The sequence below is a fragment of the Zeus faber genome (genome assembly GCF_960531495.2).
Source record: "Zeus faber genome assembly, chromosome: 10".
NCBI lineage: Eukaryota > Metazoa > Chordata > Actinopteri > Zeiformes > Zeidae > Zeus > Zeus faber.
The window spans coordinates 2,117,762-2,189,702 of record NC_137199.1 but is presented as its reverse complement, the minus strand read 5'-3'; the positions used below and the strand labels follow the sequence as shown (position 1 = coordinate 2,189,702).

Genomic DNA, 71,941 nt, shown 5'->3' with positions numbered 1-71,941 from the left:
AACGGCTCCAGGGTTTCGTTTTTTTTTTTCTTGCTGATGAGATTAGAATGTGCAACACACTTGATATATGGATGACAGGTTGTTGCAGTAACTGCTTACCTACAGGTTGGAGGTCTATGGAGATCAACATTTTCAGACAACTAGTGATTTGCGAGAACTGCTAGATCCGAGGCAACACGCGACAATTATGAATGCAGCTGAACAAGGTTAAAAAGTGAATTCGCAATTCAGCCCCGACAGCGGTGAGACACAGACTAACAGTAATGTTATTTTTGAGAGACAATTCTTAGATTGCATTTACGATGATCTTTATTTATTTAGCAACATTTTAGTTTGGGCGTCTGGGCTCTACAGCTCATCATGCCCGGTGCGGTGTACAGAAGACATAGACATGCTTTATGAGCTAGAAATATTAAAGTGATGAGCTTGAATCCTCCCACTTGATAGAAGAGTAGAGCCCAACAGGTGGATGCAGGGGAGGTGGAGGGAGTGCAGCAACACAGCAAGCAAAGCGGGTTGGGAAGAGAGATTTGCTGCTTAAATAGGCCGGACCATGTAAGGGTGTTGAAGCGTGTGGCGCCATCCAGTTGTCTGACAGAACTAGCTCTGCAAGTTATGCCTCATTTAGCAGCTGGAGACGGAGAGAGGAGGCTAAAGACAAGCTAGATAAACTCACTTTTTTCATTTTGGCCTTGGATTATTTTATTTTCAGTTAAAAGAAAACTGCAAAGCCATCCCTGCCCTGGTGTGATCCGAGTGAGCTCTATTGACGGCAGGAAAGTACCACAGCATATAATAAAGCCCAGGATTGGAAGGTGTTTCTGTGAACAGTAGATTTCTTCGATAAGGCCGGGGATGGAAAAACAGCCACATACAGGTTGCATTAAGTAAACATGTGGGATAATGGGAGGCCACCAAGAAAAAATGTTTGGGCACTAATGCACTTGGAGTGGAACTGGGTTAGAAATAGAATTAGAAATAGTGTACATGTGTGCACCTCTCACCTTCTAGGGTGTGTTGAAGCTCCAGCACCTGGTTGATGAGTCTTGTCTTCTCTTCCAGCTCCATCTGGATCTCCAGGTCACCTGCCAATCCGGAAACAATAATACCATCCCTCTTATTTCTACACGAGTTGGCAATTCTTAACTTTTCCAGAATCTGATGTTAGCCTATGTGTCAAGTTAGAATTTGTGAGCGTTTTCCCTCACCATCATCTGAGCTCATCATGAGGTGCTCGTCTCCCACTTTGGAATGCAGGGTTGCAACTTGATGACACTGGAGTCGTGAAAGGACAAGGAGGCTCGCCACAGTAAAATGTCAGATGAACAATCTTTGGCACATCTAGAAGATCAAGATACCTTATTTGTCATGTACATCACACAGGTATGGTGCAGTGAGGTAGGTAAAGTCATTAAAAATAATATGGTCTAAATCAGAAAGAAATATATTTTAAAAAGTACAAGAGTAAATAAGCAATCAGTGTGCAGTGTCAAATACTTTTTTGTGCAGTAGTGTACGGCTATAATGTGCAATAGCGTGCAGTGTGTGTAAATATGCAGGTGGTACATTGCATGAATATATACAGGTTATATATTGAATAGACAGACACTTAGGGCAAGCCGCTTTAACATTTACTACATAGGATGAAATAGTCACTTTTTAAAAGTTGCTAGTACTTGTATTTTAGTTAATAGTTAATTACAACAGTTATTAGTAACTATTTTAGTTGTACTAGTCAAAATGTATTAGGTACTAGTACTTATTCATAAGATACTACTAACTATTCAAATTATTACTAGTGAGTATTGCGATGTTACTCGCAATAATTTGGACAATTATGCCATTGAATCCTACGGGGTGTTTGAGATGTCAAATATTTGACTCCAACTAGTATCTATTCAGACTGTTACTAGTATATATATTTCAATGGTACTAGTCTAAAAATGTAATACTAGTACTTATTTATTAGTGACGAGTGTTTTTTCTTGTTGTTACTGGTAACAATTTTAGTTTTGACAGTAACAACGTATTTTTTTACTCGTCAAGAGAAATTACTGGTCAAAACAGCTTGCTGACAGTTTAATTTAAAATGTTACTCGTAAAAATAAAAGATGTACGAGAACCAACAGGAAAAGGCACTGGTCACGAATGAATAAGTACTGGTACCCAATTAATAGTGACTGGAAAAACTGAAATAGATACGATGATGATCATAATAATAACAACAACAACTTTGTGAATACCATAAAGCTCAGAGTAATGATTCTCTAACGCTGCGGTTTTTAATTCATAAGCAGGTCACGGTGATGTTATGGTGTACATCTCTCTGTGATGATCCCCGCTGAAATAACTGCCTGGACCTGATCATAATTGTCACCCGCCCTGGAATGTGTTTGGCTTTTCACCACAAAATTAAAAAGAAAACAACCTGTCAGAAGCTGGGTTAGGGTTCCAGCCCAATTGAACCAAAGCAAACGTTAGCCGGGCCCGCTGCTATCTAGGTAGTTACCCGACTAACCACTTTGAAGCCTGCTGTTGTTTTTTACCCACAAAAACACTGCTGCCGCGCCGCGTCTCCAAATTCAATTAACTTACTTTATATTTAGAAGGGAAAATGAAATACACTACGCTGTCGAGAAGCAAAGAAGACGTTAGCGACGCACATCAATGCCGAGCAGAACCGCGAAGAGCTTCCAGAGGAGGGCGCCAGGCGGCAGACGCTCGTTTTTGGATCGTTATTCTTCGGTCATTTGTGGCGACCGGGGGGGAAACGAGTGCTTCACCGACACCTACCGGTCTGGAGTTTGGAAGTGACATTTTATTTTTATTTTTATTTTTTTTTAAGTTGGGTTTTTGCTCCGTTTTGCAAATAGCAAAAACCGGGTCAGTACAGTTTCAATCGAAAAGTGCACATTCTTCAACCCCACACTACACGACTTTTCAAATCGTCAAAAGATGTTGAAAATGTGATAGACCCCACACATCACGACATTTTATTTGTAAAGTGTGTGGAGAGCAACGATGTGCTCGAACAGCACACCACACTAACCCATTCCATACACCAAGAAACTCGCTGAATTGAGTTACAATACAAACACGTACAACATCAGAGCACAAAAAGAACGAAGAAAAAGATCCATATTTACAACAAATCTAGAATAAAATACAAATAAACAAAAATAACAAGCAGCAGTCTTTCCAGAAAACAAAATGAAAATGTTACTGTACATTTCCGATGCAATCTTTATTTATTTCTGAGGCTTTGTTTGATAACTTTGTTTAATATACTGTTTATTTTGTATATTACATCTGTAGTTCATTTAAATTTCTTGTTATAAGTTATTTTGTTATGTTAAAGTAAATGCTTCTTATTAAATCTACAACAATGAATAACATCTTTGGCCAAAATAATTATATTCTTTTTTTCCCTGTTCTTTTTCCTTAAAATGTGACAGCGGGACCAGGCTACATTATAAAATGGCCATGATGATGTGTTGGTTCTATTTAATTCTATTTATTCTAGAAGAATTTCTATGAGGTCGCCAAGATGGCGCCTTGTACGGTCGCTTCGGTGTTTCGGTATGCGTTATGTCTCATTTTGTTTGTTTTTCACCAATATTTTACTTATTGTTTTACATTTATGGTTCATGTATGCACCGAACACCAAGACAAATTCCTTGTTCGTGTAAACTTACTTGGCAATAAAGACTATTTTGATTCTGCTCAGAAAATATTAATATTCGTTTCTGCAGGAAATTATGCAAAAGGAAGAAGAAAAAAATACAGTTTTGTGCTTTGCTGACTGTGGGAGTTTTCTTTTTACCTTCTTATTGTATTTTCCATTTCAATCTAACCACTCGGGGAGCACAAGCCAGTGTATCATCAGTGCCGGTCCCAAGCACGGATGAATAGAGAGGGTTGCGTCAGGAAGTGCATCCGGCGTAAAAACCATGCCAAATCAAACATGCGGACAACAAATCTGATTTCCATACAGGATCGGTCGAGGCCCGGGTTAACAATGACCGCCACCGGTGCCGTTAGCCAACAGGGTGCCAGTGGAAATTGTGCTACTGTTGGCTGAAGAAGAGGAAGAAGAGGGGAAGGCGTGTCGGAAACAGCAGGAGAGGAAGAAGGGTAGGAGAGTAGAGTTGAGAGTAGGAACTTTGAACGTTGGCACTATGAAGGGTAAAGAGAGAGAGCCGGCTGACATGATGGAGAGAAGGAAGGTAGATGTACTATGTGTACAAGAGACCAGGTGGAAGGGGAGTAAGGCCAGGAGTATCGGAGCCGGGTACAAACTGTTCTACCATTGAGTGGATGGCAGGAGAAATGGGGTAGGGATAGTCTTCAAGGAAGAATATGTCAAGAGTCTTTTGGAGGTGATGAGAGTGTCGGACAGAGTGATGAGCATGAGGCTGGAAATTGATGGGGTGATAATGAATGTGGTCAGTGTATATGCTCCCCAAGTTGGGTGTGAGAGGGAAGAGAAAGAAGAATTCTTTAGTGAGTTGGATGTAGTGGTGGAGAGCGTCCCCAAGGGAGAGAGAGTGGTCGTTAGAGCAGATCTCAATTGGCATGTTGGTGAAGGGATCAGAGACATAGGTGACGAGAAGGTGATGGGTAGGTATGGTGTCAAGGAGAGGAATGTGGAAGGACAGATCATGGTGAATTTCGCCAAAAGGATGGAATTTGCTGTTATGAATACGTATTTCAATAAGAGGGAGAAACACAGGGTGACATACAAGAGTGGAGGAAGGTGCACACAGGTGGACTACATCTTATGCAGGTGGTGCAATCTGAAAGAGATTAGCAACTGGAAAGTGGTGGTAGGGGACTGTGTTGCAAGGCAGCATCCTACAGATGGTGGTCTGTAGGAAGACTTTGGATGCAAAGAAGAGGAAGAGAGTGAAAGAAGAGCCAAAGATAAAATGGTGGAAGTTGAAAAAGGAGGAGTGTTGCATGCGTTTAAGGAAAGAGGTAAGGCAGGCAATAGGTTGGAATGAATGGTTCCCAGATGACTGGGAAACAACTGCAGAAATGGGAGGGAGACGGCCAAGAAGGTACTTGGTGTATCATGCGAGAAGAGGAAGGAAGACAAGGACTCTTGGTGGTGGAATGAGGCAGTACAGGAGCATAGAGCATAGAGCAGAAGAGGTTGTTGAAGAAGAAATGGGATGGTCAGAGAGATGAAGAAAGTAGACAGGAGTACCAGCTGATGCGGTGCAAGGCGAAGAGAGAAGTGGCAAAGACAAAGGAAAAGGCATACGACGAGTTGTATGAGAGGTTGTACCGATTGGCAAGACAAAGGGACAAGGGGATGTACAGCAGATTAGGGTGATGAAGGATAATGATGGGAATGTGCTGACTAGTGAGGAGAGTGTGTTGAGAAGGTGGAAAGAGTACCTTGAGGAGTTGATGAATGAAGAAAATGAGAGGGAGAGAAGAGCAAATTAGCAAGGATGAGGTGAGAACAGCATTAATGAAGATGAAGAGTGGAAAGGCAGTTGGCTCAGATGACATACCTGAAGAAGCATGGAAATGTTTAGGTGAGATGGCAGTGATATTCCTAACGAGACTGTTTAACACCATCCTGGAAAGGGAGAGGATGCCGGAGGAGTGGAGAAGAAGTTTACTGGTACCCATCTTCAAGAATAAGGGCGAGGTACAGAGCTGTCGTAACTACAGGGGAATAAAGTTGATCAGCCACAGCATGAAGCTATGGGAAAGGGTAGTGGAGGCTAGGTTAAGAGGAGAGGTGGGGATTCTAACAAAATAACGTCACAATATATACATATATAAATCTATGTAATCACATAAATGTATATGCACACACATAATGATGAACACAACTTCATAGAACCCCAGTCACATATTTTCCATTATTCACATAAATTCCACAGACATCCAAGCCTTGGAGTCCAGACACAGATATCAGTATTTAGGCCTCACCGCATCCCACAGACATTCCAAAGCCTTGGAGTCCCAGACGCAGCTGTCATTGTTCAGGCCTCACCTTGACGCAGCTACAGAGAGCGAGAACAACATTCGTCACATAGTTTACCAATGACCAGTAACGTCCAACTGACTATATATTGTTTCTGACATGCCACAATAAACCGTTCGACTCAAAGAGTTGCTCCTTAGCACATCTCTAATCTGACCCTTGTACAAGTAAAACCAACGTCTGTCTGCTCTTTATTTAAGACCACGGATTGACAAACTGAAGATCAAAGCAACCCTTTAATTTCTGTAAGAGGGATCAGCGAGCCGCAGTATAGTTTTATTTCAGGAAAGAGTACTACAGATGCAATGTTTGCTTTAAGAATGCTGATGGAAAAATATAGGGAAGGCCAGAGGGAGTTGCACTGCGTCTTTGTGGATTTAGAGAAAGCATATGATAGGATGCCCAGAGAGGAAGTGTGGTATTGCATGAGGAAGTTGGGGGTGGCAGAGAAGTATGTAAGAGTGGTACATGATATATATAAAGGCAGTCAGACAGTAGTAAAGGTGTGCAGTAGGCGTGACAAAGGCATTCAAAGTGGAGGTGGGATTGCATCAAGGATCAGCTCTGAGCCCTTTCTTGTTTGCAATGGTGATGGACAGGTTAACAGCTGAAATCAGGCAGGAGTCTCTGTGGATTATGATGTTCGCGGATGACATTGTGATCCGTAGCGAGAGTAAGGAGCAGGTTGAGGAGAGCCTGGATAAGTGGAGGCATGCATTAGAGAGAAGAGGAATGAAAGTCAGCAGATGTAGGTGGATGAGTTCAAGTACTTGGGGTCGACCATCCAAAGCAGCAGAGAGTGCGGGAGAGAGGTGAAGAAGAGAGTACAGGCAGGGTGGAGTGGGTGGAGAAGAGTGTCCGGAGTGATCTGTGACAAAAGGGTTCCAGCAAGAGTGAAGGGGAAGGTCTACAGCAGCAGTCCCCAACCTTTTTTATGCCACGGACCGGTACTACGTCAGACAATATTTTCGTGGACCAGCTACAAGGTGTGACAGAAATATACGCCAAACGGCATTACAAACAACAGGATATGTATTATCTGTATAACTATAATAATTTATTGTGAGCAAAAAAACATTAAACATTCAAGTTTAGTCTTGTTATTCATTTCAAGTCTTGGAAAACACACATCAGAATCTAGCTCCCACTCATCCAAAAGAGGAACAACACACCTCTTTCAGGCATCAAAAGTGAAATATTTTGAGTAAAATGTGATTGATGGTTAAACTACCAGGTCAAAAATTCTCAAGAACAAATAGATGTCACCGGGATCAACTAAAGCAAATCGTACAATATAAAGTGCATACAATTTACAACTCTCCCTAACACTGGATCAGTAGGAACTCTCGGCTTGTTACTCTGCAACAAGACGGTCCCATCACGGGGTAATGGGAGACAATGACACCCGAAGTGTGTTCCGAATGTCCAGTTTGCTCCGTAGTTTAGTTTTGGTTGCCGTTACTGCAGAAAACCCTGCTTCACAAAGATATGATGTTGCAAATGGAAGCAGGGTTTTCAGGGCCTTTGGGGTGATCTCAGGATACTCTGCTTTGATTTTGATCCAGAATGTCGACAGAGTTATTGTCTCAAACATACTTTTAAAGCCGCAATCATTTGCGATCTCCAGCAGTTGATCTTCTTCCAGCAGGAGCATGCTCGATTCACCTGCTGCGTTCACAAATGGATTGCAAATTCATTCCTTCCCAGTTCGCGGGTCTTTTGTTTTTGGGAAGTAACGCTCGAACTATTTCGCCTCTTTTGATGCAGGACTCGCTGGCTATCGACCGTAATTCCAGTATCGACAGAGCCGCATATTCTTCCCTCCCCCCACCCCCTAGGGCGTACAGCCAATCGGCCCCTTAACGGGGTCTCCGGCCCCGAAGCCAGAGAATGACTGGCACTGCTGGGATTCGAGACGCGGCAGTGATGGTCAGCGGTCAGCAAACGTCTTTACCTCTGAGCCATCCAGAGGCCCGAAAGTTATTTATTCTTTCTTTGCGACCCGGCACCACATGACCCGCGACCCTGTAGCGGGTCCTGACCCCAATGTTCGAGACCGCTGGTCTACAGGACGGTAGTGAGACCCGCTATGTTGTAAAGTTAAGAGGCGGTGGCACTGACAAAAAGGCAGGTGGCTGAACTGGAGGTGGCAGAGTTGAGGATGTTGAGATTTTCATTGGGAGTGACAAGGATGGACAGGATTAAGAATGAGTACATTAGAGGGACAGCTCAAGTTGGACAGTTTGGTGGAAGAGTGAGAGAGACCAGATTGAGATGGTTTGGACACGTGTGTAGGAGAGATGAGAGTTACATTGGGAGAAGGATGCTGAGGATGGAGCTGCCAGGCAAGAGGAAAAGAGGGAGGCCAAAGAAAAAGTTTATGGATGTGGTGAGGGAGGACATGCAGGTGGTTGGTGTAAGGGAGGAAGACGCGCAGAACAGAAGGTATTGGAGGCCAATGATCTGCTGTGGCGACCCCTAACGGGAGCAGCCCAGAGAGAGAGAAGAAGATTGCATTTTCCATTTAATTTATTATTTATTTATTTATTTGGCGAATTATTTATCCGATGGTCCGGCTCGAAATTCGTCACAAGGGATAGGATACAGGTAGGGTACAGGCTGCGGTTAGTTCCCGCCTGTCGCACTCCCTGATTTTGGGCACAGATTGGCCAGGGTTTGACGCGTTGATGAGAGAGGCTGGGGGAGTGCATTCACAGCCGGTAGGGAAATGTGAGTGTTGATGTGATTAGGGACAGGTTATATCGAGTGACCATAACCCAATGGCCGGTCACCTCGGTCATGAAGAAACATGACAGCGGATAATGGCCCGCTTCTATTGGCCGGGCATTTGGGCAGATGTGCGTAAATGGTGCGCTGCGTGTCCTGAGTGCCAGGTAGTCAACCCTCTGGCCACGCCAAGAGTGCCGTTAAGGCCCTTCTCCATAGCCGAGGCCCCGTTCGAAAGACTCGGTATGGACCTCATCAGGCTGTTAGACCGTGGGGTACCAGTGCCCTGCGCAGTATTACGGCCAAAGGTGTGGCGCAGGCGCTGTTTCAGGTCATCTGCTCGACCATGGCACTACCTTTATGTCACGTACACTTCGGGAACTTTACGAGTTCCTAGGCGTCCGCTCAATTCGGACGAGCGTTTACCATACCCAGACTGATGGCCTGGTGGAGCGGTTTAATAAAATGCTGAAAAACATAATTTGGAAGTTCGTTCACAACGATAGCCGTAATTGGGACAAGTGGTTGGACCCCCTGTTGTTTGTGGTGCGGGAGGTTCCCCAGGCTCTTTCTCCCTATGAACTCTTCTTTGGCAGGAGACCCTGGGGGATGCTAGACCTAATTAAAGAAAACTGGGAGGAAGGTCCTAGCACAAGTAAGAATGAAATACAGTATGTTATGGACCTAAGAGCAAAGTAACACACGCTGATTCAGCCGTTATCACGGAAGATATTTTCTCCAGGCTCAGGAACATCAGCGCTTCTTATACAACAACAACAATTTGCACCAGGAGATAAGGTGTTAGTGTTCCCTACGTCCAGCTCTACGTCCAGCTCGTCCCTATGTCCAGGCCCTTGCCACTGCTCGTGGAGTGGCAAGGGCCTTTTGTGGTCACACCACGGGTTAGCGAGGTCGATTATGAGGTCGAACGGTCTGACAGGCAGGGGGCAACACAGATTTATCACCTAAACCTCTTAAAAGAATGGAGGAAGGGGGTGTCTGTGGCTTTGGTTGCAGCGGTCTCTGAGTGGGATGAGTTTGGGCCGGAGGTTCAAAAAGTGGCCGATCATACAGCGGCCCTGTTAAGTGACCATCTCTCTCTGTCCCAGAGGGCGGACGTAGCTGCACTTCTGCATCGCTTCTCTGATGTTTTCTCCTCTCTGCCAGGCCTCACCTCCCTCATACACCACCATGTGGAGAGGACCCCAGGGTGTCGCCTGCCCGAACACAAACGCAAGATCGTGCTGGCGGAATTAGAGGCCATGCTGGACATGGGCGTAATAGAGGAGTCCACGAGTGACTGGTCTAGTCCCATCATGCTGGTGAGTAAGCCTGAAGGGTCAGTCCGGTTTTGCGTGGACTACCGAAGGGTGAATGCGGTGACCAAGTTCGATGCCTACCCAATGCTGTGAGTCGATGAACTCCTCGACCGGGTAGGTACAGCTCGTTTTTTCACGACACTGGATTTAACCAAGGGCTACTGGCAGATTCCCTTGTCTCAGGAGTCAAAGGAAAAATCTGCGTTCTTCACGTCATTTGGCTTATACCACTTTCACACACTCCCGTTCGGGTTGTTTGGTGCCACCTTTCAGAGACTAATGGACCGCTTCTGCATCCGCATGTTGCATATGCCGCGGCCTACCTAGATGACATTATTATTCACAGCAACACCTGGGAGCGGAATATGCAGAATGTGGGTGCTGTACTGGAGTCCCTGAGGCGGGCTGGGCTCACCGCCAACCGTGGGACAGCGGGAGGTACAGTATCTGGGGTACCACTTGGGGGAAGGCCTGGTCCGACCCCAGCTTGATAAAACCGTGGCGGTCGCAACCACGTCAAAACCAAAGACCAAGAAGCAGGTGAGGCAGTTCTTGGGACTGGCCGGCTACTATAGGAGGTTTGCCCCCAACTTTAACCCAGCTAACCAGCCCCTTGACTGACTTAACTCGAAAAGGTGCTCCAGATCTGGTCCAGTGGTGAGAGAAGTGCCAACAGGCGTTTGCGAGGGTTAAGTCAGCTTTCTGTGGGAAGCCAGTGCTGTATAACCCTAACTGCTCTCTCCCTTTCTGTCTGGAGACCAATGCGTCGAACAGAAGGCTGGGCACCGTCCTGTCCTGAGGGGACTGAGCGTCAGGTGCTGTACCTCAGCCAAAAGCCCTCAGACCGGGAGTCGAGGTACAACACGGTGGAGAAGGAGTGTCTCGCCATCAAATGGGCAGTCGGTTCCCTAATACCTCGTGGGACAAGCTTGCACCCTCTGTTCGGACACCCTGCTGCAGTGGCTCCATGAAGGACGCAGGCGCAGATGGTCGTGGCTGACTTTCTCTCCAGCTCTGGGGGGGGGGGGGGTGAGAGGGGAATTGGCTGTCGGCTGGACCGCTCCCCAGCCTAAGGCGGGCAGTGGGGGTATGTGGCGGACAAAGGGGCATGGTCAAGTACCGGCTGCGGACGACAGCACGGTTCCCTTTTCCCGTGGCCACCAAGCTGCCTTGAATTGGTCCAAATCAATGCAGGGTTTTCTTAATGTTTTGTCTCTCTTACAGTGAGAGCAAGGGCGCACGGCTCGTGAGCAGCCCAGGAGTGGAACAACAATCCTCCTGCCCCCGAGAGGACTATTGGCAACATTAATAATAGATCCTCAGAAATATATAATTGTGGCCTGCGTGCCAGACAGTGAACAATAAATCGCAAGCCATGTTGGCGCACCACGGCCAAAAAGACTCCCCATCTCCCTCCCTGAACCCTTATCTGTGGGAAGAAATTCCCACAAACTCATTGGGTCAATATTTCATTGGTTGTTCTCAGACATGAAATTTTAGGTATTTCAGGCTATTTATAAAACATTTGTGGGTGAAGCCCCCGATGCCCACCCCTAACGACACCACTGATATCTCCTACTTTAAAACTTTTATTCAAGTAGTGAGTGACTTTCCCTTTTCTCTGAGTAATTTTTTAGTAAGATGTCTCTACTTTTACTCAAGTGTGGCATTCAAGTACTCGTCCGAGACCCCGTCCATCTCCTTGTCCTCCGCTAAATGGGCCACGTCCTCATCGGAGCAGGGACCCCCAGGGTCGACATCCTCCGCCTCTGAAACATCACTGGAGGACGCAGACAATAGAGGTGGTGGGGTCTGCGGTCGGGAGGGTTGACTCGGTCTGGAGGGCTGGTCAGGATGGCGTTGATGGAACTTCCTGATGAGGGTGTGGTCCAGAATATGCCTCGCAGGGACCCAGGACCTCTCCTCCGGGCCGTAACCCTCCCAATCCACCAGGTACTGCAGGCCTCTCCCACGCCGGCGGGAACGTAGGAGACGGCGGACAGAGAAGGCAGGACCCCCGTCAATGAAGCGCGGAGGAGGCGGGGGAGGCGCCATGGGGACCAGAGCACTCTCCCAGACTGGCTTGACCTTGGACACATGGAAGGTGGGATGGACGCGCATGGACCTGGGGAGCTTGAGCTGCACTGCCACCGGGTTGACGACCTTCTCGATCTTGAATGGGCCGATGAACCGAGGAGCCAGCTTCTTAGAGTCCACCTTCAGGGGGAGGTCCCGGGTGGAGAGCCAGACCTTCTGGCCCGGCTGGTACTCCGGGGCCTGGGAGCGGCGACAGTTGGCGGCAGAGGCGTTGCGGCCAGCGGCTCGGAGGAGGGCGGCCTGGGCCCTGGTCCAGGTCCTGCGACAGCGGCGAATGAAGGCCTGGACGGACGGGCAGGAAGCCTCCCTCTCAAAGGTCGGGAACAGAGGCGGTTGGAAGCCGTAGGCGCACTGGAAGGGGGAGAGGCCTGTGGCCGAACTGGTCAGGGTGTTGTGGGCATATTCCACCCACAAAAGCTGCTCAGACCAGGACGACGGGTGTTGAGACGTCATGCAGCGCAGGGCCGTCTCCTTCTCCTGGTTCTTCCGCTCCGTTTGGCCATTGGACTGGGGGTGGTACCCTGAGGACAGGCTGACGGTGGCCCCCAGGAGCGAACAGAACTCCCTCCAGAAGACCGAGGCGAACCTGGGACCCCGGTCGGATACCACATCTACCGGGATGTCATGGAGGCGGAAGACGTGATACAACAGTAGCTTGGCGGTGCCCTTGGCCGACGGGAACTTCGGTAGAGGCACGAAGTGAGCCATCTTGCTGAACCAGTCCACCACGGTCAGGATAGTAGTGTTGCCGCTAGACGGTGGCAGACCGGTGACAATGTCCAAGGAGATGTGAGACCAGGAGCGATGAGGAACCGGCAGTGGGTGTAGGAGACCGGCAGGAGCAAGAAGAGAGGGTTTGTGCTGGTTACAGGTGGGGCAGGCATTGACGAACCCTCGGACGTCCTCACCCAGGGAGGGCCACCAGAAGCGACGCTGGACGACCTCCTTCGTCCGCTGGATCCCCGCGTGGCAGGTGAGTCGGGAGTTGTGGGGACCGGAGGTCAGGCAGGACGAACAGACGGTCGGGCGGACATGCGCTGGGTCCAGGTTGGTCCTGGGCGGAGGCTCTGACTATCTCTCCCACCTCCCAGGTGAGTGTGGCAACTAGACGGGAGGACGGTAGAATGTTGTCAGGGTCAGCAGCGTCTTCCTCCTCCTCCTGGAACTGCCGGGACAGGGCGTCAGGTTTGACATTGCGTGACCCCGGCCGATAGGAGAGGGAGAAATTGAACCTAGTAAGGAAGAGCGCCCAACTGGCTTGACGGGAGTTCAGTATCCTGGCGGACTGAATATACTCCAGGTTCTTGTGATCAGTCCACACCAGGAACGGCAGCTGGGTTCCCTCTAGCCAGTGTCGCCACTCCTCCAGGGTCAATTTGACGGCGAGAAGCTCCCTATTCCCGATGTCGTAGTTCCTCTCGGCCGGGGTCAAACGCCTGGAGAAGAAGGCGCAGGGATGGAGCTTCTGGTCGGAGGCGGTTCTCTGGGAGAGAACAGCTCCGACTCCCACGTCGGAGCTCAGGCAATACCAGAATGGGAGCTGAAGTGAACCGTGCCTTCAGGGCCAGGAAGGCGTCATTGGTGGCGGCTGACCACAGAAACGGCACCTTGGAGGAGGTTAGGGCTGTGAGGGGGGCAACCACCGTGCTGTAGCCTCGGATGAACCTCCGATAGAAGTTGGCAAAACCGAGGGCGGGCCAGGTGGTGACAGGCGGAGACCTTGGTGGAGTCCATCTGGATGGTCCCCCTCCCCACGACATACCCCAGGAAGGAGACGGACGGGACGTGAAACTCACACTTCTCCGCCTTCACAAAGAGTTCTCCAGGAGGCGCTGCAGGACCATCTGGACGTGGTGGAAGTGCTCAGCTTGGGATCGGGAGAAGATCAGGATGTCGTCGAGGTACACAAAGACAAATTTGTTGAGCATGTCCCTGAGCACGTCATTGACCAGGGCCTGGAAGACGGCGGGGGCGTTGGTGAGACCAAAGGGCATCACCAGATATTTGTAGTGACCGGAGGGAGTGTTGAACGCCGTCTTCCATTCGTCCCCCTCTCGAACCCAGACCAGATGGTAGGCGTTGCGTAAGTCAAGCTTGGTGAACACCGTGGCCCCCTCCAGGAGTTCGAAGGCTGATGAGATGAGGGGCAGGGGATAGCGGTTCTTGACCGTAATGTCGTTGAGACCGCGATAGTCAAAACAGGGGCGAAGCGACTTGTCCTTCTTCTCCACGAAGAAGAAGCCCGCCCCCGCCGGGGATGAGGAGGGACGGATGATGCCCGCCTCCAGGGTATCGTTAATATAGGTGTCCATGGCCTCTCTCTCTGGGGAGGACAGGGAGTACAGGCGAAATCTGGGGGGGGTGGAGCCGGGCTGGAGGTCGATGGCAATATCGTATGGCCTGTGCGGAGGAAGGGATGCCGCCTTGGCCTTGCTGAAGACCTCCCTGAAGTCGAGGTACTCGGCGGGGACCCCCAACATGTCAGGTGCGGAGCTGGAGCAGGTGGGTGGCTGAGGTGCGGCGGCTTGCTTCAGGCAGACCTGATGGCACGCAGGACTCCATCCCAGAATAGCCCCTGTGGTCCAGTCGAGATGTGGGTTGTGACGCCGGAGCCAGGGGAACCCCAGGAGGAGAGGGTGACGAGGTGAGTGCAGGATGCAGAACTGTATCGTCTCGTGGTGGTTGCCGGACAGGATCATGCGGATGGGCACCGTCTGATGGGTGACTGTCCCCAGGAGGCTGCCATCCAGGGCAGTGGCAGGAACCGGAGAAGGCAGGAGAACTCGACCAACACCCAGCTGCCGTGCTAGGTTATCGTCGATGATGTTAACATCGGAACCAGAGTCAATAAGTATGGCGAGGGAATGTGAGCCTTGGGGCAGCAGCAGCCAAGCCTGACACAGGGGGCATGGGTTGGAGGAGGGTTTGGAGGTGTGGCCCACCAGGACCTCCTCCCTCACTGGGGAGCCCGGCCTTTTACCGGACACCCGGAGATTTAGTGTCCAGCTAGACCGCAGTAGAGACAAAGGTTCCCCACCCGGCGTCTCTCCTTCTCTTCCGGGGTGAGGCTGGCCCGGCCAACCTGCATGGGAGGGGCCTCACTCGTGGGTTGACGGGCCGGAAGAGCTGGCGGCCCGGAGGAACCTGGGAGACGGGTTGCTGGGCCGCGCTCCACTTGGCTCCGACGCCTCTCTCGCTGCCGAGCCTGGATGCGTCAGTCGATACGGGAAGCAAGCTCAATTATGCCATCGAGAGAGGTGGGCAGGTCATGGGAAACTAGCTCTTCCTTCACGTACTCTGCTAATCCCATCAGGAATGCGTTAATCTGGGCTGCCGGGTTCCACTCGCTCAGTCGAGCCTGGGTGCGGAAGTTGATTGCGTAATCGACCACGGAGCGGGACCCTTGACTGAGACCCAGGCGACCACCAGTAGCATCGGGACCCCGTGATGTAACCCCGAACACCTTGCGGAGCTCGGCGGCGAAGGCGTGGAAGGAGGAGCAGGCTGGTGTGCGTCGTTCCAACTCGGCCGTTCCCCATAGCCGAGCGCGGCCCGTCAGGTGATTTACGGCGAACGCCACCCTGGCATCCTTGGAGGCGAAGGTGTGGGGCTGCAGAGCGAAGAGGATGGAACAGTTTGTGATGAACAGACTACAGCCGTCTGCGTCTCCAGAGTAGCGTTCTGGAATCCCCACCCGGGGCTCCAGGGAGTACCCAGGCTGGGCCGGTGCTGGTGGAGGTGGGTCCGGGGAAGCAGGCGGCAGGATGAAATGACCGAGAGCGATGTCGAGCTGCTGGACCTGGGCGGCTAGCGTGGCGAGCCCTTGCTCCTGGCTAGCTGCTGCTAGCCGAGCGTCCGCTGAGGTGGAGGCTAGGACAGCCTCCTGGTGTTGGAGCTGTGACTCCACCCTTCCCAGGCGTGCCAGCAACTCGGGGTTGTGTGCTGGGTCCATTGTTGGCCAGATTGTACTGTAACGGGTGTGGTTAGGACCCAATTGCAGCACAAAGACAGGCAGGGATATTTGGTATTGTCTTTTACTTGTAGAGCAGACGGAAGACAGGCAGGGGGCAGGCAGGATACGTCGTCGGGGACAGGCAGGTTCGATAACGAGGAGTTGGATTAATGGGACAGGTAAGGAGAGGGAGGGGAAAGTAGAAGAAGGCGGAGATCATGACAATTGGAATGTATAATCAACAAGGAACCACAGTGAGTGACCATTACCCAGTTTTATGTAAAGTCAACATTTCTACATCACTGACCACAGAAGACAGGGGAGGGAAATGGGTATTTGAGAAGGCAATCAGAAAGAAAGTGAGAGATACCCGAGTCAGATTGATAATAATATGGACATAACCCAGGTATTATATTAGCTGCATTAGAATCCATTCCTAAAAGTAAGAGAAAGTTAAGAGGAAAGCAGTACAATGGTGGGTGGTGACAAATGTAAAGAAGCAGTGAGAAATAGAAATGAAGCATTTAAACTAGTGAAAAGAACACGTAATTTCCAGCCAATGATTCAGTACAAACAAGCTCAGGCAGTAGTAAGGAGAACAATAATACAGGGGAAACGGATATACTGGAGAAAGTACTGCGACTCAATCGGGTCCACCACTCAGGTAGGAGAGGTGTTGGGGATGATTTAAAAAAAATGGGCGGAGACAGGAGGGAGTGGAGTTATCCTGTGTTGAGTAATGGAAATCATATTGCAGTAACCACTAAGGAAAAAGCTGAGATAATGGTAAAAACTTTTGTTACAGTACACAGTTCCAATAATTTGTCGGAGGAGGGAAATAGAGCCAGAGAGAGCCAAATCTGAAAACTTGGAGGCACTAAGGAGAAAGTGTAACCTACATGCCATTTAGGCAGTCTGTGTAAATAGGTAGTTTGTGTCTTTAAGAGCTGTGCATGACAGTAACACAGTTTACGGTATTGCTTTTACGACTCATGGAAATGCATTGGTTAGGCTACATGTGGTTCAGGTGAGGCAAGATCGCATGAGAAGCTTTTCTTTTCTTTTTTTTCTGTACAATTCAACCGAAAGATACACTTCATTTCCAACTTTGATATGAAATAAACAGATAGTATACAGCTATCAGCTCTGGAAGTAAATTCTCCATCTTTTGGTACAAGTTAATATTGTTGTAATTTTGTTCTGCAGTACCAGGTTACAAAAGCACTGAGGATGAACAAAATGTCCCATTTAGCATGGGAGAATTAGGTAAGACGAAGTGGGGATTTAAATTTTTAGTGGAGAAGACAAAAGTTAAGATCTTCACAAGAAAGAAACTCAGGCAAGGTAGGAAATTATATGGAAGTAACTTGGAGAGAGTTGGAGATTTTTTTATTTTTTTTTAGTGTGTATTTTGACTGGGGATTTACATGGAGAGAGCATATTAGAAATGTGGAAGATAAATGTAAAAAAGTTTAAATATATATTTAGCAGACGCTTTTATCCAAAGCGACTTACAATTATTCAAACACCGATGGACGCAGCCATCAGGAGCAATTAGAGGTTAAGTGTCTTGCTCAACGACACTACAGCATGCTAGCAGGAGGAGCCTGGGATCGACCAGGCGACCAGCTCTACCACCTGAGCTACCATCCGCTACCATAATAATATAAATATATAATATGTGCGTGTGTGTGTGTGTGTGTGTGTGTGTGTGTGTGTGTGTGTGTGTGTGTGTGTGTGTGTGTGTGTGTGTGTGTGTGTGTGTGTGTGTGTGTGTGTGCGTGTGCGTGTGCGTGTGGCTCTAATAAACAAATTCTGTGCTAGCTCTTGGCTGGATATAATTCAATTCAATTCGCCAGGTTGCACACTTCAAGTAGAAGCAGGAGAAATGCAACTGTGTCTTTGTCTAAAACAGCTGCTTACAAAGTACTGGATAGATCTGAGGGAGCAGGGAGGTAGTCATTCAACCAAAAGAGTGTTACAGGCCAGCTGGGAGAGGGAGAGAGCACAAAAAGTAAGTTTTGGCGGGACAGGATGCAGCAGCAAGAGATTTAGGAGTGCATGAAAAGGAGTTTTGTCCAACAGTAATATTGCCTATAATCCTTTAGTGGATAGTAGAAACTCTGGTGGTAGATTTGAAATTACTTCAAATCAAGGCAAGAAATAAAAGTGCAGAACTGGTAAGTGAGTTTTATGGGTATGAGGAATCTAAGTATAATGACTATGTGCAGATGGATCAAAGGATCCAATAACAGGAAACACCAGTTGTGCAGTTGTACGATACGATACAATACAACTTTATTGGTCAGTAGGGCACTGAAATTCATTTTGCGTCCCTGGGAAAGGCCCCTCAAAACATTTAGGACGTACAGGTAAACAATCACTGGAGTGACCGGAAAGGACACAAGTACAAATGGCACCTGGCATGACAGCACAACGATACACAGGCAACACAGATGACAGATTAGACAAGCACAGGTGTTGACAGGATAAACACAAGTACAGACACATGACATGGCACAGCCCACAGATACACAAAAAAAACAAAACAGAAAAACAGCACAAATGACAGGTAAGACAATTTACAAAGACATAAGAAGACTGATACCCATGAAATCATAAAAGGCCCTGGAATTATTTTTGTTTGTTTAGTAGTAGAATGGACTGATATACAAAGGAGTTTTTAAGCCTATTTCGATTGAAGGAAAGGACTCTGAAGCGCCTATTTGAAGACAGGGGCTGATATTCCTTGTGCAAAACATGTGTGGAGTCAGAGGAAAACCAAGCTGTTGCTATGGGCCTATTGAAAGGCTTGAGCTACAGGAAGTCCAATAATTTTGGAGCAAAGTTTTAACTGATTTTGAAGTTTACTTTTATTTTTCACTGTGAGGTTGCTCCACCAGGCAGTGCTACAGTAGAGCAGGATGCTCTGAATTACAGAAGTAAACAATAAATACATAATTTGGCTGCTGGCCCCAAACGATTTTAATCTATGGAGAAAATAAATGCGCTGCTGTATCCTTTTACCAAGAAAATCCATGTGAGGGGTCCATGAGAGGTTCTCATCTATCATGACACCTAAGTATTTATATGCAGAGACTTGATTAATTTCAACATTGTGGATCATCACTTTGGGGGGTGGGCAGGTTGGGGGCTTGCCAAAAATGATTTCCTCTGTCTTTACTGAGTTAATAATAAGGGCGTTCTTGTCACACCATTCCACAAACCAATCAACATTTCTCTGATACAGAGTGGGATTATCAGTACTTTTCAACATAGTCATTAAGGTGGAGTCATCTGAGTATTTCAACAGAGACTGGTTTGGTACCGAAGAGGTGCAGTCTGACGTGTAGAATGTGAACAACACAGGTGAGCTAATGCACCCCTGGGGCACCCCTACGTTTGTTATCCTGGGAGATAACAGTGTATTGTTTACCTTGACCAGATGGATCCTATTTGTAAGAAAGGAGAAGTACCAAAGTAAAAGATGGGGGTTGATCTGAAGCTGAATCTGAAAAATCAACAAAAGAGAGCCCTAACATATGTTTTGGGGGAGTCAAGATGTTTGGAGACTATATGCACCAGTGTAGCCACTGCATCTTCTGTGCTGCGCCCTTGCTTATAGGGCTCTGTTAAGACGATGGACCAAGATTTTTTCCAGAGATTTTATAATAACTGATGTGAGGGCTATTGGTCCAAATCGTTGTGTTCCTTCGGGCATTGTTTTTTAGGGAGGGGCTTAATGTGTGAAGTTTTCCAAGCTTGAGGGATGTAGTGTGTGTTAACTGACAGCTGAAAAATTGGTTGCCACACAGGAGTGTGTGGTTCCTAGCCATAGAAGTGAGATATGCAGACAGACCTCAAATTGCCCAAGTGTATATACTGTTAAGCTGTAAGCCATCTTATTGGCTTTAGAATGGGTTGAAAACAACAAATCAAACAAAGTTTCAATCTGTAGTGATTCAGTCTTTGCTCTGTACAGTCTTGTGGCAGGTACGTCCAATAATCACCAAGATCTATTTCACAAAATAATATCAATACGCATAAGAATAAGGAAACAAAGCGCTGAGGTCACATTCATTTGGGTTCCTGCTCATACAGAAAGAAAGAGTCTTTATTTGTCACGCAACACATGCTTTGATGGTGGCCGGTGAAATGGATCCTCTGCAGTTGACCCATCCTGGCTTGTCCTTCCTCCAGGGGCACAGCCAGGAGCAGTGGGCAGCATACGTGGACCAGGTGATAAGACACTTATCACCTGGTCCCCGGGCACGTCAGACGATGGGTGCATGTTTTTGGTGGGGGTCCTTACTGACGTGACGTGGAGGAAACCCCATGTGAGCATGGGGAGAACATGCAAACTCCACACAGAAAGGCTCCTATTTGGGAGATAACCCACCGGAGCACGGTGCCAACAGCGCCCCAGGCGGGAATCTAACCCAGGACCTTCTTGCTGTGAGGCAGCAGTGCAATGCACTGCGCCACCGTGCCACACAGGTATTCAGGGTAATGAAAGAGTGGACAGACAAGCCAAGCAAGCGGTTAAAAAATAAATCAAACACACATATTAGTCTCTCAAAAACAGACAATACTATTACATAATTATAGAACCCAGAATCCCAATTCTGGAGCCGCCCCTTGTGGTCGCCTGCACGAGCGCCTCATGTCGATTACACACATTTTAGTATTTTTAGAGCATATTGTGCATAATCTCCCGGGCGTGTTGCAATGACATTTCACTGCATATGTGTATGAACATATGTATATGTATGTGACAAATAAACCTATTGAATCTTGAAATCATCCAAATCAAATCTCTCAAAAGGGCATTGTACGGAAGGAAATCAGTAAAGAGTTGCAGAAGCATTGGGATCGGGAGATAAGAGGAACATTTACATTCCATTCAAAATAGAGTTGGTATTGGGAGAAGTAGGGGAGGAAGTAGGAAAGAGGAGACAATCATGACTAGGATAAGAATAGGACACAGCAATCTGAACAGTACACTTCACATTATAGGGTAGCGTACAACCATTTTTTGTTATCATTGTCAGGAACCAGAAACTACAGAGCATGTGCTTATTATTTGCAGTGAATATGTAGCAGAGAGAAAGGACATGATGGAAGAAATGAAAAGATTATGATTAATAGGAGTAGGAGTAAAGAGCATACTGGAGTGTGGTGGAGGTGGACAAGACAGAAGATGCTTGGTCAGCTTCCTAATGAGGACAGGACCGATGTGGAAATAACACTGGACATTGTGGGAGGTAACTAACTCCAGAAGATGGCAGTAGTGCAACATGCAGGATGAAAGCCGCCGTTAAACCCCGAAGAAGAGGAAGAAACGTTTTCGCGAGAAGACGATGGACAGCGGCGATGAAAATATTGAGGAGCTCGTTGAAGGTTAGACTTAACAAAGCCTTTAAGAAGAAAAAACAAAAACGAACCAACACCCCAACACCATCACAATAATGTCAGCCCATTCATATATCTCCAGTATGTTATGTCGAAGACGAGTGTTAAAGAAAACTGCGCGGGGGGCCTTCCTGTAACCGGGGCCTTTTTCAGGAGGCAACCCGCACGACAAGCGATCTGTGCCGACCACGGCCACCGCACTAGCTCCGCTGTCCTCAAGCCTGCCGGCTCAGGAAGTTCGAATTAGTTTGATATCCAATAGCCCCGTAACGATCCCCCGCTCGTTTTCATTGTGGCTTATGCAAAGCGGGGTCCCGTCAAAATTGCACCCGTCGTTGGCAAAGTGCTACTCAAACTCAAATAGTCTAAAAGTACGGCGCACTTTGAAATACAAACTACCTCGAAGGGCTCTCAAACATATTTGTGATAACCCGCTGCGAGGGCGCAATATGTCAATAGTGTGTAAATGCCAAAAATGAGCGATGGAAAATACTTTTCCGCCCAATATATTTTCACTAATCGCGAGTGACGAACTCACAGCTCTCCGGGGGGGAGGTGTTGCCACGCATACCTATCTTTTTCGAAGTTCAATAACCCTTTGACTACAATACCCTCTTAACCAACATTCAAATTTCAAATGTTTTGTTACACAGATAATATGAATGGATTCGTGTTACATAGACTCGTGTCCTGCCTTTCATTCATTTTCAAAATAAAAGTTACAAAATATATATTCATAATTTAAGTTTTCAAAGTTCAATAGGTTTTTTCGTCATGTGACTGAAAACAATGTCTGTATTCTTCTAGGAACTATGCATGTTGCACAGCCTTTCATAAAAAAGTTCCATGATTATATTTTTTTATTAAAAGTGTGAAGGTTAAAAAGCTTTTGTCATGTGCCTTAACACTTAAATGCTGTAAAAACATTTTTAAATAATAAGCATAGAGTGTTTTATTTTATTTTATTGAAAAGGATAGTCTGTGCAACATGGACCTTCCTAGAAGCATACAGAAAGTGTTGTCAGTCCCATGGCATATCTACGGTGGCCCAGAGAGCTCAACACACTGCAACTTAAGAAAACACATACAAATAGACAACACACAAACAAATTAAGAAAACATCTTCACGAATATGACAACATATGCACAACATTTAGAAAAAGCACTGCAAATCCAGACATGTTGAACGAACTGCATACCAAAACAATTTTCAAATACAGTAAAGAACGCAAAGCCTCTCTACGGAAATGAGCCACACCGGATACACTGATTTATCTGCAATGAAATATATCAAACTAAATTATTTAGTGTGTGTGTGTGTGTGTGTGTGTGTGTGTGTGTGTGCGTGTGTGTAAAATAATTTATACAAGTAACAACCTGGAGCCACAACATAGACCAATCGCACCACGCAAGACCACCAAATCCTCTATCTGCTTCCTCCATGCAATTAATAGATAGAAAGCAACTTTTATATCAAACCACAGTTTTTATCTAAGCCATTTAAGTGTGATGTTCCAGAGAAAACAGTTTCTACTGGCTCCGTGGTAGTGTGGTGAAGTTCGCAAACGATTCAAATCTTTTGGGTGAGCGAATTGAACTGAATGACTTCCCTGAAACGATCTGCCTGTCAGTCAGTTCAGTTGAGCTCTCAGCCAGTTGCGAGCGAACTTGATTCAGAATCACATTTGCAGTGAGTGAATCCCCCTTTTCACCCAAAGGATTTGAATCGTTTGCGTTAATGTGGTTGTGTTTTTCATAATTTGCTTGTTATGTCTATTTGTATGTGTTTCCGTAAGTTGCAATGCGTTGAGCTTTCAGGGCCACCGTACAAATAAGCTAATGTGTGTATGTATGCCAATGTATCCATTCATATTTAAACCTTTGGAAATTTGATCGCCTGTTAAAAGGTATTGTAGTCAGAGAGTTTTTGCACCTTGAAAATTATCTTGTGGAACTTTACCTTGTGGTCCCTAATACAGTATGCCACTGAAACTGAGGCAAGTAATTTAACCTCGCATATAGTGTTTGAACTAGCCTGCGTCTTTGTGTGCAGGCCCCCTGGACGACGACGATCAGCCGCATGGGTTATGCACGGTGACCTACTCGTCGAGTGACCGCTTCGAGGGCCACTTCAAGCATGGGGAGAAGAATGGCAAGGGCAAGTTCTTCTTCTTTGATGGAAGGTACCATCTTGGCGGACCACCACCGTCACTCTTACTGGTCCCACTGAGACTCCAAAAATCTTCTTATCTTATTGCAGACCCCCCCCCACTCCTTTCTGCCACCTTGAAAATGTATTGGGATCACTGTTTATGGTTGAATTGGCAACAACATATAAACGGATAAAGAGTTTCTCTCTCGCTCTCTCTAGTACCTTGGAAGGCTTCTTCATAGACGACGCCCTGCAGGGACAGGGGGTATACACGTATGAGGACGGCGGGACGCTGCATGGGACGTACGTGGATGGCGAACTCAACGGGCCCGCCATAGAGTACGATGTCAGCGGGCACCTGATGTTCAGGGGCCAGTACAGGGACAACAGCCGTTGCGGGAAGTGCTGGGTGTACCACCCCGTGAGTCTGCGAGAACTGCTGTTTAGACCTTAGGGCTGTCAAACGATGGTTCGATATGTGAATGCTATTCGAATTGTGGGGGGAAAAAAAAAAATGACATTGCAATCTGAAAATTAATATTCTATATACTCTGCTGCTCCCTCCATCGCTATCCGGCGTCTGTCTCGGCATCCCCCCTGCCAATATGTGAATAAGGGAACTTGGGAGTACCCAGTGGCGTCACTGGATTTCTGTCAACACTGCTGCCAAAGCAGACACGAATGACTGTTTGCATGAAGATTTACCTGCTGCCTGCCAAACGGCGATTACAGATGAATCGTCCTGTTTTATCTGCAAAGATGGGGATCTGGATTTAAAGATTTAATCCACGAGCTCGAACCGAGGTATACCATCCCAAGCCACCTAACCATCAATGACAGAGTTTGAATGTCCTCTAGTGCCTCTAGTCCCAACCACCAGGCCACAGGCCGGGCCAGGCTGCGGTGCATTTGCCAAAGGCCCATGGTAGGCGGGAATTGTGTCAGAAGCTATGTGGTATTTGCTCCGCAGCGGAGCAGCAGCGGGAAACTGAGTAAATGAATCACAATTTTATACATCTAGAATAAAAACACTTTTTATTTGCTTTGTTTGGAGCTGCAGAGCTGTTGGGCCAACCCCACACATTTTAAAATTGTAATAGATTTTCGAATATTTTCATACTTATGTGCTTTTTTCAGAAGGACTATTCGAATGTGATGTTTGGCCAATGTTGACAGCCCTAATTGACATACACCTGCTTTTAATAGTCAAAGGCATATGTGTGTGTTACCTCCTTAGGAACTTTATGCGTGTGTCTGGACATATTAGTGTTAGATTGAACATGTATATATTTTTTTAATTTAGACTTATTAAAAAAAGTTTAATGTAATTAATTAAGATTAACACAATGACCCAGTAACTTCCAATTTGTTTTAATGTTTCCACACAACAAATATGAGACTTACAGTACCGTGACACTCATGGTCGAACCAACTGCACATGCATGAATTGTGATTAACACAACAGTGGATTTAAGGCAGATTTAAATCCCGTCCCACCACATCTAAGCCATAATGGTGATGAGACGTCAACAAAACTAAGTCAATCAGGTGGGAATCTCACCCTTTTTGAGGAGGTTTTTCATTTTATGTATATTGGAACCAGTTTTACACTAATTTGTGTTGGATAGAGTTGTTTAGTGTAAGTTCCAGATTTTGTTCCTAAATATGGAATAATTAAATAACTACATGGAATTCAGAATTTTTAGATAGGCGATTCCCCAAATATACTGTGTTGTAGCCTTTGTCCAACCACTCTACTTCTACTTAAGTCTAAATTTCCAAGTCTGTCTAAGTCAGAGGCTCCAAGTCTAAAGCTGCTTTCACACATGAACTCCGGACAATGTCTGGATAATCAGGTTCAGACGAAGTTGCCCTTTCACACATGTAGCACACAACTGGAGATTGTCCGTGTCAGACCCGTTCACACCTACTGGAAATACTCTGTTTGGTTTAGGTGGGGGGCAGAGCGGTAGAGCATGCAGGTGGCAGGACAAAACGCAATGATGCATGATGCGTAAGAGTTTTACAACACACCCAAGATGGCGGAGGAGGCTACCGACTTATCAGTAATTGTGACTTTTTTGTGTTGATACTCCACGTATTTGGACGTATCGCATTGTAAACAAAAGCAGTTAATGTAAATGACTGGCGCATGATAGACTTCATCAACATGCGAAACGCACACTCGCTCGCTGTGAATTCTCCAGACAATCGCCTGCTCTGTTCACACATACCATTCAATCTGACATTACACAGACTTTGTACGAGGGTGCAGGCTGGGTAAAGTTAGGTTAATGTCCAGTCCAACTGATTTGCTCCAGGTAATGGCCGGATTATTTCAGGGTTGCAGTGCATATGTGAAAGCAGCACCAGGAGGAATCTCCAACGAGTCTGTCGGGTTTCCAAACTAGGATTTGTCACGAAAACACACGAGAATTGACATCAGAAATCACACAATATAATGCCCCACGCATGGTATTGTGTCATTTCCAGTGTCAATTCTCAGGATTATTGATTTTTTTCAGATTCTTGATCACTGTAAAAAAAAAAAAAAAAAAAAAAAAAAACCAAAATATGAATAGAAGCAGAATTTAAATAAGAAATATGTTAAAAAGCTAAAGAATATAAGTAAAATAGGTTATTGTGGTGTTGTGTGTTTCTGGTGGCTGCTCCGTGCACTGCCATCGATCTGTCTCTCCTTCTCAACTCCTCCCATCCCCCCGTCACCCAGTGTCTGCTCTCATTGGCTGTAGCTCGTTGGGTCACTTCCTGACACGACCAGATATGTAACATGCTTGATATCTCGCTGGCGTCAGATTGTGTTGTGAGCAATTCATACCACATGCTCATTGCTAATGGGAGCGCAATATGATTTTCCTCCGATCTGGGGCTTCAGATCTCCAAAATGGCATTAGTCTCTAAGTCTAAGTCTCTTAGCCTCAGAGTCCAAGTCTCTAAGTGTATGTCTGTGAACTGTAACTGTAAATCTAAGTCTCTGAGTCTAAGTCTCTAAGTCTGTAAGTCTGTGTCTGTAAGTCCAAGTCTAAGTAATTTACAATTGTGGTTATTTAATAGTGGTGTTTTTATTTATTTGTTTATATATTTTGAAATACTTTCCGGACGCAGGACCGAGGCTGTCTGTTTGGCGATGTGAATGAAGATGGAGAAATGACCGGGGAGTCCCTGGCGTACATCTACCCTGACGGCCTCACTGCCCTTTATGGGAGCTTTGTGGAGGGGGAGCTGATCCAGGCCCGATTAGCCACCCTGGTCTCCACAGAGGCGGGCGAGACACGCTTCGAAGTCGCACTGGATGGTAGGTAAAGCATAGAAAGGTGCTATACACACAAAGCTTGTTATTATTATTATTATATGTGATTATATATTATGTGAATCGTGCTTCAAAATAAAATATCAGCGCTGTCAGGAACTCAAGGCTGTGGGATAAGTGAGTATAAAGTCATCACAATAGTCAAAATTGACCACAATAATTATAGACCTAGTGACGAGTGATCATACCTTCAGAACAGTTGCAATCCTTCCTGAACTGTCTACCGTAATTTCCGGACTATTAGGCACCTGAATATAAGCCGCACCCACTGAATTTTAAAAAAAATAATCATTTTGAACATAAATAAGCCGCACATGTCTATAAGCTGCAGGTGTCTACCGGTACAATGAAACAATTGAACTTTACACAGGCTTTAACGAAACACGGCTTGTAACAAAAATAAATAGGCTTTAACGAAACACGGCTTGTAACAAAAATAAATAGGCTTTAACGAAACACGGCTTGTAACAAAAATAAATAGGCTTTAACGAAACACGGTTTGTAACAAAAATAAAAAATTAGCGGTAAACAGTAGCCTACCAAGAAAGTCATTGGTCACTATCTTCCTCCTCCTGCGCACTGAAACCACTGAAGTCATCTGCTTCGGTGTCGGAGTTGAATAGCCTCAGAATTGCTTCATCCGATGTTGGATCGTTTTCATTGTCGCTCTCGTCACTTTCATCCGGAGGCAAGTTCCCCGCTGAGCTCATGCTGCCCTCTTCAACACGCAGCAGTCCAGCCTTTCCAAACCCGTTGATGATAGTGGATTTTTTGACAATGCTCCATGCTGTCAGGACCCACTGGGAGACACCACGATGGTCCACCTCTAAAATCCTCAAACTTCATTGCGGTGGCGATTGTTTTGGCTTTCAGTCGGATCTGTACAGTTGAAACACCTCGGCCGTCTGCTCTCTGTGTGTTGACCGAGTCTTTGAGCTCATTTTCTATCTCGGTCCATCTGCTTTTCTTCCCTCTGAAAGCTTTTGTCATCTTTTTGCACTGAGTCAGTTCCTCACGCTGCTGTTTCCAACGTCGTATCATCGACTCATTAAGGCCAAGCTACTGTGCAGCAGCTCTATTTCCTTTTCCCTCAGCCAGAACGATCGCCTTCAACTTGAAAGCTGCATCATATGCATTTCTTTGTGTCTTTACATTTACATTACATTTACATTACATTGATCAGACGCTTTTATCCAAAGCGACTTACAATTGTTCAAACACCGACGGACGCAGCCATCAGGAGCAATTAGGGGTTAAGTGTCTTGCTCAAGGACACTACAGCATGCTAGCAGGAGGAGCCTGGGATCCAACCAGCAACCTTTAGATCACTACACCACCAGCTCTACCGCCTGAGCTACCATCCCCGGTAGCTCTTTGCCATGATGAGGGTGATGAAATGACTACCGTAAATGATGGGCAGTTTGAGCGTGCTCAATTTAATCTAAACAGGAAACTAAACAGTTACATTGTTTCACCTTAACCTGTTCGGCAATTTCATTGGTCTAATGAAAGCTTCATGCCGCCAAAAAACTGAGCACCGTCACATAATGTGTTTTTGCTCAGTTTTTTGGTGGCATGAAGCTTATGAAAGCGGGAAAAATCCATAAATTAGTCGCGTCATTGTTTAAGCCGCGAGGTTCAAAGCGTAGGAAAAAAGTAGCGGCTTATACTCCGGAAATTACGGTAGTCTAGTGGGAGACTGCACTATTCTTTGTTGCACATTACGATGATTTCCTATTTTCCCAATGATACTTTAACCATTGAAACTATATAGATTCACTGACCAGTTCTATGAGCCGTTTCTGACATTTAATCCATCGGACCAACTAGTCGTTTTTAAAAGTGACTAGTACTTACATTTTAGTTATTAGTTTCTATTCCAACAGTTACTAGTAACTATTTTAGTTTTACTAGTCAAAATGTATTAGCTACTAGTACTTATTTACAAGATACTGCCAGACCTGCAAACCTGCATGCATTTTGTGTACCAACTACGCAATTCTTAGTCAAAATATGCAGGTATGAAATGCCGGCTGAAACTACGCAACAATAAAAAACACTGTATATATAAGTACAATTGTAATTTCATTATGGAAAACGAACAATAAATGAATCAATACAAAACAATACTGTATATGTATTGGGTATTTAAACTACATCCCTGGGATTGGACCAGATGCTTTGACCTGTGGTTCTTTAAGCCCTCCGCTCCCTTTCCTCTCACTAACTCAACATCCACTGATAGGCAGAGAACTGAGCGCAGCGGTACTTTATTATTGACCGACGCTGCATTGCTAAGGTAAAATGGTAATAATGGATAAAAGGTAATAATCAAGCACAAAAATGTGACCGTAATGTTTACATATAAAACGGGATGCATCGATCGATTGGCTGGTGACCGGAATTGGCCGGTTTTCAGCTTGATCGGCCAGGACCAGCGACCGACCGATCAGTGTCAGATATATCCAAATCTGTACTGTTCTAGTATAAAATCTCCGATACTCAAACCCGATACAACGTAATGTAACATAGTTGTTTAGTTGATGCTCAAAAAAGAGCGAAAGAAGGAAAATGTCGGCTGTTTGGAGGTACTTCAAGGTAGAGGAATAACATTAGGTCAATTATTTATCGCCTGACAATGTCATGGATGTTGCTATTTCAGATCACCGTTGCATATTCTTTGACGTGTCTACTCTTCCTGTACAACAGAGGGGTACCCGAACAATTAAAAAACGTATCATTAACAATAACACCATTGAAACCTTGAAGAGAACTGTAAATGAGTTAATGCTGTTCATGGCATCCTCAACTGAGGATCCTGTGAACAACTTCAACTCTAAAATACAAAATATCATTGATAAGATCGCACCTGTTAAAACTAAAAACATAGAAAAACAAAAAGCGGCCTGGAGAAATTGAGCAGTTATTAGGCAGCTTTAGAGAGAGTGTTGGAGAAGAAATTCTCCTGCATGATTGATGAGGTTAATTTGCCTGCTACAAGAAAACAAAAACTGAGATTCAGTCCTGCTCCAAAGCAGTGTTCTGACCAGTCTGCTGCTATTTCTGACAAAGAGGGCTTTATACAAAACAGAGGGTGGGGCCTTGGTCAGAAGTCATTTACAAGACTGTGCCCCTCAATTTTCCTCTGGGTGTTACCCTCAAACCGAACTGTTATCGTCAACTACAGGCCCATTTCCCACCTGCCGTTCCTCAGCAAAATACTTGAAAAAACAGTTTACCTTCAGCTTAACAACTATCCAACCCCAAACAGCCTTTTAGACACCTATCAATCTGGCTTTCGACCTCACCATAGCACAGAAACAGCACTTATTAAAGTTCTGAACATTCTACACATAAACACTGATGCAAAAAAAGGATCTGTTCTTCTGCTCCTGGATCTCAGTGCTGCCTTTGACACTGTTTACCATCAGATTTTATTAGCGAGATTACAAAAATGGCTCGGCCTATCTGGCCCGGTTCTGAATTGGTTCAAAACCTACCTCCAGGACAAGCAGTTCTTTGTGTCCATTGGAGATTTTGTGTTGAACAAAGTGGATATTGTGTGTGGAGTGCCCCAAGGTTTGATTCTGGGCCCATTATTGTTTAACCTCTATATGCTCCCACTTGCACATATTATAAAGAAGCACAAAATAAATTCAAGTTCAAGTTCAAGTTCAAGAGATTATTTGTCACATACATATACATACGGTTATACATATATGCAGTGAAATGTCATGACACCCGGTGATTACGCACAATAAGCTCTATAAATACTAAAAAATACCAAAATGTGCGTAATCGACACAAGGTGCTCCATAATTATGCAGATGATTCACAACTGTACATATCCCTATCTCCTGATGACCTACTCCCCATACACTCCCTCACTCAGTCAACTAATGATATTAATGCATAATGTCACAGAACTTTTTACAACTGAATAAAGACAAAACAGAAATACTCATCTTTGGTGCAAAGGTCCAAAGACAGAAAATTGCAGCTCATCTTAATTCTCCGTCCCTGGAGAGCAAGAATGAAGCCAAAAATCTGGGTGTAATCATAGATGGCGATCTTAATTTTAAGAGCCATATCAATCACATCACAAAATCAGCCTTCTATCACCTAAAAACATTTCAAAATTAAGAGGCTTCCTGTCAAAAGCAGACTCTGAAAAATTAATCCATGCATTCCTAACGAGTAGATTGGGCTACTGTAATGGCCTATTCACCAGCCTCCGGAAATCAGCTGTGAAGCGGCTACTGTTAATCCAAAATGTGGCTGCACGCGTTCTCACTGGGACAAAAAAGTTTGAACACATCACACCTGTTCTTAGATCTCTACATTGGCACATTCTGCTGCTGCTGTTGTTTTCTGTTTTTGTTTCTGTTGTTAATACTAGTTTTGCTGCTGCTGTTGTTGCTGTTTCTATTGTTGCTGCTGTTGTTGTTTCTGTTGTTATTGTTTCTGTTGTGAGATTACAGTGAGAGGAGCCATAAGAAGGGTGTGTTATTGGAGAGAGAGAGTCAAAAGGCTCTCCCTCCCGAGGTGGTGCACACAGTTGAAATTTCCGTTTCCGGTGATGGCTACCACTTCCGTGACGTCCTTGTGCGTTACTTTGTTGAATCGTTCCCAACTTTACCTTTCTCTCGAACATTGTAACTAAACTTAACCATCTCTTACCTCATACCTTAGCTTGGTCATCTCGAACATTGTACCTAGACATAACCATCTCTAAATTTATGCCTAAAGTTGACCATCTCTAACCTTATACCTCATCTTAAACATCCCTAACCTTATACCTCAACTTAACCATCTCTAACCTGAGTGACTTTTCCGGTTCCGGTGAGTGCTACCACTTCCGGTTCAGGTGACATCTTTGCGTGTGCGTTGCTGTTGTCTTTTTTTCTGTTGGTTTTGTTACCGTTATTGCAGCTGCTGGTGTTGTCGTTGCTGCTGCTGGTGTTGTTGTTGATGCTGCTAACCTAATACCTTAACTGGTGTTGTCGTTGCTGCTGCTGACCTTGTACCTGAACTTAACCATCTCTGACCTTGTTCCTTAGCTTGGCCATCTCGGACATTGAACCTAAACATAACCATCCCTGGACTTGTGCCTGGACTTGGCCATCTCTAGCCTTATGCGTTGATTTGAACATCTCTAGCCTTGTGCCTCGACTTGACCATCTCTAACATCTCTAACCTGAGTGAATTTTCCGGTTCCAGTGAGAGCTACCACTTCCGGTTCCGGTGACGTCTTTGCGTGTGCATTGCTGTTGTTGTTTTGCTGCTGGTGTTGATGTTGCTGCTGCTGTTGTTGCTACTGTGGTTGTTGCTGTTGTTTCAGGGGCATTCATTTGTAATGACCAGCTGACAACCACGTTCTCTCTTTCTATGTTGTATTTCTTTGTAAAGCGCATTGTGTTGATTCATGTTAAGGGAGGGAGGACTTTCAGTGAACGAGAGTGAGAAGAGTCGGCCAATTATTCAATTTTTTTATTCTTTGTAATGATTGCAATTTAATTTGGAATTGCATTTATACCATATAAATATAACAGGAATGTATATTTGCACTTCAAAGTGAAAGAGACTTTCATTTGAAGTTTGAACTGGACATTTCCATGTTAGTTATGTTGTGTTCTACTAAAAATCAGTGGGAGTTACAAGTTGCATTATACTGAAACTTGGTTACAGTCCATATTCTATTTTATTAAAACTCAGTGACCATTCTATGTTATATTTTATGGAAACTCGGTGACAGTCTGTTCATGTTCTATTATTGTTCCATAGTGAATAATGAACAACAATAAACACTGTGTCAAAATCAGCAATCTCACTATTGTGGTAACTGAAAATTACAGTGGTAGTCCGTATGTGCAGCTGTCTTATCATGTGAGTGTGACAGATATGTGTTTGTCATTGAAATACAGCAGATTGGAAATCGGAATCTGCAGGTCAGACTTAAAAAAAGATCTGAAATAGGAATCAGCCAAGAAAATTTAAATCGGTACATCTCTAGTTGGTAAACATGTTTGGTAACTTTACTAGATGATGCATATCAAGGGTTAAATTCAAATGAGATCATTTACTATATACAGTATAGTCAGCATACGATGTGATTAGCCTTGTTACGAGACGGCTACAGTGCGGATAACTGATGGAGACATTTGGCTGCAGTAACTCAAACGCCACAGAGACTACCTGTTACTCTATTGTGATACTCAAAATATTTTCCCAAGGTTGGCAGCTTTGTACTAGTATCTAACTTGCAATGCTATTAGTAGCGATTTGGACTATTTTTTATTGAATTCTATGCTATAAGGCTCCGTGGTTCAGATATTAAATAATTGCCTCCGACTAGTATCTATTCCAATTGTAAGTAGTGTCTATTTCAAATTTCACTGGTCGCTATTAAATGAGTACTAGTACTTATTTACTAATGACCAGTGCCTTTTTTATTTATTTATTTTTTCTGTTACTCGTAACATCTTTTTAGTTTTACCAGTAACAATGTATTTGTAATGTGGGGGTGGTGTGATGATGAACACAGGTTAAAATCACTCCCATCGATTGCTCTAAGGAAGTAACAGGTGCACAGCCATCCCTGCTCCTGGGCTCAATTAACTAGACCCAAGGCAGGTGTGTCTGCTTAAATCAAACCTCCCCCATACCACAGTATTTTTTACCCGTCATGAGAAATTCAAGTCAAAACAGCTTGTAGTAAGTTCTAGTACCTAATACATTTTGGCTTGTTAAACTTAAATGGCTGCTGGTAACAGTTGTAATAGCAACTAACAAATCAAAAAAGTACGAGTAACTTCTAAAAGGTGACTAGCTCATCCTTTGGATTAAATGTTAAAACGGCTTGCCATAGAGCCCTACACAATAGTAACCAATACTTTTTTTATTTTAAGGCCCTGTTTACTCATACGACAAGTCTACCTCTACTTGTATCGCCACGCATGCTTTGCTTCCAGACCCCTATGAGAGCCAAAGGTAGGTCACACATGACTACAGAGCGGTCAATGGATTTGACAAAAGTTACTAGTAGTAAAAGATGAGAAATTATGTACCGGGGTTGTCATCAATCGAGTGATTGCTGTAGAGAAGGTTGAATATCAACACAGTACTTATTTATTCAACGCAGTAATTAAATCTCCCGAATCTCGGTCCACCTTAAAATTGCACCGAATGATTTTGCGAAAGCTGGAAACGTAAGAAAACATAGTTCAAACAGAAGAAAACCAGCAGACCGAAATCTTTCAGCACTTCCTGTGAGCCTGAGACTAATGGGCTATAAAAACAACAATAATAACAAAATCAGGAATAACAATAAATTCAGCTCTCCGTTGTGTCTTTATGTCAGAGTGTTTGTGGCAGACTCCCACATCCAGGGGGCAGGAGAGGGCTTGTTCGCCAAGATGGATGCTGGCCCGGACGTCATAATGGCCTTTTACAATGGCGTACGCATAACGCACTCACAGGTAAAAACATGCCTGATATTTTGCGGCTTAATTGTGGGATTTGCCCTGTTTGCACACTGAGATATTTCCGCAGCATGTAGTATTTCGTCCTTTTTGCACACCATGTTTACGGATGTACTAAAAACATCCACATACTAATTAGGCAACCTTAATAATACGCAAGTATGCTATTCCCATAGAGGCTTTCTAAGAATTTTGGACCGTGTAAAAACGGCACACTTTGTAATAACGTGCCAAAATGACCTTTATTATGTAACATATTATTACTTTATTTTTTTCAACGTCTGTGTGGGTCTTGTTGTAGAATTTACACATCAATCGATCAATCTTTAGTTATAGAGCACTTTAAAAAGCAGTTTTTGCTCCAAAGTGCTTTAAAGAGGGCAGGGATACAAGGGGGTAGTTAAAATATAGAAAGCAAAACAAAAACATGTACAATGTGCCTCCAGATGGTGATGTGTATTTAAAAAGACGTAAAACTAGAGTGGGTTAATTACAAGTGTATACAAGAGTAAAAATGTGAATTATTACACTTTTGATGATTCAAAGTCCTAACCACACTTTTGATGAATATGTAATAATTCAAAGTCTTAACACTGCAGTATCCCCGCAATAACAACCATTGTATAATCTAACATCCATACATTATATAAGTGTGTGTGTGTGTGTGTGTGTGTGTGTGTGTGTGTGTGTGTGTGTGTGTGTGTGTGTGTGTGTGTGTGTGTGTGTGTGTGTATCATAATTTACGTCACATTTATTCGATTTTAGCAAGTTATTACAAAATGTGGTGTAATCATGTAGTCCGTCATGCCTAATCTACCAGATGCTGTAATGAAAGGTCAAATGTTCCTTCAATTTAGGTCAAGACAACAGACGTTGTACTAAGTACTTTCTCTGTGCATATCAGTGTAAAAAAATATAAAAAACATTATGTAGGAGTGCCCAGGGCATAACATTAAGATTATACATCATGAAGACATGAGATTTGATAATTGGTAACAGTGAGGAAATTATCCACAAGAAATATCACCCTCACCAGGGCACGGCAATTAAAAGGTTAACTTTAACGGCCACCAGTGCTTCACCCTAGGTACTATGAACACAAATCTTTATACACATGCAACCACTCAAGGCTGTTTTCATTACATTGTCATTCATGTTGTTTTTTAAATATTTGCTGAGCTGCAACGGACAAAAGCATTTGTATCCCCCAAAGTCGTTTGTCTAATTCAAGCCCCATGTTGCATGGCCATCTCCACTTCATAGGTGGACAGCAGAGATTGGGCACTAAATGGGAACACTATCTCACTGGACGCCGACACGGTGATTGATGTCCCTCGGCCATTCGACCAGACAGACAGATACTGTGCCTCGCTTGCCCACAAAGGCAACCACTGCTTCACGCCCAACTGCAAATATGAACCGTGAGTAGAAGGGGACAGAGATGCCGTCCCCAAAGTCAACAACATTGATCTTTTTCAAGTTCGACCCTGTGTCCGAAAGGCCCATTCACACTTAAAAACAACAAAAAGAAACCCGCCAGGTTGAAAAGGTCACCATGGACATCAAGGGGCAAAATGGGCAGGTGCCCTCCGCAACCCCCATCTGCACGTACGTGCCTAGAATCGCATCCAGAAGGGGAAGGGCCGTTCTTTAAACAAAACATGTACTGGTACTAAACCGCCACCTAACTGATACAAGCTAATCCGTTCTCTCTTTTCACCTCACCATGCAGATTCGCTCACCCTCGCTTTGGGCCCATTAAATGCCTCCGGACTCTGAGGGCAGTCCAGAAGGATGAGGAGTTGACGGTTGCCTATGGTTATGACCACGATTCTGCAGGGAACAGCGGCCCTGAGGCCCCCAGTTGGTACAAGCAGGCACTGGAGGCATTCCTGCGGGGTCAGGCATATTCTACTGGCCAATGAGGAAGGTTAACCCCACTGCCCCCATCCAGACAGAATACTGTGCATCTTATTCAGGGACGTGAGACACTTGGTATCCCTTGCAGCTACTAACATCCGTCCCATCTTGATGAATACAGCTTCAAACTCTCTAGCCAGTTGGGAAAGCTAACACGTCCAATCCTGTCGGTGAATACCCCCCCAACGTTGGACAACTATAGAAATTGAGGTTTTCATGTAGACCCGGCACTTTGGAATATTCAGAAAGATTTATAAAAATGGTCTTGGGAAGGGAACGTTGCTTTGTTTCTCAATAAAAAAAAATTAATTGGAGTCTCATTGTGTTTACAGATTGATTGATTTATTATTGATTGAATTATTTGTTCTAATGGGTATTACAGAAAACAGCTTTAACCAAACATGATTTTTCCCCTCCCTCTGCCCCTAATGGGAGCAGCTGAAAGAAAAAGAATAATAATTAGGCCTCCAGAAATAGAAAAAAAGTCATTTGTGATGGTCCTGACAAATTGCGACACATTTCATTCACTTTAATCTGTAAAAGTGCATTGAATTCAAGGGAAAAATCGAATGGGGAAAATTGAATTGGATGTTTTGAGTATTATCCCATTCATAATCTCAAGTAAAAATAAGCGCAGAAATATCACAAATGTAGCATTTTCTAGCACTCAAAACGAGTCTGTCTACAGATATGCATCCACTTCTGTATTATAAAAAAAGTTTAATGTTTTTCCAGAATTGCGTGGTTGCATCCCAACATCAGTGCACCTTTTTAAAATCCAGGGCTTTAAACAATAGTGTTGAATGTGTTATTTGCACGCGTGGAGTGCGGTTAGAGGAATGCTTCGTTTTTATAAGATGCTAGATGTATCTTCAATAAATCTGCTATTGCAATGTGTTCCTCTAATTTCACAGGAGCTAGGCTAGATGATTCCCTCAAGTGTAGTGTATAAATGCCCAATCTTTAAATGTGAAGATGACACCATATAGAAGTCTGACCACGTTACTTCACTGCACCAGTTGTGCCGAAGAAAAGACAATGGGCGTAGAAAGGCAATCACCGCACTTTAATGACTTTTTTAACCTGAGAACAAATCTTACACATTAAACAAAAAATTTCATGAATATTTAAAAGCACTTGGGAATCACTGCATTTGATTATTCAGGAGTTGTCTACTGTACAAGCTAGCTTGATCCAAAATGAATTAACTTGCTGCTGCTGCTTCGTCGGCCACAGACCATGGCTGAGGTAGAACGGCAAACACCATCGTAGTTTTAATCGTTGAGGGAAAATTAACAAACTGAGCTTCCATAAAGCTCAAATCAGGCAGTCCTGGTGTCCTTTCTATTTAAACTGAACATTTAGACATTTGACATGTGGGTTATCGTCGATGCTTGCCGTCTCATTAATAAACTGCTGCTCAAGCGTCTGTTCAACAGGTGATGCGGACCCTTGTCCAAGGCATCAGCGCTTAGCTGACGAAGATGTGGTAGACTTCCTTGGTGAGGACGCTTAAGGCACTTGAAGGCAACCTCTGGTCAATAACTTCTCACTTCCCATGATGGTCGGTCCACTTAACTCATGAGGAAGCTGTGACAAAAAGAGAAGACTTACTTGCAGTGCCCTTAAAAATTGCTCTTGATTTTTCAACCCAACCCACTTAGTCAAATGTTTGCTCCGATCACTTACAACCATGTTCAACGTTGTACGATTGAGAAACTTACTGCTTAAAGATTCTCACTTCACAAATATAGGACTTTGTTTTTAAGAATCATGTAAAATCTCCTTTTCCAAAATTGGAAGCGCTCAATAAAGACAGTCTGGGTATACAAAAAAAAAAGCAAACGCAAACCATTTACCTTTATTTTAAAATCAGGTTCTTGCGGTTTAATGGATTATTTTGCAGTTCCACAAATTGGATCTCTTGTGAAGGTACTGTGGCAATTGCAAGAGGCACTTCTAAATAAAATGTGAAATTACAGTTCTTCAATTTTTATATATTTAAGCAGTGAGAAGCTGCTGCAGCAGGAGCAGAAAGTTGCTCAATACTATAGTGGGATGTGGGGACCAAATGGCAACCAACATTTCAATTGTAAGTCGCTTTGGATAAAAGCGTCTGCTAAATGACTAAATGTAATGTAAATGTAATGTAATGTAACATTTGAATGTGTCCTGGGTTGAAAAATTGCAAATTTATAAAATTCCATGATTTAATTGTGCAGAATTATTTCAACAACTATTTGCCTAACACACACTCCTCCCCCCAAATACACACACTCCTCCCCCCAAATACACACACTCCTCCTCCCAAATACACACACTCCTCCTCCCAAATACACACACTCCTCCTCCCAAATACACACACACACACACACACACACACACACACACACACACACACACACACACACACACACACACACACACCTACCTATAGGGGTATCCATGGTACTTTGCTCTAAATATGGACAGCAGCCAACTGAAGAAAAGCATCACCAGACCGATGCCCGCTACACACATTACTGACATGATGGGCAGAGAAACACATAAATAACTTCAGGATGTTCAACTTTCTTTTCACTTCCCACTACATTCCTCTGCCCTTCCACTCTTGAAAATGTGTCGTTATATGTTTAAATCTTCCGATTTGTGTCAGTTTAAGCCCCTGGGAGTTACTCAATTAGTGTCTTTTCTTTTTGTCTCCCTTCTTATAAATGAAACATGGCCTGTGTTTGCAGTTACTACTGTGTGAAAACTTTTGTGGGAAGTGTCTATTGCTGTAGTTGTTTTTGTTGTAACTTTGTATCCCCTGGAAGTGGCAGGAATTTATAAGTTTGTGTTTTTTGGAATTTACAAGTTTGTGTTTTTTGGAATTTACAAGTTTGTGTAATTTGTATAGTTCTTTCTCTTTCACTCATGAAGGACAGAATGGAAACCGCTGGCTTCCCTTAGCACCCGGTAGTCAAACAACTATCCATTTCCACCTAAGTATCTGTTAAGTTAAATACAAAAATGGTCACAAATGAAAGATACACTACATGGCCAAAAGTATGTGGATACCCTAACACCACATCCATGTCTTTGTTGAACATTTAATTTCAAAACCATGGGCATTTATATCAAGTTGGCCCTCCCTTTGCTGCTATTACCGCCTCTAGATTTTGTAACATGGCTGCAGGAATTTGCTCCCATTCTGACACAATAAGCGCATCAGTGAGGTCAGGCACTGATGTTGGGCAATAGGGCCTGGCTTGCAGTCAGTGTTCCAAATCATCCCAAAGGTGTTCAATGGGGTTCAGGTCTGGGCTCTGAACAGGCCAGTCAAGTTCTTCCACACCAGAGTCAGTAAACCATTTATTAATGGACCTCAGTTTGTCCATAGAGGCATTGCCATGCTGAAACAGAAAAGGGCCCTCCCCAAACCGTATCCTGTAGCATTAACAGTTCCCTTCACTAGAATAAAGGGGCCTAGCCCAAACCATGAAAAACAGCCCTGTACCATCACTCCTCCACCACCAAACTTTACTGTTGGCACAATGCATTCAGACAGGTAGCATTCTCTTGAGCTGTTGCTGCTCCTCGATGTTTGCACTTCACACTAACAGAAGTTACAGTCTGTTACCTTATAGGTGACAGACTGGGCAGGTCTAGCGGGGCAGAAATTTGATTAACTAATTTGTTGGAAAGGTGGCTATTAGAAGGGGTGTCCACATACTTTTGGTTTATTTAGTGTACGTTTTACTCATATCTCATCTTAAAACATTCTGAATCCGTAGAAAATAAGAAGTCCATTGGAAATGTGTACAGAATCTGAAGAAAACTGGGTGTGTGCATGTAAATACATACTCTTCCTCTTTCCTATGTCCATGTCTGAGGTAGCAGCCTCACAAAGCAGCACCATTCCCATTGTTACAGCAGCATCTCAGACAAAGGTTAAAGATTACAACATTAGCAACCGCTATACTAATCAAGCAACATCTATCCCTAGAAAAATAAACCTTTGAAAATGAGGACTACTTTTTCCTAATTTCAATTGGTTTTTAAATTAGAATTGGATATGGTTAATTTTTGAGATCAGACATATGCAGCGCAGCTTCCAAGTCTTTGGACATTAACAGACATTTGGTTATTCCGTTCCTGAAACTCTTGCTCATTGGATTCAGAAGTTATGGTGTCTGGACTGAAAACAGAAACATCTCGGCCGATATCGACTGCTCTTAAAACTAATTTAATGAAACTTCTCCAAGCAATGGTAGTATGATATCAAGTGTACTGCTAAAAGGAAGACTTATTTTGGGACCAAAGCGTGCAATGTTCTTGCCAGAACCAAGTCAACCACCGGACCTGAATCCAATGGGATATACAGTACATTTGACCTGTACACAAGAGTGGAGGCAAAAAGCTCAGAAACAATGGGATGGCAGCAAGACGGCTGCTATTTAGACCTGCAGTTTGTATTTAAACATTATTAGGTATTGTTACATATGCAACTCTATCTAGCTGGAGTACAAAACCCCCAAGGAAAAACGAGATGTGTTAACTGTCCAAACACTCTGGGACTGCCATGGAGTCAATGTGACATTTGAAGGATACTGAAGAGCAGAACGATGTGGGTCTCTGCTACAAATTGAGCCTGACTGCTGCCATGGATGTAGCTCTAAAAAAAAAAAAAGAATTGAAGAAGTTACAAACGATGGGATATTACAGACTTGTGAGGACACTGCTTGTTTGTTGCTGTACCAACACAGGATTTCAGAGCCTTTAAAAGGTGCCTCTCCTTTCTTTCCTTCAGACAATGTACGAAAAACCTCCGACAAGCATGTGGCTCACCACTTGTCCAGTGTTGGGGTTCTTGTGGGCGTACGGGGGTCCTCGGATATGGTTCCACATCTGGCCCGAAGTCATAATCAGCACGAAGCACTGAAATAGAGAAACATGCTCGCATTTGTTTCCACACAGCGACTGGTCTGCACTGTGCAGAGTCTCAGTCACACAGGGAATCCCATTTGAGTGAGTGAGTAGAGTGTGCTACAGATAAGATTATGTATAAAATGCAAGTGAAAAAAACAACAACTGAGTGAGTGTGTTGGTTTCTCTCACCAGTGCAGTGAAGGCCCAAACATTCTTATTGAAAAGAAACTCCAGGTTGTTTCGGCGCAGGTATGCCAATCCGCCAATTGCAGCCAAGAGAAATCCCAGCAGAAGTGGCCCAGCATAGTTGGGGGGACGAATGACACGGATCTGAAATAAGAATTTGCATCAATACATGGACACTTTATATTTGAGTTTGAGAAGAAGCAAACAATTTGAATACTCTCATATTTAATTCAAGATGTATTAATACAATTAAAAGTATTTTAATATTTTTTGCTGAACTGATTTGATACAATTCAGACTTTTTTAATGACCCTTGAGTAGGACAGTGCTACATTTGTCTGTCATGAAGTAACGTGTCGTAATGACACTTTGTACAGTTGTGCTCACACTTACGTGTACATCTGTTCTGTCGGCCACCCATCTTGCCAACTGCTCAGCTGCAAAGCCCCTGACCTGTAGCTCATAGTTATCCGACTTCCGAGGTTTTCCTTTGGACGGGAAATGGAGGAAGGTCGGAGCAGAATTCATATTTAACTGAAAAGTGGAGATGGATAATGGTAAGGTGTCTATACAAGCGATGCTTATGTATATAAATACATGTACTGTGTACACAAATATAGAGACATTGAAAGGTACATACAGTTTACACTGCAACGTGTATACCAGAATTTTCCATTTCTTAACAAAAGGGTTACAAGGGATGACACTGAAATTTCAAAGTTGAGATAGTAAAACTATTAATTTTGTTGGCATAGTTGAAGCAGTCACAACAAGGCAACCCAGTTCTATCCTTTGTGAGTACTTCTGTTCATCTTGATTTCAGTAGTGTCCAAAAGTCTGATTCCGCTATAAAGGATTTATAGTGGAATCTCTGTTAAGGCTTGTCTGGGCAACCCATGCACCTTCCGCAGCCTTTCACAGAGGTTGTGGCGTTAGCCCAGGCTGCACCTCCGGCTCTGGGGGCGGCCCGAACACCAAGTCGACTGAGGTACAGAGTTTGTGTTCAAACATAAGCGCTGTGGGAGTGTAGAGAGTAACACTGAGTCCCGACAGAAGCGGGCCTAGGACTCCTGCTGCCAGAGAATGGACTTTGGACTCGGGACCCAGGTGTGGGTCTACTCTCCGGAGAGAAAGAAGGGCTTCTCCCCCAAGCTGTTGAGCCCCAGGGCTCGCCCTTGCACTGTGCTGGAACAGCTGTTGGACATGGTGTACAGCGGGGGTGCCCAATAGGTCAACCACGATCGACTGGTAGATCGCAAAGGTAGTTGTGGGTAGATTGCACGCTATTCAAAATAACTTTTTTTTTTTCAACTGATCTGACCAACATGTTGAATGAACTTGATTTAGAGCTGCAAGGAATAGACAAGAAAAAGATGCTTTCAAACAAAAAATGCAACTTCTGTCCTCAAAGCTGCAGCGCCATGATTTGGGGAACTTTCAAAACCTCGCATCAGAGCTGGAGACCCAAGGGAAGTCTGGTAGGGGTGCGTGGAGTGCCCCAAAGGGCACGCGCAACTTGACAGTGCGCGCTACACAGAGCAGATTGAAAATTGTCTGTCAGACTTTGACAAACACAGACTTTGCTTTACTCGAGCCAATCGTGACATTTATGTGCTGCCAATTTAGGGAAGATATTGAGGTCGAGTCACTCGCATCAAAAATTGCAACACTATTTCACCTGTACCGTCTGCAGAGGACGAAAGGTTGACACTACAGTCTGACATTCAGCTGAAGTCCAGGGCTCATGGACAGTTTTGGAACTTAGAGAGGAAAAGTACCCAAACATGAGGAAATGTGCTACCGCCTTGACTGCATTATTCAGCTCTACTTATTTATGCGCGTCAGCCTTTCACCACATGAAGGTTATTAAGTCCAAATACTATTCCACCATGACGGATGATCATTTGGAAGCCTGCTTGAGGCTGGCTACCGGCAGCTACTGTCTGGACTATTCAACCCTGGCCGACTCCATTCAGTGCAAGTCATCAGAGTAAGGTAGTGACCATAAATGTATTTAATTGTATTGCGCCATAAGGGTTCATACAGTGATGCACGCCAACATATATTGTATATACATTACTCCAAAAAAATTAGGTATATTTGGCTTTCGGGTGAAATTTCAGGATGAACCTAAAATGCACTATAACCTTTACAGGTGAACTTAATTTGACCTTCTCTAAACTTTTGAATGCACATGTCCAACTGTTCAATGTTTCAGTACTTTTTGCACAACTTGCTGTTCTCTAACAAGGAGCTCAGCGGCAAAATTCACAACAGGTGTTTGATCCATGAATCGACCAATACATTTCCTGGTTCAATTAGAATTGGTATTTAAACAGTCCTCTTCATCACGCTGTTCACATTTTGACATCATGAGACCAAGACGACACCTAACAACTGATCAACAGTACCTCGCCATTGCGAGGCTTCAAACAGGATGTTCTCGGAGGGAAGTGGCCACTGAGCTTAGAGTGTCACAGAGTGTCATCAGCAGGTTGCAACAGAGATAGAGAGAGACTGGAGGAGTCACAGAAAGGCATAGAAGTGGACGTCTTTGGCCACATCCCACACTGATGATGTTGGAGACATCAAGGAGAGATTGTTGGCTTTTGTTTCAATAAATTGTTTGAGATGAGGAAATCACCATTGCATGCTTCTACTTAAATGCCCTACTTTCATGTTATATCACTGTAGTATGAACTTTTTACATTTTCTGTAAATTTCACCCGAAAGCCAAATATCCCTAACTTTTTGTGAGTAGTGTATAAAGAAAACTCAGTATATAAATAAACCAATATATTTAGCATTTTTTAATGCAGGTGGATCATTTTGACCTGGTCATTTTAAAAGTAGCTCGCAAGCCGAAAAAGTGTGGGCACCCCTGGTGTACAGGTAACCCCGTAACGGTCCCCCGCTCGTTTTCATGGGGACTTCTGCAAACAAGTATTATTGCAATATATCAATATATCTTCCAACCACTAGTTTCGGCAGTGAGCATCTTGTTAGGGAACAACGGAAACAATGCGAGAGGCGAAGAAGTCATCCGGCTTCACGCTTTGAATACGGAAATGATCTTTGAATACGGAAATTATCTTTTCCATCGCTTATTTTTGGCATTTACACACAACTGACATATTGCGCCATAGCAGCAGGTTATCACAAATATGTTTGAGAGTCCTTCAAGGTAAGTTTGTGTTGCAAAGTGCGGCGAAATTTGACTATTTTGGTTAGAGTAGTAAGTGTAATTCTGACGGGAGCCCGCTTTGCAGAAGTCCCAATGAAAACAAGTGCCGGACCGTTACGGGGCAAGTGTACAGGGTGCAGCTGGTCAAGTGGAACCGGGTGGTGTCCCTCCGTCGTGACCAGCTCGCTCCCTACCGGCCACTACCTCCAACTGAGGAGGTATCAGGAGCTGAGGACCAGCTCTAAGTAACCACTCCTGGTCCTACCACTGTTGCACCGCTGCCCCCTCTCTCCCTGGCTCTGGATCTGAAATAACGACGCCCCATTAACTTGCATTTAAGGATTGGAAATGTGGCATTATGAAATAAAAGACCCTAATATGAAGTCTTTTGAAAAATGTCCTTTATAAAATAAAAATGAATTTATTTATTGAACTATATTTACTCATTTGTATATTTATTGCTTCATTATTTATTTCAGGATTTCATAGACATGTATTTATTTTATATTGACTCAAATGACATTCCATAAAAGTGGATCTCTTTTCTTTTATACCATTTCATTGCTCAAGATTGCTGTGAAATTCAGAGGTTTGTTATTGTGTTCATGGTTTCATTCTTGATGCTCCTGTATTCTCAGTGGACACTACTTTAACAAAACCATTATTTTTCCATTTTAAAGCTGACCTTCCACAGCATATTTTACAACATGTTAGTACGTTATGCATGTTTTGAAAGCAGGGGAAAAAAATCATTGTGGTAAAAACAGCACCAATGTTGAACATTTCAAGATATGTCAACCATAATTTAGCAACACCTTGATAAGTCAACAAGCAATAAATTATATTTAGAACTCTCACTTGAACTTGATGAAATTTCAGCTTGAATTACATGCAATTTGAGTACACTGTGGATTGTGTTCGAGTGCTTGCATTCACATTTACATTAGAATTGGGAGGGTTAGCCCTAACCCTAAGCCTCAGGAAGGTCTTCAACTGCAGCCTGAAGGACACCGATTCCATCAAGGCCACCAGCACTGATCTGGAGAGCTGGATTAGAGCGGTGGACAAGTCTGGCTTCACGGGAAGATTCAAGGCATGGGTCTACCAGCATGGGATCCTCCCAAGAATCCTCTGGCCCCTGCTCATTTATGAAGTTCCCATGACTGTGGTGAAGAGCTTCGAGTGCAAGGTGAGCAGCTACCTGCGTAGATGGCTGGGGTTGCCATGCAGCCTGAGTAGCATCGGGTTGTACGGATACAGCAATAAGCTCAGACTCCCATTCAAGTTCAAGTTCAAGTTCAAGAGATTATTTGTCACATACATATACATACGTTCATACATATATGCAGTGAAATGTCATGACACCCGGTGATTACGCACAATAAGCTCTATAAATACTAAAAAATACCAAAATGTGCGTAATCGACACAAGGTGCTCGCGCAGGCAGCCGCAAGGGGAGGCGCCACAATCGCGATTCTGGGTCCTATAATTATATAATAGAATTAATTGACTGTTGTATTAAATATACATTTAAATCCTCCTAAAAGTAATTTTAAATAGCATTACATTATTTAATCTTACAACCAGACAGAGAATGCAGTGCAAGGAAAACATACTCGAAGAAAACACAATTCAAACTATGAATAACGGAGGAGTTCACTGTGGCACGGGTGCGAGAACACCTGCAGTACACCGGATCAAGAGACAACAAAGTGTCCCACCCAGGGATTGTCGGGAGGACGGGAAGGAAGTGGAGGGCGGGAGAGGCAGTCCAGCAGGCAGGAGATGGAGCACAAGGCCCTTCTTGGGAATGTGGCATAGGGTAGAGCCGGACTCGGGAGCTCAACATCATCCGGATATGACACTGCCAGTGGGAAGGAGAGGCGGAAGCTGGTACAGGAGGTGGTGTGATCTTCAGTTGAGGAAGAGCAACGGACCGATGGCGATAAGCGCTGGCGATGCGACAACAGGGTGCATAGCTGAAGTGGGAACAGCCGATGAAGCGGAATGTCACCTGGCAGGACATCTGGAAGTGGAACCCCCAGAGGATTAGGTTCTTGATCCAGGGGGTCTACGATGTCTGCCCCAGTCTATCTAACCTTTTAACGTTGGGCAAAGTAGAAACACCAGCATGTCCCCTTTGTTCCAAAACAGGTACCCTCAAGCACATCCTGAGTAGTTGCTCCAAGGCACTGAGCGAAGGACGCCATCGCTGGAGACACGACCAGGTCCTCAAGTCCATCACTGAGGCAATCAGTAAGCGGATCAGCGACAGCAGATACAGCCACGCTACAGCCAGGAGGGTTGAGATGTCAAGGCAAGAGAGAAGCCAAGGAGCAGACCCAGGAACTGTTGTGCTGCTATCCACAGCACGAGACTGGGTAATGACAGTTGACCTCGAGAGGCAGCTGAAAATTCCATCACACATCACCCAGACTGTGTTGAGACCAGACATTATCTTGGTCTCAGAGGCCACAAGACAGCTCATCTTACTGGAACTGACAGTGCCCTGGGAAGAGCGAATGGAGGAAGCACAAGAGAGGAAGAGAGCCAAGTACCAGGAGCTGGTGGAGGACTGCTGCAGGAGTGGTTGGAGGACCAGGTGCATGCCAGTCGAAGTGGGAAGTCGGGGGTTTGCAAGCCATTACCTCAGCAATGGTCTATGGAGTGCTGAGCATTACAGGCTTAAGAGGAAAAAAGCCATCAACAACTGGAGACAGCAGAAAAGGCGTCTAGATGGCTGTGGCTAAAAAGGGGTGACCAGTGGGGTCAGTAGCATGCCGCTTGGACACAGGCCGGGGCTTGATCAACCTTGGTTTGGGTCACCTGGACGAGGGTGTCTGTTGCAAGACCCGAGACACCCAATGACTGAATACAGAATACAGAATACAGAATACAACACTGATGATCTCTGTCCAAGTTTGAGCATCAGATAATTTATTAAAAACAGCAAACACCTTGGTAAGTCAACAAGCAATAAATTCAATTTAGAAACTCTCACTTAAACTTGATGAAATTTCAGCTTGAATTACATGCAATTTGAGTACACTGTGGATTGTGTTCGAGTGCTTGCATTCACATTCACATTAGAATTGGGAGGACCTCTGTTGGAAAGGCGTTTCCTGCGAAGGTTGTGTTCGAGGAAATCATGTCATGCAAGTTTGGAGAGTTCTTAAGTCCAGCCTTAATTGAGCTAGGAATTATCATAGGACACAAAATTCTCACCATCTGGAAGACGTCGGATCCTTCGTCAAAGTCAACGGACGCAAAGAAAACTTTGTTTGTGAAGGCAGAGGAGTAACGCCAAGAATTGGCCAAGACGTTGAACTCCTCGTCAGCTTGTCTAAAAACATACAAAATACATTGTTACCATTGATATTATAGGAGAGAATATTATTGCCTTTGAAGTAAAATCAAATGTATTCAAACCTCGCTGATCCAAACGTAGTGGTCAACTGCTCATATGATTATTTCTGGTGGAGTTTAAAGTGGTAATCTGTAATATTATTTTGCTAAAGAAATCCCATATTTGATATGTGGTACAGCCACACCTGTCCTGGGTCTAGGTAATTGGGGCTAGGATCAGTGTGGCTGTATACCTGTCGCTCGTTGGTTGGTCTAACGAGCAACAAGTAAAACTCCCATCCCCCCCACACACACACTCAGGAGAGGGGCCCTTGTCATGACATGCTGTCCATCTGCTCCGGGGCTTGTTCTATCAAGTCCCTTGTCTACAATTAACTTCTGTTTTCTCAACCTCATTGTCTGTGTCTCTGTGCCAGAGAGCCCTGAATACAGTGCTTGGGTGGTGTGTGGTAGGCGAAACTGTTACATGGTACTTTTCGTTTAGCTGGCCCCTTTTAGGAAACAGTCATTCAATGTATTCACATTATGCATGTGCTCCTATGCTGTTTACATTTTGGTGGGGGGGGCCACCCTTCCCTGCTCAATAATGAACAGACCCAGCCCATGCAATGAATCTGATAAACCGGCATAGCTAGTTGAGGTCGAGCAACTGTCAATATGGCTGAACATTCACAAAAAAGAAAAGCACTACCTCAAGTCAAGTGATAAACTTAGATGTTGGAGAAAAACCATTTCAGTCTCACCAGAATGAGGTGAGACCGAAATGTACTTTTTTTTTTTTTTCTAACTGCGACCACTTCTCACCTGCAGACCCCACACTGTCTCTGTGGCTGCAGGGCAGTGAACATGATGACCACTGAGTAGTTCCGGGGAGGGGCCTTGACAAAGCGACGGAACTTGTCTCCATTCAGCCTGATGACAGAGCGCTTGGAGGCCCAATCCATCAGATGACCCACCTTCTCTGACAGCAAGGTCTAAGAGAGACAATAAAGGCTAATGGTGACAAGGTTGAATAAATCTGTTTGCTTATTTTTAATTTATTTATTTATTTAACAGGGACAGCTGGAAAAGCAGCCCGGGGCTGTGGTGTTTCATTGGCTACCTCTGATTAGGTATATTCAGGATTAATCTGTTTGGTATTCTAGCATAATATAATATAATATAATAATAGCCTAGTATACATTGTTAGAATCTGCCCATTATGCAAATTATCCTTATTAAAAAATTTTCTTCAGTATCTTTTATTTGACCTTGCTCTATTGAATGGATGAGTTTGAAATGAAGGAATAAACAAATAAACATATCCAAATGAAAATAGAATAGAACATTTATTTGAGAATTAACGTTTTACCAAATCAGAAGAAACTTGGCTGCATGCACTCTTCCTTCCCATCCTCCTTCCTTGCTCCCTTCCTTCCCTCCCTCCCATCCTTCCTTACGCCATTCTTCTCTGCCCCTTCCTTTTTTCATTCCATTGTCCCCTCGTTCCCTCCCCTCCTTTGTTTCTCCCTTCCTTCCTTCCACCCCTCCTCCACCCTTCTTCCCTCTTGCATTACCTCACTCCTTCCTTCCATTATTTCTTCCCTCCCTCACTCCCTTTCGCTACTCCCTTTCTTCCTTCTTCTTTTTGACAGCAGTTCCCGATTCCATATCATGAATTAGTAATGCTAACAAAAAATAAACCTGCTAATCTAGTGTTTATGTAAATGAAATAAAAATCACAATATGCAAAGGCCAAACCCCTGAACAGTGTTTTGGAAAAGTTTGGAGGCCATCGGAGGAAAGGTGTGCAATGCAAATCCAAACATATACTCAAATGGACTGTCGTTCAATTATAGTTCAATTTAACAACAACACATCATCAAAGTGTGTCTTCAACTTGACTATAGCAGCAACTTTGTCAAAATTCCAAAAGACTGCAATACTCCTAATAAGAAAATGTAATTAACAAGAGGAAACAGACTTTTGCCATGCAAGTTGGAACATGACAAACTGGAGCCGATCCAAATGATTCCTGACATGATAGTAAGTGGAAAAACATGCAAATACTAATAAAGTAAAACACACAACATGTGTCAGATTATAAACCCTGCAATGAATTGTACATCCAATAACCAAATGTGGAAACCATCCAGCCCTATGCATTTGAGTCAAGTACACGGTTAGCCTTTACCTCACATGCATGTGAATATAGACTTCAATATATACTGTATATGTATTTATCTGCATTATAATAATCATTAATCAGTATCTTTATATTCATCCATATCATTGCATACAAAAAAACGAGGTACTTTGTTGCATACTTTACATACATACATGTTTTGATAATGGATACTTTTTGCTTGTAAGAATTTTACTTTTCTTGCATATATTTCTAATGATTTTGATTGTGTTTATTTTTCTCTTCCTACTTTTGCGTGCTTGCATGACTGTCGAATTATTTTCAGTTGAGATATTATAGTTCCGCAAAAATTAGATTTGAAGACTGATTATTACAGAAAAAAATAATGCAACGGTGCAAATTGGTTAACATTCCAGAAGGAATATTTTATTGGAGTTATTATGCATTAATTCGTATAGTTAACTGTATTGTTTATTTGTGCACTGGAATTTGCATCATAACACCCAATAACAACAAAACGCGCATCAGTGGAAAAAAATAATTCTGTGAATTGCATACATTTTTAGTGGAACCGTGGGATTGTCATTAACAGGAACGGAAGGTTCGGGCAGTATATAAAAAAATAAAAAATAAAAAACCATTACAAAAAATACATTTAAGACGTTGAAGTATCAACTGCGCCTGAAAAACAGTATACACACTAATGCAAATATTTTGTTAAAAACTCCAGCGAAAAACATCTGCAACTTTTGCGGTGTTTAATCACCAATTCGACTGAAGCTAATGTTGGCTTTTACAACGTCAGACGATGAGTAACAGTGATTTTGAATGCGGAATTTTACGGCCACGTAAAATATTCCAAGAGAGTTGGGGCTCGATTACTTGCTTTTGAATAATAAGCGTAAATACGGTTTCTAAACCTTGCAACGTTAGCTTAGCCTAAAAGTAACTAGCTTTAAACTTTTAAAGCTAGTCACTGATTTCAGAACGTGCTCGCCGTGCGAGTGAAATCACGGGACGGCTACCTCCTTCTTCTTCTGTGCGTCTGAGGGCATCTTGTGGATCATAAACAGTAAAAGTAACGAAGCTAAAAGTTTAGGGAACATGGTTCTTCTGGAGAGACGCCGCGTCGAACAAGACAAGGCGGTGGTGGTGGTGGAAGACTCTGGAACGATTCGTTCGGCGCGAAACAATTACTTTAAATGATTCGTGTCACTTGTCACTCCGGCAAAAGAGTGGGAGAGCGAGTGACTCGAACAAAATATAAATCTACGTCCAAGACCAGAACGGCCAAGGTATTTGGAATAATTCATATTTAATGTGTCTGATTTATACACGTGAATTATTTTTATGATTCACACTTTACATTTCCCCGACAAAATAAATGTTTTGGCCGAATAAATAAATGCGGTAGAATGAATGATTCTTGCGAACATTCCGTTTACAACTCAGAGCCAACGACTCTTCTTACTCGCTCACACCAGAAGCGAAACGCAGCGGTAAAGCGGCCGGAAGTCATTCATTTCCAGTGGGCGGCGGCAGCGATGGAGAAGCGAAGCAGCGCGATCCCGGAGACCAGGCGATGGAAGAACGTTTAATGGGTTTCCACCTTTTGCTAATCAGCTGCGACGCGAAACAGCGATAATGCATTTCAGCTGGTCCGCCCGCTTAAAATAACACAACAAACCAGTGACATTGGTTTCCTACCAAAGCTGTTGTTCGTCCCGAAATGGAGGGGAAGCGTCTTGCTGAGGTAGCCGCTTTACCCGCGCTGTACGACGGGACTGTTCATCGTCGTGGAAGAAGTTTTGAGAGGTAGTTGGGATCCCGGACGAGGTTGATTACATGATGCACTGAAGTCAAAATGTTAAAGTCCAAGTTCGATCTTTGTTGAAGTTAAGCTCTCGTGAAGACTGTCCCTGTACGCCATAGAGTTTGATTAAAACATTTGCTATGTACAGTATGATGTCATAGCACAAATCACATGGTCAGAACGCATAGGAATATTTTTGAGGTTAATCTGAAAATGGAAATACACATATATAAGACGAGATATATATATATATATATATATATACACACACACACACACACACACACACACACACACTATGGATAATTATAAATTGTATTTTCTTGACTACTGACTACATTTACACGCTCACACGTCCTCATAGACAGAAGGTTGTAATGTTCCTTGTTTTGTTTTTGTTATCATTAGTTGAAGACTGCAAGAAAGGGACAGAAATTGTTGCCAATGTTGCATAAATTAATATATTATGTTATATAAACAAATCTAAATGATTATAAAAAATAACCGTATCACTTCAAAATGAATATATTTTCAAACAACATCTAAATAAATGAATGCAGGTATGTATACATGAAGCGACGAGTTGAACAGGAACGCCCACAAGCGACAGCGATCGCTTCTTGAAGCTAGAAGCGATCGCTCTTCGCCGATCGATGTGAGCGTACGGTAAACGTTCACTGAAAGTCCTCCCTCGCACACCATGCAGTAGAGTAGTCAGTCCAGAAAACTGAACGAATCGTTTTTCTGAGTGACGTCAAGAACCGCCTCTGGAAAAGATTCGAACCTTTCACCGCTACAGCGCCGTGTGTGTGTACACACACACACACACACACACACACACACACACGTATGTATGTATGTATGTATATATGTATATATGTGTGTGTTTTGAAATACTGAGTTTCAATGTGAAATAAAATGAATTAAATGCAGCAGTATTGTAAAAATGGCTATTATAAAATATATGTAATTAGGATTTGAATGTGTTCGTGCAATGTTTACAATTTTATGACGAATGAATTAATTATTAATTTATATATTTCCGTATTATTATTGCCGTATTTTTTTTTTTATTATTTTTTTAAATTGTTTAGCCCTTGATACTCTGCTACACTATCTTCACATTGACCACTAGGGGAAGCCTGTTAATCCCAAAATAATACAAGAACAAATGACTTTATCAGAACATGGGATTAAAAGAAAAATCCATGTTTCCACAAAAAAATTCCACCTAAAAATGTTGGCATACAACCTCAAGACATCACCCATAATGTTTCAGAACATTCTGATGTGTCATTTCAAAATAAAGGACCTGACTATTATGGTACAGAATGAAAACCGCCATTTGGTGTACAGAAATTAGACAATCCTCAGATTGAGATGAAAATAAAACTCCAATTCAAAGAGATTTCCACCCGACCTTGCCAGGGTTGGGCCAATCACAACCGGTCATCTAATATATTGCGGGTTTGAGACTGATAATGCAGAGGAGAGCCAATGACGCATCTTACCAAGATGGCTGCCACTGACGTGGAATGGTCTGTTGAATCATTTATCGTCGTTGAGGCACCTTACCAAGATGGCTGCCGCTTATGTGGAACGGTCTTCCCGCTATTGCGACAGTATTAAACGAACTGGACGGTATATTTTCTCTAAAAAGCTTTTGTTGATAGGAAAGATGTGTTTGCTGTACTTCCGACAGGACCTGGTAAAAATTTTCCAACTCACTCACTCAGCGCTACGTCATACATTTTGTTGCTCTGATTGGTGGTGGGTCTATCCAATTGCGTACACAGACATTTTGTTCTGCACCCGTTGGCAACGCCCCTTGAAGATTGAAAATGAACTGAGCGATTACAGACTAATAAGCATTTGCGAATTGGTCTGGCGATGCCAAACTAGAGGATTGCCAGTTTACAGAAAATAATAAATGGATACATACATTCCTCAAGCAATGTATTATAAAGAGGTTTTTTTTAAATCCTAATCTGAATATGGCCTAATTCATATAATGGTAATATGGTCTATATCGTACTTCCAAGGTCTTTTAATTTTGAAATCCCAAATCAGAATGTTGAGAAATTGAATGAGTACAGTAATACCTTGGTTCAGTGTATTGTCCATCTGACATAGAATTATTCTGTAGAGACATGGAGTTTTCTTTTCATCTTAATCTAAATCTGTCTTTATTTCTATTCACTGTATGGTTGTTATGCCATATCATACTTTGAAGGTCATTTAATTTGAATTGCCACGACAGAATGTTCTAATACTTGGGTGATACATGGGCGATGTGTTGAGGTTGTAGAATATCCATCTGAAGTGGAATTAGTCAGTGGAAATGTGGGGTTTTTGATTTAATTGTAATCTGAAGATGAATTTGTATACACTCTATGGCTGTATTCATTCCATAGCCTTTTTGGAAGGCCTTTTATTGAGAAATTCCACATCAGAATATTTGAGGTTGTGTACCAACATTCTTAAGTGGAATTGTTTTGTGGAAACGTGCAGTTTTCTTCTTATTGAATATTAATATGGAGTTTGTCCGATCTTTGAAACACAATATGGCTATATTCATTCTGTAGCATGCTTTGTTTTTAGAAATTCCACATCAGAATGTTCTGAAACCTTATAGGTGATCTCATGAGGTTGTGGTTGTGTACTATTCATCTGAAGTGAAATTATTCTGTGTGAGCTTGAAGATTTATTTTTATTGGAGCTAAAAATTTCCCTTTATTTGTATTCTTTGTCATACTTTTAATGCCTCTAATTTTGAAATTTCATATCAAAATGCTATTTTTTTTTTTTTTTACAAGGTAATCCTCACTTAACGACCGAGTTCCGTTCCTACAACCAGGTCGTTAAGAAAACTGGTCGATAAGCGAGGACCCGTGTTATTTCACGGTAAGGGGCGATTGCGAACGCTAGTGTAGTGAATACTGACAGACTGCGGGAACGAAACTGAGACTGAGAACGGTGATGCACGACGAGATGCTTGACGCTGAGACGCCACGCACGCAGCGCACACTCTGCGGTATTGTACACACAAAAAAAAAATATATATATATATATATATATACATATACACACACACACACACACACATACATACATACATACATACATACATACATACATACATACACACATACATACACATACATATGGACGCGGGACCCAGTCTGGATCCGGACCACCATTTGAGAAACCACCTCCTATCCTGTCTTCAGAACTGCAGACGGCTTCGCGTGTCACAAATAAGAGTAATCCACATATAGGAAATATAAATGAAATGAAAATGGAAAGGCTCTACTTAAAAGTTCAGAACTGTAATAGTATGACAATAGCTACCTCAAACCATTTTCTCCGGATTTGGGCGACCTGGTGAATTGAAGAATGTTATTTTTCTTCGGTCTTTTGTCACGGAAGGTAAGTAAATACCTTTAGATTCCCCTACCACATCGTAGTTGACGTTGATTGTGGGTTAAAACGTGGATTGTGGATGAAATTAGGTTAATTTAAATAAATTAAAATAATTCAAGGTCTGGTGACAGCATTTTTCTTTCTTTCAGTTTCCTTAAAAACACTAAACAGTCAAATTGACCACATTGAGTAACATTTCGCGACATTTAGTACCGTATCTAAAGTGTATTTTTCATTTCACGGGGTGTATAAATTGTTTCCCCTGCATTTTATGTTTCTTTCTTAGGTTTCTTTCAAAATGCGGATCATGAATTGGTGTGGTTTTCTTTACGCCATCGCACTGCCACTCATCTCATCTGAAACCAGAGGTAAAACCCAGTGTGTGTGTGTGTGTGTGTGCGTGCGTGCGTGTGTTCATTGGGAGGATGGTGATTAGTCAATTCATTTTATAGACTAATATAATCTATGCCCAAGCATGTTTTTAAAAGAGACAGTGAAACATTTTGAGAAAATTATTTTATAAGATTTCGCACTTAAAAATAAAATCTTGTAATGGATTATTGGATTGTAATGGATCTTTTTGTTATAGTCTTTAAAAAAACAGTCCACAGAACTTCATATTTACAAATTAAGGAAAAACATGATGGAATATCTTCCCTTAAGAGTAGAACGCACCAAAAGTCCACTACTCCCTTTAAAAAAAAAGTTACTTCTTTTGCTCAACTCCCTAGAAAAATTTTTTGGTTGTTTTTTATAATTGAGAAAGTTCAAGACATATTTCCCCCAAAACTAGTAGTTAATTGTTCGAGTTGAGTCAGTTTATCTCAAATGGGAAAAAAACATTGTTATGATCTTAAACGTTTCTAAATTATGATAATCATGCCCCATACTTGTGACAAACAACGGAGCGAAATTCATACATCGCGTTGAAGTTCTTTTTCTGAATCCCGCTGTACCCCCCTTTCTGCTACATCGGAATGTTCTGTAATTTTACTCCTCCAGAAAAACACTGATGCTTTTCTTCATTTTTTTCCTCCCTCCCCTTTTCCTGCTTTTGCCACTTTCCTGGATCGAAACCAATGCACCAGGTGAAACGTTAAAGTGTCTGTGTGTGTGTGTGTGGGGGGCGGTTATATTTATTCATATCACCCTTATTTCTAAATATACGGGTTCAGCTCTGATGGAAATAAGTCATCACCCTTTTACATGGGGATTAATGACTGCCAGAATGTTTAATATTTTCACTGGCAATTTATTACATTATGATAAAAAATATTTGTTTTTTATCTATAGTTTGGTAGCTGCTTAGATATTTAGGAGTGCTATTTCAGAATTTTCTTTGTTTCATGAAACAAGTAACTCACAATCGAATCGATCCGATCGAATTATTGCCAATCGTCTCAAACTCAAAACGCCAAAGTCTGGGAAAGAAAATCCTCCCATCTTTAGTGAGCTCTGTGACACAGACAGCCATTGTGCATAAAATAAAAAAAGCACAATATTCCCATCTAAGCTACACTGCCCACTTTATACAAACATATACAAACTCAAATCCTCAAGCCTCCCCCAACCCCCCCTTCTCTTTCCCTCTGGGTCAAGTTCAGTTTACTGAAATGCTTGGAAACGCGGCCGTGATTCATTCCACCTCAAATCTCAAGCTCCACATAACGGACGACTGTATCCATCAGTTTGCCCACAGGAGGGTGTTGTGCATGTTTGCTCGGCAGCTCTGAATGGAACTTTTTGATCAACCCAAGGAGGTAGGTTGGCTCAGGGGTCCATGTGGTGGAATATTTTACACTAAAAGCGACCTGCATCGCTTGAGCTGGCTTTTCCTTGGGTTGAGAGAAGCGACTCTTGTACTCTGTTTCACTGAAACCACGCTGCAGTTAAGGGTTCAGCTGTCTTGCTGAGGAAAAAATATAGAAAATTCTGCTTCTCTCTTCATGTGAACTTCTATAACAATAAATTTTCCCCCTCTTTTAAGAAATATTTTTAAACCAACATTTTGAAGTATTATTTTCCTTAGTGTATATCTTTTGCTCTATTTCCTGCAGTGTACATACAAATCGCTGAATCTCAGCAGGTGTCAAACCAGGAACAGGTGTCAAACCATCTTCCCATCAAATTCGCACTGATAACTGTTATTGGAAATTATTGTTATTGGAAGATTTTAATTTAAAACATTTTAATTGTCTTTCACACTATAGGCTGAACTTTTATACATACATACATACATACATACATACACACTCATTTAATAACAAAACTAGGACAAATATTTAGAATATAATGTTAAATACATATTAAAAATTTGCACATTAAAAGCATAACAATAATGAAAATACAGTTAATTAATCACATGGTATCTTGAAAAAAATGGTGGGTCATCTGTTTTTGCAATGTTGGCAGGAACAGTGCAAAAGGTTGTGGGGTGCCGGCCTTAAACGTGGTACACACTAAAAGATAATAAAGCTGATTTCGACCGCGAACCCTCACAATCATGAACAAAGTCCTGATTTTTTTTTTGATGGTTCTAAAGATTATCGTGCCAGATTACCCTTTGGTGTGAGGGATGTTACGAGTTTGTTACTATCTGCTTGGAAGTCCATCCTTGTGGCACTGATCGCAAATCGCAAGTATATAACATGTTCAAGACGATATTACGATATCCTTTACTGCGGGGGGTACACTGAGGGCGGCTGAGGACACGGTCCGTGGGTTGTCACATGGGAAAGGCCAATAGCAAATTGTGAGCCAAGCTGACTGAAACGGAAGAAGTCATAAACACAACAGCAGTCATGGCGGCAAATGTGAACGCTGCAAAGCATAAAGTAACATGTACAGTCCATGCTCACGCAGTCTCTATGACTTCATCCATTGTTTCTTTTTTTCCTTTTGGATTTTCTGTAAAATATAGTGCAAGAAATAGTATGGACAGTTCAAGGTTGTCGCCTGCTATGTTTATTTACTCAAAGGTCACGTTTGATTTTGCACAATTTCTGGTTTTGAGAGTCGGGACTCTGGTAATCTTGCACCAGTACAAAGAAGCAAGTGCTTACGAAAGGGAGGGCATTAAAGATCTGACCAGTGGACTTTGAGAACAACTGCACACTCTGAGAAGGGCCGAAAGGTCCCAGAAACTGAGGAAGGAGAAGGAAGTCAAGCGAGCCCAATTCATCAAGGGCACATTCAGGTACATCAAAGATCTGTTGGGTGAAGCAAGATCAGGGAGGCTGACCAGCCCTAAGAAAGCAGTGGAGGAGTTCCTTAAAGAGAGCCACAGCGACATTCTCAGGGGCCAGGCTCTAAGTGCACACCCAAAAGTTGGCAGGACTGAACCTCTGGATGAAGAGCTTGACACCTGTGAGCCAGCATGGAGAGAAGTCCAAGACATTGTACGGAAAGCCCAATCAGCATCTGCCCCAGGACCAAGTGGTATACCTTGTAAAGTATATAAGAGATGCCCAATACTAATCCACAGGTTATGGAAACTTTTGCGCAGGGTGTGGACCAAAGGCATCATTCCATCATCCTGGAGAAGAGCCAAGGGCTGCTTCGTACTAAAAGAACTTGACTCCGCCGAAATTGGCCAGTTCCGAACAATTTCTCTCCTGAGTGTCGAAGCCAAGATCTTCTCTGTCCTTGCCAAAAGGATGACCAACTACATGGTGAAGAACAAGTTAATCGACACAGCAGTCCAGAAGGGTGCATCCCTGGCTTCTCTGGGTGCCTGGAACGCATTGGTGTTCTCAACCAGCTAATCTGCGAGGCAAAGAAAAGCAAAGGCAACCTGACAGCAGTCTGGCTCGACCTGGCCAATGCATATGGATCAATCCCCCACAACCTCATCACTACAGCTATGGAGCAGTACCGTATCCCCAATCACATCAGGGGAATGATCACCAACTACTTTGGAGGATTCAAGTTACGGTTCAAAGTTGCCCATTTCACAACCGAGTGGCAGGACTTGGAAAAGGGAATCATATCGGAATCCCACCAAGCTTCACGTCAGTAGGGCTATACATCTAGTCTGGGCAGCTACGGCTACCCCTCTCATCAGTGGTGAAAGAGTTTAAGATGGCCAAGTGCAGGGCTGTAATGATATTCAGAGACTCCGGCAATGAGAAGGTCAGAAGCGTACGCGTCACTACAAGATCAGGACGTAAGTGGGCAGCTGACTCCTCAGAAACACAAGCAGAGAGCATGTTGAAAGTGAAGGGCATCATTGGAAATCCATGCACTGGAAGACAAGGACTCTGAACCACCCATTTCCAGCAATAGGAGAAAGCGGACCCAAGGCAAAGGAGAGAACTTATCCAAGCCGAGGTTAGGCACCTGGAGGAGGAAAGGCAAAGGTCCAGAGCTTTGGAACTTGAATCACAAGGAGACTGGAGCCTTTCCGTATTTCTTTCCTGCTCCGATCAGTGTATGACACTCTCCCAACACCGACAAACCTGCACAGGTGAGGGTTGAGGGAGGACTGTGCAAGCTATGTGGAGAGAGAAGCACAATGGCGCACATACCGGCGGGGTGCAAGACTGCACCTTGCCAGGGCGGCTATAGATGGCGCCATGACAAGGTCCTCAGAGCACTGGCTGACATTTTGGAGCAGGAAAGACAGAAAAAACGTCGGACCCACGGGAACTGGCCCCCTCCATCCAGTTCATCAGAGCGGGAGAGAAACCACCAGCCTCCAAGAAGACCAGGACGAGCCTCCTGCAGGCAGCTCCATCATGGGAGATTAGGGTAGATGCGGGGAAGAAGCTACACTTTCCCCAGGTCGTCCAAACAACCCTGAGACCAGACATGGTCATATGGTCGGAGGAGGCAAAAAAGATCATGCTGATTGAATTGACGGTCCCATGGGAAGACGGTTGCGAAGCGGCCTGGGAAAGGAAGAACACCAAATACCAGGCCCTGGTCCAAGATTGCAGGGATAAAGGGTGGCAGGCCTGGCTATTTCCAGTAGAGGTTGGCTGCACTTTTATAGGTTTTATAGCTCTCTCTGGTGGACAAGTAAAATTATAACATTTTCATCCTCAGCACTTATGACAAAATAATTATTTTATTTTGATTGTTGACTTGATAAACATGATAGAACACTGAAGAATGATTTTTTTAATCATGCGCATCCCATAAGGGCTACATTGGGTCACAAACAAAATACAGGTCTCAGTGTCACAATTAAAAAAAGAAAGACAATTTAATTTCACTTAAATTAAAAATATATTTTCGTACAAAAAATTGTGAAACTACGGGGTATTGGAGATTTTGCACTTTGGATATATACCAATGTGTACCCTCCATCAGTAGAAAATCCAAACTATGATTAAATAATTACCTTTGAAGGAAATTGCTGTCCTTAGATGTCTTCCCAAATGCTGGAGTACTTTTGATGTTTTTGTTGGTTTTATGCATGGACAGATGGTGCAGTGATAGACGCTACAACATGTACTGCTACGAACCCCATTGGCTCAAAGAAGCTACCACAGGCTGTATGCAGTAGACTACAAGCTGATGTTAGTTAACTCGCTAAACTTTATGGGAAATTATAGTAGTAAGCTAATAGGCTCGCAGTTGGATGCGTAAATGCATTTAACAACAATTTTAAACAATATTATGGTTTTATTGTGAATACAAATATGAATATATTATCAGTGTTATTGTAATATTTGATGACATAAAAGTAGTATTAGACTAATGTTACTTAGATGTGGAGTTGTTTGGGGCTTTGCTGCTTCGCTTCAGTGTCTCCCGCATGCTGGAAGCACGGCCACGAAAGTTGAAACACACTTTTAAATGAGGCCTTGTAGATCCAATATGAGTGAAGATTCAGCAACTGGGTTGCTTTTTCCTTGCCTCAAATTGGTTCAGAAACACATTTTGGTGGACTGATAAGGTTAAATTAGTTAAATTCAAAGCTCAATTCAACAAAACCTGGAAGCCATGCTCAAACGCCATTGGCTCACAGAACCCGAAACCTGTACTCAAAACCCATTGGCTCACAGAACTGGGAACTCTGGAGGGAGATCATTGCCAAAAGTGCCTACAATGGGCACGTGAGCGTCAGAACTGGATCATGGAGCGATGGAAGAAGGTGGCGTGGTCTGATGAATCACATTTTCTTCTACATCATGTGGATGGCCGGGGTTAGGGTCCTTATAGGATGACAAGAGCAAGTATTTGTGGGATTTGCTGGAACAACAAGCCCGATGCATGGGGGCCCCACCTCGCAACTTACAGGACTTATAGGATCTGCTGCTTACGTCTTGGTGCCAGATACCACAGGACACCTTCCAAGGTCTTGTGAAGTCCATGCCTCGACAGGCCAGAGCTGTTTTGATGGCACGAGGGGAAGCTACACTATATTAGTGGTTATAAGTGGTGGTTTTAATGTTGTGGCTGATCGGTGTATACTTGATAACCACCCCAAAAATAAAAGGTGTAAACATTTTTTTTTATAGTAGTCTGCCATAAATAACTAGTGTAATGCTGTGTGTTTGACTGTGAGGGGAGGGTGAGACAGGGGTTTAAGTTCATTGGTGGGTTGTAAACTTGGCAAAAAAAACGGCTCATGAGCCAGACGTCCCTTCATTCCCACAATAGAGCGGTTCAAAAGAACCGGATCGTTCGTGAATGGACCAATATATGGTTGTTATATATATGTTAAGATATAGCAGAAGATAGAGAAATATATGTTCTTTGTATTTAAAACGGTCTTGATCAATAAGCAAATCTCACAGCAGCTCTAGGTCTCTGGTACAATGTAGACTCATAAAACGCATTTAAATTAATTGTACTCTTTAAGAAAACATTTTTATATAGTTTTATCGCATGTTTCTATGGAAAACACTTGTGTGCGGTGTGCGCGCAAAAATAGAGAAATGACCTGGCTAATGTGGCCAGTGGAGCAGTGGACAGTGGATTACTATTGAATCCACTGTTGGAGCTCCACCGGCTAATGGTTCCAGTGTAGCCAGCGGATATCCGGGCTGAGACTGCCTCTTCCATCATTGTTTACCGTCCGTGTGGAGAGCAAAAGAGGCAGAACGCCTTGGCTGAAATGCACTTTCGGAACCCATCGGCTATTGTCTGACGACGATTTAGCTTTTTATTAGCTTTTCGTTTTTAATTTTCTACTTACTACTTGTGAAACAATCCTGTCGTAGACATGGTCTCTCAGCTCTTACTCCATTCTCACGTCTCAAGTTGCTAATCGGATTGTACACAATGACGGGTGCACAGGAAGAGGACGTCTTGGCCTGGATATTGGCTGGCTACACCGGAACCCCAGAAATATTGTTCGTTGTCCCCAGAGTGTACAATCTGTGACGGCCTTGCATCTCAACAAACCACATTGTGTCTGGTTGTTTTGCAACAATTTACATTCTGGCAGCGAGAAATTATATAAAATCAGCTAAAATGTAAATTTCCTCAATTTTTTTTTACTCTTAAATGCAGTGTTTCCCAAAGTGTGGAACGTTTATGAACTGCAGGTGGGCCACGGTAGTGACAGCCAGCACGGTTTTGCATGTCATGTCAACGCAATGACTTTGGAGCAATGTATATTTACAATGAGACCGCTAGTCACTGCTAATGTCCATGAGGGCAATATTGTGCTGAGGTTTTGGTGGCATTGACTGAAGTATTGAGTACGAAGCACTAGATAATGTTGAGTATTAATGATGTTATTGTCATTCTTTTAGGCCCCCCTTTTGTCTTCCGTCATACATCAGAGCGTCAGACTGTCCAAATTGGTCACGCCGTCTATCTGTCCTGTCCTGTGGGTGGTTACCCCCCTCCGCTTGTTCTATGGGTCAAAGACGGTCGGAACATCCACCCCGGCTGGCAGCGCTACCACGCCCTCAAACGTGCCTTACGGATCAGGAGTGTTCGATTGGAGGACGGAGGAGAGTACATTTGTAAAGCTACAAACGGATTTGGCAGCGTGGCTGTGAATTTTACACTTATTGTTACAGGTAAGATTCCTGAATTCTTCCTCGAAAAGCAACAACAAAACACACTGTGTACATAATCCCGCTTCATACCTGGCAGGTACTATACACACAAACAAACACAGGCAGACACAACCTAACTCTTCCTGGTAACATTGGTAACTTACAAATTTGTTTGGCCAACGAAGGAGTCTTTGAAGTTAGGGTCAGAAGTTTGGCAACAAGAACCTTGTCCCTACGACAGCCCTAATACAGTATATATTATATAATATATTTTTTAAGGCGTAGGTTGCCCCATTGGATTGCATGTCAGAAGCTGCAGCAGAGTTGCAATTTTCTCAATAGGTTGTGCTAGGAACAGTTATCCATTGTGTAGGAGCAATTTATGTTTATTGTTGGTATGTCATATTATTTTGTTCAGACATATCTTGCAGTATTATTTAGTCCACTTAGTGGCGGTCATTAGATGCACAGGGTTGCATATGTAAGTGCATAGTTGAGAGGAAATGGCCAGGCACAGGTGGGAGGGAGTGCAGACAGTTCTCACCCGACCAGGAACTGGGCAACCCATTACAACTTGCAGAATAGGAAATAAACTGGTAGGTTCATCTCTTTTTACAACTGCCCCAATAAACTACAAACTAAACAACAACCACTGACTGGAAAATCTGTTGTATTAGGTCTGCATAAGGTCACTAAACCTACACCTACCTGTTTAATAATGGCAACAAAAAGGACACGGGAAAATTAAAAAATTGCCATTACACATGGAATGGAAGAAATTAAACCAACATCTGAAGGCCTGGATTGAAAAATCGCAAACCTATCCTTTAATGAGCATTTATGATGTTTGACTTTGGACCAGGAAGCAAGTACAAATGAAATAGGTGTTTGTCCCCCTGCCAGTTGCCAGTGCCACGTGCAGATGGCGCCAAAACAACTCCCTACTACCAGAGTGACATTTCTTGAAACAAGAAATGGATATTGTGCTTGAAATTGAAAGTGTTAAAAGTGTCAGCAAATAAATTAATTATTAAGTGTATGTTTTTGAAAGAATACAGCGTCTAAAGTATACTGTTCTCTTTTTATTTATTCTTTCTCTTTTACCATCAGACATAATTTTCCTTTTATTTATTATTATTATTATTATTTTTTTTAAACCTCTGCTGTCAGCATGCTAGGCATATAACACAAAATATTTGTATGCTATTGCATCTAGTACAGAGTTAGTCTGCAAGTGGAGTTCAACTTCTCAACCTGCAATGCAACTCTTTATTCATTTTTTAATAACCAAGAACTGCTGCAATAACTCTGTCCTGTGGAGGACTTATAGAGCAAACAAGAGCACAGTTTTTGTTATACAGAGCCGCCACCAATCAACGATTTTACCATGTTTGGGTCTAAAAACAACTAATCACTACTCCAAGAGGGGGAGATTCACCACAGCCGAGACAATTAAACATAGAACCAAATAACATGTACATGGAAAACAATAACATTGGCTGACATCATGTATTGAAAAACAGAGTTAATCAGGTCCAGGAAAACTGGAACAGCAATTGGGCACGTGGCCTCTTCCTGTCATAGATAGGCAGTAAATGATGGAGGAAAGGAGAGGAATGTAACCAGGAGGGTGCTGGGGTGTGTGTGTGTGTGTGTGTGTGTGTGTGTGTGTGTGTGTGTGTGTGTGTGTGTGTGTGTGTGTGTGTGTGTGTGTGTGTGTGTGTGTGTGTGTGTGTGTGTGTGTGTGTGTGTGTGTGTGTGTGGTCCACCGGTGAGTGTACAGGCCTTACCCCAATTGGTTCTGGTGTATAAGGTCGGTATAATGTCATGGCACCTGCAAGCAGTGGAAAGGGCCCCAAAGACCCCCCCAAGCTCCACAGCTGCATAGACACCCTACGGCTGCAGGAAAGCCCCGAGCACCCACCACGCAGTCACAGAAGACCGAAAGGTCGACAGCCGCCCCTCGCACCCCAACCCACACCCACAACAGCAAGCAGCGCCCCAGGGGTCCCGGAAGGCACCCGGTGGCGCTCTTCGCAGCCCCATCAGGTTGCAGCACACAATAAGCCACCAGGCGCAAGCCGCCAGGACTCCAGCCCAGCCGGCCGGGGGCCCCCGGCCAACCACACCCCCACACCGACCCACCAGCCACCCGCCACCCCAGAAAACCACAGTGCTCAATGTGTGCTGTTGGCAGTTGCAGTTAAAATTGTGGGCTGTGGGTGTGGGAGTCCTCCAAGCAAGTCGAATCTGAATCACTCCCACCCCTCCTGCCCCGGACATTTCACAACGGAGGGGGGGGTATTGGCTCCGGCTCCGGGTCCGGCTCCGGAGGCTGCTTTTTTTTGTTTTTGAGTAAATAAAAAGTGAAACAAAACGGAGTAAAATAAAAAACATCTAAAATAAAAGCACAATGTTCTCAATGTGTTATTGAGAGGAACGGGAACGAGCAGCGGAAGGATCATGGTCGCAAATTACGCAGGGAGATTACTCACGGAGAGGGATACAGGGCCCCATCTAGACCTGATGTAGGGTCTTCTATAGCCTTTTCTAGTGAAATGGGACTCTGCAGACTGCACTGCGACTCTGCCATGTGCGCACAAAGCAGCCACTTTCACTCTCAGTATTGTAATGTACGAACAAGTATTGATCACACGCTTAGTATTTTCCAAATAAGAATTTTATTTTTTGATGAATGTGGGCGCTTAGACACGAAAATTAATTTATAAAAAAAAAAATATTTGATTAAACAAAGCAGCGGTGGGGGTGGTGGGCAAGTAATGTAATCGGTGTATGCCCTAACACTGGTAACTGCGGCAAACATACTTTGAAATAAAACAATTTTGAATGTGTGTTGGCCAAACAAATAAAATTACAGTCAGTTAACTGGGCTTTGGCGATTGGACGAATATATCAGCAACCAGCAATTGGTTCATCAAGCAATTTTTTTTTGGGAGGGGGATTTTTTGGGCGATTTTTGTCCTTTTATTTTGCTAATTTAATTACCTGTAAAGCGCAATTCAAAGTGTGCGTGAATAGGAACTGGTATTCTGTGTCGCTGCTTTAACCGGGTCCAATGCGTTTCTCCCCGTCCGGAGAAATCCTCGAAAATAAGTCACCATAAACCCTGTTTCCAGGTCATTCTGAAATGGGCGTTCTCTCTTTCTTTCTTCCTTTGGTGCGGTTCACTTCGGTTCAGATATTGGAGGAACAACAGGGTGGTGCAGAGCGCACTCTGACACACTTGTTACCGGGTTCTCCATGATAATTACATGATTTAACGTTATCCTTTGCTGTGAGATTTTAGAAAGCAGCCCCAAATAATGGAAAATAAATAAAAACCTGCCGAATCAAGCAAGTGTTTTAAACGAACCTCCGCACTTTTGCCCGTGATGCCCGGTGCTCCATTCCTGGCCTGCATTTGCAAAGATGACAAATTACTTATTTAGGTCCTTCAGCTTGCAGATTGCATATAGTTCAAAACCTAAATGATCTAAAATCGGACTGCAGAGGGAGGGGGAGGCAGGGGCGCATGGAGAGGCGCATTGATGCGGCCACGATTTGCCGCACGAATCAAAAGCTGAAAACTTTCTGTTTTTGCCTGGAAGTAAAATAAATAATGAATCACTTTATTGAAGAGAAATTGCCTTTATGCTTCATGTTTGCCCATATTTATGAAGTGATGCGAAGAAAATCAGAAAATATATTAAAAGCCAGAATCCTCCACAATTCTGCAAATATTTGGTTATGTTAACTATTGCAAGTAGAATGTAGATTGTGATTAATGATTTTCAGTTTGGAACTCCTTAGAATAAAGACTTAGTTGGTAAATCTCTGCACTGACTTGCCACCAAGACTCACAGATGATTGGAAAAACGTCTAATACCCTGCTTTCTGGACTGTTGGTCGCATTATACTTATTTAATATAATTATCCTTTTTTTTTTTAACCATTTGATTGATTTTAACCATTGATCATAGAGACTCTTTGAATTATCATTAAAGGATTGGTTCACTATTTTTCAACCCAGGCCTTATTAAAACATAACAACACATCAAAACTTGCCACTCTGCTGTAGCACTGTGCACTCTGCATAAATCTTTTCAATCTCTTTCTCAATGGAAAACTCACATTACAGTCATAAGTGTCTGTGGGAATTCTTGAACATGTTTTGAACATTCATATTTTTCCCATCGGTAGTAAAAAAACTTTTATGATCCGCCTCTTTTATCTGATTGGCTAAGCAACCCATAATGTGACATTGATGAGCGCCACTGCCGTTTGGCTGTTGACCAAAAGAAGAGTTGGACCGTTCACATGGGACAAGAAAGCATCATACAGATGATCTCAAGCGGCACGCACCAAACAATAATGTTATGCTAGGGTCACACCACTGGCAACGGGGCTGCAGCGTGAAGCCGAGCAGCTCACGTCTCGTCACTGTACGGTCACACCGCCGGCAACAGGGCTGCTGTGCCTCTGCCGTTAGTGGGCGTGTTGGCTCAAAATCCACTGGCTGTTGTGTGCGCGCCAAACATTTCATACCGCTCTCCTCTTCCCCACCACCCTGCAATGACAAATCTGACCTCCCCAATACACTTAACACCTACTTCAGCTGGTTTGAGCGAAAAGAACAACACGACAACAATGAAAACCCCCCTCAGTCTGGACAATGAAGTACTCTGTTTCGACCCAGCGGACCCTACACAGGGTCAACCCATGGAAGGCTGCAGGCCCTGACAACATACTAGGGTGTGTACTCAGAGAATGTTCTGACCAACTGACGTATACAGCACCCCCCTAAGTCAAGCCATCGTACCCCAGTGCTTCAAATCCACTACTATCATACCATTGCCAAAGAGGTCACCAGCATTAACTCTTAATGACTATTGCCCTATAGCACTCACCCCCATCATGGCAAAGTGCTTTGAAAGGCTGGTCAAGGACCAAATAACATTAAGACTCTGTGCAACACTCGACCCACTACAGTTTGCATACTGCCCTAACCGCTCCACTGATGACGCCATATCACCAGCACTGGCACATCTAGAGAACAACAACAGCTATGTGCGGATGCTCTTCATTGACTTCAGCTCCGCCTTTGATACAGTCATCCCTGAGCACTTGGTAAACAAACTTGGCCCACTAGGCATCAACATCCCATTGGACAACTGGATATTGGACTTTCTCACAGACAGACCCCAGACAGTACGAGTTGGTTAAAACACCTCAGAGACCATTATCCTGAACACTGGCGTCCTCCAGGGCTGTGTTCTGAGCCCACTGTTGTTCACCTTGATGATCCACGACTGTTGTGCCAAGTTTAACTTGACCCACATCATCAAGTTTGCAGATGACACGACAGTTGTGGTTCTCATCAGCAATGATGACGACTCTGCCTATAGAGAGGAAGTGAACCAACTCATTGTCTGGTGTAACAACAACAACCTGTCACTGAATGTCAACAAAACAAAGGAGATTACTGTTGAGGAGGAAGCACACAGTACATACTCCACTCACAATCCATGGCAACGCTGTGGAGTCTGTGAAAAGTATAAAATTCCTGGTGGTTCACATCAAGGATGACCTGACATGGATTACTAACACCATCTCCCTTGTCAAGAGGGCACAGCAGCACCTATTACTTCCTGCGACGGATGAGAAGAGCAAACCTCCCCCCGCCTGCCCTCACAACCTTCTATAGAGATACTATAGAGAGCATCCTGACCAGCAGTCTCTCAGTGTGGTATTGCAACTGTACCGCCTCCGACCAGAAGGCCCTCCAAAGAGTGGTAAGGACGGCAGAGAAAATCATCAGAACTTCCCTCCCGACTATACAGGATCTATACCGGACATGCTGCCTTAGCAGAGCCACTAAAATAGTTATAGACTCCACTCACTCCGCCCATGTTCTGTTTAACCTTCTGCCCTCGGGCAAACGCTACCGCAGTATGCAGTGCAAGACTGCCAGACTCACTAAGAGCTTTCCCCCACAGGATATCAGACTGCTCAATTCCCTTTAATGCTGCTACTTTTGTGCAACAAATCAGTGTTTCATCACTCAAGCACTTTATTTTATATTTACCAGTGTCAAGTTTACGTTACGCTGTGATGGATCCTCCTCATGTTTTTCCTGGATCCCGTCTTCCCAAGACAATATTGGTGGCGCGGTGCCCCCCTAATCGCTTGCTTAACCGCCTTTTGCTACGGTGTTGACATACTATACCCACAGGCATGTGTGCTATCCACAGATGCCTCTATTTGTGGTGCCCTTTTATGCAGAGATACTGTATATCCATTAATGGTTGGGTTTCCCTTTTGTATGTACTTAAAATTACACTATATACAGTGTGTGTATATATATATACCCCCCTTTTGGGGCTCACCAAGCCCCACATACACAACATATGCTAAGCATTTACAGTAAGTGTACGTATATCTCCTGAAGGAAACTCCAGGGGCCTCTTGCCTCCATGCGTTGCAAACAATATAGAAATATCAACATTCATGATTATATTTGATTGTTAGAAAAAAACTGTTTGTACTCCATAATATTCATGATGAATATTAGCAGGTGTCATGCAAACTCAGAACAGTCGATCATTGAACAATTCTTCTAGCAGGGGTGTCGGCCGATCACAAGGCCTAGTCCAGTGTAGGTCAAAGTCCAGGGAGTTGACTTTTTCAACTCCCTGGACCCAACTGGAATGCTGCTAGACTGCAGCATTCCATCCCTATTCATTGCTTTTTCCCAATCACCTGTCACCAAAGTGATGGGCTGTCCTAATTGCACTTGAGCACATGTGCGATCCCAAAATGCGGGCAGGGTGTTGCTGAGCCTTTTTCTCTGCATATCCAGAAAATGTCTGCTAGCGGTTGGTTCAAGATTGAAGATTTATTTGTCACATACATAAACATACAAGCATACATATATGTAGTGAAATTACATTGCAACGCACCCGGAGATTATGCACAATAAGTACTAAGGCATAATAGCTAACTAATTAACTAACTAACTGAACCAGAGGTGTCAAACATACAGCCCTTGAGCCAAACCCGGCCCACCAGAAGGTCCAATCCGGCCCGCAGGATGACTTTGCAAAGTGTAAAACTTACAGAGAAGACATAAACTGTAATTTTTTAATAAAAGTAACTGCTATTTCTGTTGTGTTTTCGGTTGCAATTGATGAGAGCATGGACATTATGGATTTGGACATTTCACTGTATTTTGCACCAGGAGGCATTGTGTTGCAAGTCGTTAAAAATGGATCATCATCACAACTATTCATTTTATCCAAGCCAGAGGTCTGAATCACTGTCAGTTTGACAGCCTTCTCAGTGATAATGACGTTACCTATGGCCTGCCATACCACACTTATGTAAGGTGGTTAAGCCGAGGTGCCGTGCTGAGGCATTTCTTTGATCTATGAACGGAAATCGGACAGTTCATGGCGAAAAAGGGCAAACCAGTGTTGGAATTTCAATCCCTAGAATTGCTGGAGGACCTAGCAATGAAATGGTGGATATTCCAGAGAACTTTAATTATTTAAACAAAATACTGCAAGGCTGCAAAACATTTGTCACACAGTATTATGACGGCATTCACGTGTTCAAGTTGAAGCTGACTGTGTAAGCTCTACTTACACAACTGTCAAGTGGTGACCCTGCTCATTTTCCTCGTCTAAAAGATGTGGGTGCAACCGGAGTTAATGCTGACATGAATCTGTACAAAGACAAGATTACGGGATTGCTGCGGGAGTTTGAGCAGCGGTTTCAGGTCTCAAGGCTTCTGATTTGCTTGTCGACATACAACTTGATATAACTGTGTGAGTGTGCAGTGTGATTTAGATTTGAAGGACAAATTTTCCTTGGCGCTCTTGGACACATTTTATCAGTATCTTTGCCAGGGTACCCCAAATTAACAACCCTTGCTGAAAAGGTTTTGTGCATGTTTGGGACTACCTACGTTTGTGAACAAGTATTCTCCGTAATGAGCATCAAGAAATCGCTGCACTTAAGCGGCAAGGCCAAAAACCAACATTGAATGCCCGTGACCTTCGATCCCTCAGGCGGCACTGCATTAAAAACCATAATTCTGTAAAGGATATTACCATGTGGGCTCAGGAGAACTTCGGAAAACCATTGTCAATTAACACAGTTCGTCGCTACATCTACAAGTGCAAGTTAAAACTCTACCATGCAAAGCGAAAGCCATATATCAACAACACCCAGAAACGCCGCCGGCTTGGAGAAGTGGAAAAGTGTGCTGTAGTCTGACGAGTCCACATTTCAAATTGTTCTTGGAAATCATGGACGTGGTGTCCTCCGGGCCGAAGAGGAAAAGGACCATCCAGATTTTTATCAGGGCAAAGTTCAAAAGCCAGCATCTGTGATGGTGTTAGTGCCCATGGCATGGGTAACTTGCAAATCTCTGAAGGCACTATTAATGCTGAAAGGTACATACAGGTTTTAGAGCAAAATATGCTCCCATCCAAGCAACGTTTTTTTCCGGGCCGTCCCTGCTTATTACAGCAAGACAATGCCAAACCACATTCTCCATGTGTCACAACAGTGTG

General features: G+C 43.6%; 3 protein-coding genes across 8 annotated transcripts in view; 1 reads left to right on the top strand and 2 right to left on the bottom strand.

Moving 5' to 3' along the window:
* Window positions 1-2,709, bottom strand: part of LOC307236185 (short coiled-coil protein B-like) — a 3,769-nt gene extending 1,060 nt beyond the window's left edge. Inside the window, exons 1-3 of one of the 2 annotated variants that reach the window (XM_080008510.1) lie at window positions 2,596-2,709; window positions 1,209-1,275; window positions 1,005-1,085 (exon numbers count right to left, since the gene is read on the bottom strand). In XM_080008510.1, coding sequence (XP_079864636.1) covers window positions 1,005-1,085; window positions 1,209-1,227 — 100 coding nt within the window. In that variant the 5' untranslated portion in view covers window positions 1,228-1,275; window positions 2,596-2,709. Of the gene's footprint in view, window positions 1-1,004; window positions 1,086-1,208; window positions 1,342-2,595 lie in introns of both variants that reach the window. The other variant, XM_080008509.1, reaches the window with a different exon arrangement.
* An 18,733-nt stretch (window positions 2,710-21,442) lies between these two features.
* setd7 (SET domain containing 7, histone lysine methyltransferase) lies at window positions 21,443-36,709 on the top strand. 4 transcript variants are annotated; one of them, XM_080007967.1, is made up of 8 exons: window positions 21,443-21,499; window positions 23,565-23,694; window positions 23,883-24,084; window positions 26,790-26,979; window positions 33,903-33,984; window positions 34,355-34,472; window positions 35,739-35,896; window positions 36,208-36,709. In XM_080007967.1, the coding sequence occupies exons 1-8, from the start codon at window positions 21,460-21,462 to the stop codon at window positions 36,398-36,400; spliced, it is 1,113 nt and encodes a 370-aa protein (XP_079864093.1). In that variant the 5' UTR covers window positions 21,443-21,459; the 3' UTR covers window positions 36,401-36,709. The 4 variants fall into 4 exon arrangements, with proteins under 4 accessions (XP_079864093.1, XP_079864092.1, XP_079864094.1 ...); XM_080007966.1 differs by having other exon boundaries at window positions 34,331-34,472; XM_080007968.1 differs by lacking the exon at window positions 33,903-33,984 and having other exon boundaries at window positions 26,790-26,983.
* A 737-nt stretch (window positions 36,710-37,446) lies between these two features.
* On the bottom strand, window positions 37,447-51,978 carry magt1 (magnesium transporter 1). Of its 2 annotated transcripts, none has more exons than XM_080007971.1 (10): window positions 51,876-51,978; window positions 48,848-49,017; window positions 47,903-48,020; window positions 41,886-42,026; window positions 41,496-41,636; window positions 41,226-41,315; window positions 40,989-41,052; window positions 40,242-40,316; window positions 38,827-38,917; window positions 37,447-37,985 (listed from the first exon to the last, which is right to left on the bottom strand). In XM_080007971.1, the coding sequence occupies exons 2-10, from the start codon at window positions 48,985-48,987 to the stop codon at window positions 37,970-37,972; spliced, it is 876 nt and encodes a 291-aa protein (XP_079864097.1). In that variant the 5' UTR covers window positions 48,988-49,017; window positions 51,876-51,978; the 3' UTR covers window positions 37,447-37,969. The 2 variants fall into 2 exon arrangements, with proteins under 2 accessions (XP_079864097.1, XP_079864096.1); XM_080007970.1 differs by lacking the exon at window positions 51,876-51,978 and adding an exon at window positions 51,194-51,318.
* Window positions 51,979-71,941: the final 19,963 nt, after the last annotated feature.

Excerpts from the sequence above, each read along its gene's own strand:
- setd7 (XM_080007966.1), top strand. The coding sequence starts at position 21,460 with ATGGACAGCGGCGATGAAAATATTGAGGAGCTCGTTGAAG. Across the intron at positions 23,695-23,882 it reads TTCTTCTTCTTTGATGGAAG|TACCTTGGAAGGCTTCTTCA; the intron begins GTACCATCTTGG and ends CGCTCTCTCTAG. Across the intron at positions 26,980-33,902 it reads CTTCGAAGTCGCACTGGATG|GCCCTGTTTACTCATACGAC; the intron begins GTAGGTAAAGCA and ends TTTTATTTTAAG.
- magt1 (XM_080007970.1), bottom strand. The coding sequence starts at position 51,274 with ATGTTCCCTAAACTTTTAGCTTCGTTACTTTTACTGTTTATGATCCAC. Across the intron at positions 49,018-51,193 it reads ACGCACAGAAGAAGAAGGAG|ACCTTGCTGTCAGAGAAGGT; the intron begins GTAGCCGTCCCG and ends TGTCTCTCTTAG. Across the intron at positions 42,027-47,902 it reads GATCCGACGTCTTCCAGATG|TTAAATATGAATTCTGCTCC; the intron begins GTGAGAATTTTG and ends TCCACTTTTCAG.